At 39.1% G+C, this 71,884-nt stretch overlaps 5 protein-coding genes, 1 long non-coding RNA gene and 3 pseudogenes across 6 annotated transcripts in view; 1 reads left to right on the forward strand and 8 right to left on the reverse strand.

Annotated features, from left to right (window-relative positions):
* The window catches only part of LOC145493007 (uncharacterized), a 7,029-nt gene extending 4,737 nt beyond the window's left edge, over positions 1-2,292 (reverse strand). Inside the window, exon 1 of the mRNA XM_081472413.1 lies at positions 1,191-2,292. The gene's annotated coding sequence lies outside the window, so the exon portion shown is untranslated. The remainder of the gene's footprint in view (positions 1-1,190) is intronic.
* Positions 2,293-13,880: 11,588 nt separating this feature from the next.
* Positions 13,881-16,667, reverse strand: LOC145492931 (uncharacterized). Its single transcript, XM_081472306.1, has 2 exons — positions 16,362-16,667; positions 13,881-14,628 (listed from the first exon to the last, which is right to left on the reverse strand). The coding sequence occupies exons 1-2, from the start codon at positions 16,665-16,667 to the stop codon at positions 14,011-14,013; spliced, it is 924 nt and encodes a 307-aa protein (XP_081328432.1). The 3' UTR covers positions 13,881-14,010.
* A 12,124-nt stretch (positions 16,668-28,791) lies between these two features.
* Positions 28,792-29,925, reverse strand: LOC145493766 (uncharacterized; annotated as a pseudogene).
* Positions 29,926-35,241: 5,316 nt separating this feature from the next.
* On the reverse strand, positions 35,242-37,352 carry LOC145492739 (uncharacterized; annotated as a pseudogene).
* Positions 37,353-37,477: 125 nt separating this feature from the next.
* Positions 37,478-41,870, reverse strand: LOC145492579 (uncharacterized). Its single transcript, XM_081472012.1, has 2 exons — positions 39,853-41,870; positions 37,478-39,150 (listed from the first exon to the last, which is right to left on the reverse strand). The coding sequence occupies exons 1-2, from the start codon at positions 40,141-40,143 to the stop codon at positions 38,527-38,529; spliced, it is 915 nt and encodes a 304-aa protein (XP_081328138.1). The 5' UTR covers positions 40,144-41,870; the 3' UTR covers positions 37,478-38,526.
* Positions 41,871-47,277: 5,407 nt separating this feature from the next.
* Positions 47,278-50,367, reverse strand: LOC145492651 (uncharacterized). The gene is made up of 2 exons (XM_081472069.1): positions 49,270-50,367; positions 47,278-49,079 (listed from the first exon to the last, which is right to left on the reverse strand). Exons 1-2 carry the CDS (start codon positions 49,579-49,581, stop codon positions 48,447-48,449), a joined length of 945 nt encoding a protein of 314 aa, XP_081328195.1. The 5' UTR covers positions 49,582-50,367; the 3' UTR covers positions 47,278-48,446.
* A 4,434-nt stretch (positions 50,368-54,801) lies between these two features.
* Positions 54,802-56,439, reverse strand: LOC145492740 (uncharacterized; annotated as a pseudogene).
* A 1,826-nt stretch (positions 56,440-58,265) lies between these two features.
* LOC145491963 (uncharacterized) lies at positions 58,266-59,977 on the reverse strand. The gene is made up of 2 exons (XM_081471268.1): positions 59,591-59,977; positions 58,266-58,889 (listed from the first exon to the last, which is right to left on the reverse strand). Exons 1-2 carry the CDS (start codon positions 59,879-59,881, stop codon positions 58,266-58,268), a joined length of 915 nt encoding a protein of 304 aa, XP_081327394.1. The 5' UTR covers positions 59,882-59,977.
* A 5,021-nt stretch (positions 59,978-64,998) lies between these two features.
* Positions 64,999-70,478, forward strand: LOC145493025 (uncharacterized). Its single transcript, XR_014050081.1, has 2 exons — positions 64,999-65,645; positions 68,506-70,478. It is a non-coding gene; the product is annotated as an uncharacterized LOC145493025 (long non-coding RNA).
* The last annotated feature ends 1,406 nt before the right edge of the window (positions 70,479-71,884 follow it).

The following is a 71,884-nucleotide window of genomic DNA, read 5'->3' on the forward strand; positions in this document are numbered from 1 at the left end:
TTTCGGTTTGTAGACTGATGTGGATTTGACGAATTGCTCATCCGATATACGCCAAAGTTTGTGACTGCCCCTTTAATACAACTAATTGTCCTCTTACACTTTCCCACGTGACAAATATTCGATTTGCCAAGTTCAAAATATATATTTTTTAGCAACCGATATGAATATGGAAGAAACTTCACAAACTTAAGAGGCTGTCTTTGTAAAAACCGACCACTGATTTAATTTTGCTTCGAAAATTCGATTTTTCTCATGAGCTAGGATTTCGAAGCACTTACCTAGTCAATCACTAAAATGAGTTTTATTTGATTAAAAATTCTAATTGAATTTTTCTAGGATTGATTGAAGTTTGGTCCGCTCGACACAAGTTGCGTGCCTGCCGAAACTGGAAAAATAGCACATATTGCCGGTGCTCTAAAAATTTTAGTATTCGCTCAAAAGTCCCAATTCTTTTTTTCAATTTTCGAAGTAAAATCAGTGGTCGGTTTTTACAGAGAAAGCCTCTTTTAAGACGCTTTAAGACGCTTAAAAGTAGTCCGTCATCTACTAATTGGTGCAGTTTGTTTGCTCGTGCAGGTAATTCAATCTAGGAAACATTGTCGGTTTTGTGTTTGAAGGCTTGCCAGAAGTAACTGTTAAATCAACCTTTCAAATATATTTTTTTCTGAATTTATATTGCACATTTTATCTTATACGCACAGATGATTCTTGGAAGGTCTACAGTTACCTTAAGTGGCAGTCCCGCTAAAAGCGGTCCACTCGACTTCGGGACCAAAAATAATTATCCTTCATTTTTTGTCAGTGAAAAGGGTTTCACACATATATAAAAAGGCAATTTATTATTCTCCAATTCCTTATTTTTGCTTTGCTACGAGCCAAAATTGAATTTTGGCCGAGCTGAGGTTGCCGACCGTGATCAGAAAGGTAAAATTCACCGATTTTGTAAAGCGTGCTACGTCGCCTAAAATGCAGCTCACGGAATTTCGTTTTCATGCGAATTTTAAGGTACATTCATTACTTTGACTGACGAAGTATAGAAACTTTTCGAAAAATTCTAAGCTTACCAGCGAGGCTGCAAGACACCCTACTCCGAGGCCTTTGATCACCTACTAAAATTAAGCCAAATTTGACGGGGAAAATCTCAAAAGTTGGGTCTAAATGAAAAAAGCACATCACAGTAAATTTCATACCTTAATAAACCGTTCTATAAGTTCAAACCGGTGGGTATCTCCTTGGATTGCACGCGAGAACAGATTAAAATCTGCCACAGTCAGTGTGTTTACATGGCTATCGCTCGTGTCAAAGCTCATTTGCATAACTCTAGCATTCGGTGAAAATACATCTTCTTCCGTTCAGGTTCGTTTGTTGACCTTATGAGTAGTGGCAAATAGCTTCCTTTAATACTAGATCCAGTTTTGAGGTGAAGGTTGCGTTAAAGTTGATCAATTCTCAAGACTTGCGAGACTCCAAAAGTAAATAATGGCGCCGGTCTGCAGAAATCAACCGTAGCCGTCGTCCTGACCCTTCGATAAATTCTGCCACAGAGGTAGCACTAGGAGAAGAAGAAAATCGTAAGTTTTCATTTACCGTTTAATGGCAACTGAATCCTGTACTACTGCCAAGACTACTAGGAGCTTGAGGGCTATATGCCCGAATTTGAAAAACAACAACAACAACGAACACTTGCCGGTTGCATCGCTGGGAAATGAACCTGAATGAACACGACACGCTTGAATGGAACTACGTTTTGCGATGGATGATGTGCTTTACTTCTGTTTTATGCTTGATGCTTGTCTTTTAGTATCTTGCACAGGGCATAAAATAAACTTCGGGATCCGTTTATCGGGCCGTTTATACCAGCTTCGTCAAAATGTCACACAAGTTGTAACGTGACCAATTACCCGGGAGGGGGATAGTCCCTTATATGGGCTATATAGATATCTGTATGTGAGGCCCCAAAGGGTAGGGTTTTTTCAGCCGTTTGGGCCAGAAATAGGGTATCGATTTTGGCCATTTTGGTTATAAATTGGGTATGGTTTTAGCACTATAGTCTTGAATTGGGTATGTTTCTTAGCAGAAGCTACTTTTTCATCGCCAATAAGAACTTCAACAAAAGCCCTTCATAACGTATGTTTAGGGCAACTGTGTCCGCCGCAACGGTCATAAATAGGCTATCGAATTTTTGGTCAGGTCATAAATAGGGTAGCAAAAACGCAGATTTTGGACATAAAGAGGGTAAGGGTTTTGGGAAGTGGACCGCACACCCCCACTCAACTTTTCTGGAAGTACCCCCCCCCCCCCCGCGCCAATTACCAGGGGCCGAGGGCAAATCCCCTACCCCGCGCGCTGATCATTGGATTTGGCAAGATTTGCTCATTTCAATATTGATGATGAAAAAGCCAACCATTAAGTGGCAGTCTCTCTAAAAGCGGTCCACTGCATTTCTGGTCGGAAAAAAGTTCTCCCTCAAACTTTTCTCAGTGAACTATCTTGAGTCATAAGTAAATGCAAAGACTTTAGTTTTTGCAAATACGTCAAAATAATTTTTTTAGAGCTCAAAACAATCATAGCCGGAAAACGCCTAAATTTGAGCGTTCCAATGACGGAAAAATTCCTAAATTGACAAGCTCGCTGCTCAAAGACCACCAAACGTAACAAAAAATTGTTATTATCCCTACATTAAGTGATCCTTCAAGGGTAAGAAATGCACGTTACTTTTGATATATTTTGTTTTGGGGGATCCTGAAAATTTATCTTTTCCCACCCGTTATATCACTTTCTGAAAACCTGCGAAAGTAGCTTGTTTTCGCAGGCGTTTATTTCGCAAGTCCAGACCCGGCCGCTCAAAACTCCAACTGAATTCTGCTAAACAAGGGTTGGGAAGCATAGAAATGTAAAAATACCTTGCGCTTTTTATCTTTCTTTCCCACAGCGACTTCGAACTTTCTGTGCTTTGTGCGATTCTCACACTTCATTATGCAAATTGAGTTGTCACGCTAATTCAGATTGTTTTCAATCAAAACGCTCTCTATCATGCCACGTTTAAGATACAGGGATCCGACAAAAGGTAAAACTCAGAAACGGTTTAAATAGGTAGCATTGCTGAATTATTAGTAGTGATCTCCAGACGCTTTGTGGAAAAGTCAGGAAAACGTGGCCGGAATATTTGCATTACTTCTATTAGTCCTATTTATAGACCGGTCAGTTAGCAAAAACTTTTCTAGTGTTTTGATTCTTTCTTTCCATTTTCTGCTGATGTTTCTAAGGTGAACCGTACTATTTAGCCGATGTTAAAACTTGAAAATTGATATCAAATCTTGACAGAACGCTGTAACTGAAATCGACAACATCGTGACCTTCGTAATCTCAGCTGCCACAAAGATTTTACCTCCTTATCTGCTCCAGACACTGCAAAGTCAACCAATGTGTACAGGTTCGTACAGTGTGTATTCGCTTTAGCAATACTCATTATCTTACAATGAAACCTTGCTTGCTCTTTGGTTATAATGGAATTGCGATGCATTTGGAAAACACTTCAAAATGAGCATCGACTTGGTGGACAATTATTGTTCTCCTAACTGAGTAAGTACTTCTTTATTTAATAACGTTTTCGTAACCAAATCACTCAGATGACTCTCATATGTTTTACTATACTCCAGAGGAGCGAGAATCAGGATGATGAAAAAGTAAACACGAGGATGAGGACGGGTTGTGTTGTGGTGAGGGTGTCTTGACCTAACAGCTATGTGAACTCAGATTCCTCTCAGGGGCAGCTAATTTGACCTTTTCTCTATGGAGCAGTGCCCCTATTACCTCTGAAACTGCTTTCAATACATTACAGCCGGATAAAACAAAATGTTTTAACGCCTGTGTTATGTAACAAAAGGTGTGTAAGAAAGTTACAATTTGTTGTACGCACCTGAGCCGACTTGAACAAGAACACCATACATTTGATGACTTTAGCCATTTCAAGATTCACTGAATATCAATTCTTTGCCGCTTTCTGGTTCCTACCAGGACGCCCTTGATGTGCTGGATACTGATAGGCTGTTCTGGGTCGCCAGAACTTCCCATGCGTGTGCCTGTGCTTGGTGCATACGGACATTTTGCGCGACAATTAAGCGACTTGTCTAAATCAAAAAGGCCAGCCCTCGCCAAGATAAGCTGTCCCTCTGTTATGGTCTCTCGTGACAAATGGATGGAAGCAAGGTGACTTTCTATGAAGTCATTGCATTGAAGTAAGCTAATGATACCCGATGTTCCTATTGAATCCCACAACGGTCTGTACACGTGCGTGATAAAAAGCACGACATTTTGTTTTGGATAGGTACCGTTTAGTCTGATTTGTCAGACACGTTGATAAAATTTAATCATGTAAGCTAGCTTTAGCCAAAACACTACACAACTAGCACTGAAATTTCTTGCCAAAAATGCCCCTAAAATTAAATTACAAAATTGATACTAAACGAGGCCACCAAAAAATAGTTATAAAATTGCCTATTCCTGTTGTTGAGCGGTCGCTTCAACGGGTAATAAAAAAGCCAAAATTGATCTTTTGATATTAATTCTAGCCGCGCAAACTATTTCAAGTTACTAAATATTTAACTTCGCTCATAAATGATACGGATATACTAATCCACGAAAACCTACAAAGCTAAACCATGTCGCCTTTCAACTTTTAGTTGCCGAATAGAAGATAATAAACAGAATAGAAGCTAATTGAATTGAATGCATTGGTCACAAATTGTCGATTTCAGTATTCATTGTAAAAGCCTTTCACACGTAGTAAAAGTTGAATTTTACATGTTCAAGTATTAGAACCCTAAAGGCATGCAAATATTGAATTACACGTATTTCTTTTTTAAATCGTCAATAGAAGAAAAGCTAAATTCAAAAACATGAAAAAGTTTCCCGATTATATAGACCAAGTTTTACAGGCAACCAAATTTGCATAATACTTTAGAGCCACCACATCATTTCCCAGCGATTTCCTCACGGCACGGTACAAGGGAACAAATAAGTCACCACTTTCAGCTACTTTAGCCGTTAGTAATTTTTATTTTTGTGTAATCGTTTTTATTTTAGACTTAAGGTGAAATGTAAAAATGTTAAAGCGTTTTGAATGTGCACTTGCGTGACAACCTAATTTGCATAATGAACTGTGAGATTCACACAAAGCACAGAAAGTTCGAAGTCGCTGTGGGAAAGAAAGATAAAAAGCGCAAGGTATTTTTACATTTCTATGTTTCCTAACCCTTGTTTAGCAGAATTCAGTTGGAGTTTTGAGCGGCCGGGTCTGGACTTGCGAAATAAACGCCTGCGAAAACAAGCTACTTTCGCAGGTTTTCAGAAAGTGATATAACGGGTGGGAAAAGATAAATTTTCAGGATCCCCCAAAACAAAATATATCAAAAGTAACGTGCATTTCTTACCCTTGAAGGATCACTTAATGTAGGGATAATAACAATTTTTTGTTACGTTTGGTGGTCTTTGAGCAGCGAGCTTGTCAATTTAGGAATTTTTCCGTCATTGGAACGCTCAAATTTAGGCGTTTTCCGGCTATGATTGTTTTGAGCTCTAAAAAAATTATTTTGACGTATTTGCAAAAACTAAAGTCTTTGCATTTACTTATGACCCAAGATAGTTCACTGAGAAAAGTTTGAGGGAGAACTTTTTTACGACCAGAAATGCAGTGGACCGCTTTTAGAGAGACTGCCACTTAATTTTTTGGACTAGTGCAATGTTTTCAGTATGACCGAACGACGACAACCATTGCACCTTTTCAATTTTTATCTACCTTTCCTCGGAAAATATAAGGAGTTGCTAATAGATGAGGGCGGAAGAAGCAGACGTGGACCTAAAATTCACTTTTCCTTTCCCGTTATCAGCCGTTCGTTTTTCATAGAAAACACAATGGAAAAAAAATCAAAAGATGGGACCAAGAAACCTTCCAAAAAAACGTCCATATCGAAGCGCGTGCAGATGTTGAGAGGCCGATTTCTCACTTTGTGTTTATAGGACTACTACCCTTCCCATTTTTTCTGACGACACCAGAATTATTGGCCATAAATATAGTTTGTCTTTGATTTCTCCGCCTCGCGAAACGTATATTTAAGTAATGGGGCATGCACTCTTACTGGTATGGGGCTCAAGCGTTGGTGCCCGGGAAGTACTCCCTAATATGGGCTATGTGGGTATGGGCGGTCCCAAAGGGTCTGGTTTTTCAGCCGTTTTGGTCATAAATGGGGTATAATTATCAACCTCTTTCAACAGCAGCAGGGACGTCGGAGCCGGGGGAGCTGGAAGGGGGCTTTATCCAGCCCAATTTCAAGCAAAAAATACTTGAAATAATTTTACAAATATCTCCAGACCCCCTACAAGTACGCACCTATGGCGCTCGCTTGTAAGTCCCCCCTCCAATTCAAAATACGCTCCTCCATCCCTGAGCAGGGGCTCTTGATTTTAAACGATAAGCTCCGACCATGGGATTCAATATTACGATGCTCAAGGCCATGTGAGATCATTTTGAAATTCCCCTCAAAGCCAGAGAGAGGAAGTCCTCTTTAATGAACTTGTAAGCTAAAGGACATGGTGAAAGAATGTTATAAATAGATTCAGTAGCTCGTCAATCTCAGTGCAGCGTCGACAAGTCACAGTGTAACTGTCATCAAGTTTTTTCTGTTGTGTGTGCTCAACTACGAGCGAAAGGGTTCAATCAGGAGCCATAATCGGGGACGGAGACCGTAAGTCTCGGGATTCGCGCACACCTATGATATGGGACAATTTTTCTATTTTTAGAACAAATTGCGCCATCCTGACGTCATATATCCGCGCGGATTCACGCACATGTCAGGGACTCTCGCGTGAATGTTGTCACGTTGCGTGAACAAATGGTGAGAGTTGAGAGATTCTCTTGCGTATTTTACACAGCGATGGCAGGGAATAAGGCATGGAATACGAACCAGGGCGCTTATATGTAGTTTTATGATCTGAGCTAACGGAAAAGGTGGGTTTTTCAGGGTCGAAAACAAGACTTCAATCTCGCGCTGGGAATGAATAATAAGATCTGCTCACGCTAGTTGTAAGCTTACGCGCATGTTTTTGCGTTTGTTCTGACTTAAGAATGTAGCAAGAAAACTCTCTACTCTGGTATCGAGTTAATTTGTGAGTTTCTCAGACAATGGTTCATCATAACCAAAACCTGTTTTGACGGTTTCTTATTGTTTCTGCTTGTTTGGTGAGTTTGCAAAAGTTTTTGAAAGGAAAGTCTGACGCGTGCAGTTAGCTCATTTGCATAGTGCAGCTCGTGCACTTTCAAGTCCGAGTCGGTGTTTTCAATTGTCAACAAATCTTGACAAAGATTTCTTTCGTTATCTTTTGTGCTGAGATACTGTAACAAATTTCACGAACGCAAAAAAGGCTACTAACATCATGTGTGTTTCTTCAACATAAGCATAGTGAAGTTTTACACTACGAAAATGAAAATAGACAAGGAGTTTTGATAGCTCGATCAACAAACTCGAAATCGTTATTCCAAGTTGATTAAAGAAAGCGTCATCGTAACTTTGCTGATTATTTCTGCTTTATTCACATATTTTCAGCTTAGCTTTAATATGTTCTCAAACATTTATCAATCTTAAACATATTTAAAAACTATAGAGTTATTGTTTGAGTTCGATGTACGCTTTCACACGAAAGTGCCGCGGAAGTACAATTTGTCATGTTTACTGACTGTACTGAAAACACGCATCGGCGGGCGCTCTCATTCATTGACAACAGAGAATTTACTTGATTTTTACACGAATAAAACTGAGCAGTATCTACGGACGTAAAGTTATTGGGCCTTGATGAAACATCAAGCGTTGCTTAAAATTCAAGCGAAACTCAAACTAGCAATTATTTTGTTTTACTTTTCGGTCGCGATAGACTGACAAATTCTTCGCAAGCGTGTGGCAAGAGGAGCTAGGAAACTATGAAGCCCTGAAGCTCTGCTATATCTAAATATATCCAACTAGTTTTTTGCTGTGTAATGGAAAAGCTGTTAATCTTCAACATATGTGAAATTTAAAGTGAAGTAATGTACAGCTCATGTAAAAGAAGTATCCGTCGGAACACAACTTGATCAGTGATATATATAAGCTTACAGCGGAACATGCCTAAATTCGACACTGTCTTACTTCACTCAAACTGGAGCAGCTTACGACGAAAATACTTGAGCAAAATTCCAACAGACGTGAACGCGTTGAGTTGTGGGCCAAAACCATGAAAATTTTCGGGAATTTCGGACGCCATTTCCCCCGCGCGACATCTGCAAAAATCCTCGCAGCATGTACGCGCGTGTGCTGCAGGCGATGGCGCAATTTGTTCTAAAAATAGTATTATTGTCCCATATCATGGGCACAACCCCAATACTAGAAATGGCGCGCGCTTACGGTCTCCGTCCCCGATTATGGCTCCTGGTTCAATTGCATATTTTGTTTAATTGCTGCTAGGTCCTATTCAGTGATGGTTATGAATATAAGTCTGTATTAACCATACTTTTAATTCAGATATGTTAATGCTCGCAATACATGATATATGTAGAAATGACACCATGAGGATGTAACACTAATGTATGCCGGATATAACATCTTTAATAAAAAGCCTATCGCATTTTAGGACAATTACTTTCAAAGTCCACACCCTCACTTGAGTCCCATCAGTTAACCATATGTTTCGCGAGGCGGAGAAATCAAAGACAAACTATAGAAGAAACAAAACACAAACCGCGGTGATAAACATGGAACCAAAACGCATGTTAAACAAAGTTAATTTCCTTGACGTTTCGTATGTACAACATACATCTTCAGAAGTGACCGTTAACTAGATTACAATCGAAATTTAAACGCGAAGAAAAAGAAAAAGACTGGTATCTAATAATATGTAACAAGACTAATAGTTAATAACAAAGAGATGAGTCTGCGGGAGAGAGAGAGAAAAAAATTACCATAATAATAATAATAACAATACAAAATGTTAGTAAAGAAAAAGTTTTCCACCAACCAGTTTACAGTCAAGGACTCTTTTAGTTTTGCTGAATGGGCCAAGATGTACAACCACAACAACAAGTTTATGCGCTCTTTTGATGTTAGTTCATTGTTCACCAACGTTCCACTTGCAGAGACAATTGCCGGTTTTCACATGACGTCACTAAAATTCAAACTACAAAACTATTGATCCTCCTGATATTTTACTTTCATGAGGTATAAGAGAAGCTGAAAACTAGTATTCATGTAATGTTTTGTTCCGAATGGGTTCTTTGTTTTGTTATAGACTACGTCTGAATTTCTAAGCTTTTGCGTGACGCGGCATTTACATGACGGCCTAGAGAGCTGTCATGTTGGTTAAAAAAGTGACTTATTTCGGGGAATTTGGCTATCTGAACAGTTTTTGTATTAGAAAACATATTATTTTAATGTTTTTGAGTTCCTTGAGGGATAAATTCATGCTTTTGTAGCAAAACTCAGTGACAGATGTTTCTGTTGGTTTCCGGCCGCCATGTTGGTGCCCATCCGGATGGGCACCACCATGGCGTCTCCATACAAATCTCTATAAATTTGGTTAAACATTTCTCCGCATATCTTGCATAAGAAAAAATGCTGTGACCTGAATCTTGGCGAGAGTCTTTGCATATTTACCTTCTTTCTTTTCTCAGATTCTGGACTTTATCTATTGAACGGTTTTGATTTTAATTTTGATCTATTTTGAATGGTGTGACACTGAAAACCAGCAATACAAATCTGTCTCGACAAATTATATGCCTTATCTGATCCACCCAAGCTACCTCGCCCTGTTTTAAGGGATTTGCTTGTTTTTGCCACTAAGAAAAGCCATTTTGTGTTTGACGGCCAGTTTTTTGATCAAATTGATGGTGTTGCCATGGGCTCCCCTTTGGGTCCTGTCTTGGCCAATATTTTTATGTGTCATTGTGAGGAGAAGTGGGTGATGATAACAGTGCTAGTCCTACCATTTGGTTCAGATACGTTGACGACATCTTCACCTTCACCGGCGCCATTATTTACTTTTGGAGTCTCGCAAGTCTTGAGAATTGATCAACTTTAACGCAACCTTCACCTCAAAACTGGATCTAGTATTAAAGGAAGCTATTTGCCACTACTCATAAGGTCAACAAACGAACCTGAACGGAAGAAGATGTATTTTCACCGAATGCTAGAGTTATGCAAATGAGCTTTGACACGAGCGATAGCCATGTAAACACACTGACTGTGGCAGATTTTAATCTGTTCTCGCGTGCAATCCAAGGAGATACCCACCGGTTTGAACTTATAGAACAGTTTATTAAGGTATGAAATTTACTGTGATGTGCTTTTTAGGCTTCATTTAGACCCAACTTTTGAAATTTTCCCCGTCAAATTTGGCTTAATTTTAGTAGGTGATCAAAGGCCTCGGAGTAGGGTGTCTTGCAGCCTCGCTGGTAAGCTTAGAATTTTTCGAAAAGTTTCTATATTTCGTCAGTCAAAGTAATGAATGTACCTTAAAATTCGCATGAAAACGAAATTCCGTGAGCTGCATTTTAGGCGACGTAGCACGCTTTACAAAATCGGTGAATTTTACCTTTCTGATCACGGTCGGCAACCTCAGTTCGGCCAAATTCAATTTTGGCTCGTAGCAAAGCAAAAATAAGGAATTGGAAAATAATAAATTGCCTTTTTATATATATGTGTCAAACCCTGTTCACTAACAAAAAATGAAGGAAAATTATTTTTGGTCTCGAAGTCGAGTGGACCGCTTTCAGGGGGACTGCCACTTAAAACTCTACGCGTTACCGTAAGGAGATTTACAGAAGGGCCCTCATTGCATTAACCACAATAAAACCATTATGAAATACAGCGAAACTGAATAAATTTAAGAGAATCTAAATCCCTAGATGTGCATTGAAGGCCATAGAATTGACTCAGTGTTGGGAGAGTCAGCAACTGCCTTTTCCCCTTAGCTTGTATGGTACTGAGGGGATTGTAGGTTTGTCGATGTGTTTGTACGAAGTTTAGGCCTATCCACAGGAACCAAATTATCGCTGTTATTTCGATTTATGGTGATTTTTGGCAGGGAAATTGTGACAATTTTAGGCGATTTTAGAAGACTTAGACAACTAAAAATCATTACCTGCCTTATTGTGCCTAATGATGACCTGAACTAGCTTGAATTACTTTGAATTGTGATTGACAGCCCATTTACACCACGTAGCGAAACGAGCACAAACAGAAATTCAGCTAACCGTTGCGGGAACACTGGTGTACTTCACGTTTCAGTTTCTGCGGAGTGGAGAAAACGAACCCAAAGGTTTATTTTGTCGTCACGCTTCCGCAGCTTAAAATTCACCTCACTTGTTCAAAGGCCTTAACTTTCCGAGACTCACAGTCAGATCAGCTCAGGGTTTCACAATCTTAGACAGGGCGCATGTTTAGCATGGGTACGAGATTTTCATGTAATATGTCAAACAGGAGACAGTGTTTCATCGGGATATCTAAACACCGAAAAGAGAGTTGGAAATACTACGCGCAGCGGAGTATTTTTGACGAAACTCGAGGTGTTTGGATAACTGCATGATGAAACACTTAGTGTTTGATATATTTTCTTAATCCAAACAAAAACTAAGGAGTTATCGGGGAAGTAAAATATTCAAAATCTATATGCTAATTAAGACAGGGTATCCAAACGTCCTTCACGGTTGGGACTTTTTTTGTTTTGACCTGATGAATTATTAATGAGTTTGAAAAAGGCTTTGTGCATCAGTCACAAACATACAATTGCTTGGGTGCTAAAAACAAAAGCCGCCTTCCTTAAGTCCATAATGAGTCGGTTTACTCAGTGCGAGGTCACCATACCTCACTTCAGAAAGTTGTCTGTTTAGGGGAGTGTTCGTGAAGGTTAAAAATAACAGTTATCATATTGCATGTTATTGAAAACCCCAAAATGAAGTTGATAGTCTTATCTAGGATCGATGAGTACACACGGCTACTTGTAGGGAGAGGGGATGGGGGTAAGGAGAAAGGGAAGGGGCGCAGCGTGAATATCTGACTTGAAGAAACCCATCTCGGTCCATGACTTAACAAATATCGGCTAAAGGGCTCGAAAACACCTTGAACTGTATCTACAGGTTATGCTGCAGACCTGAGGAACGCTGTCTAAACTTTGTTTGAAAACATTACATAATCACTAGGGGCATGAAAAATATGATCATGTTCGGTTCAGTTGGTAATGCATGAGAACTTCTAATGCCTTTAACGGTAAAAGTGGCACAGCATAAATCAGTTAGATTGGTAGTGCCTCATCAACGATTACTCTCCAAACTACATCATTATGGAATACAAGGTAAGACACTCTCATGGATTAATTCCTGGCTTACAAATCGATCTCAGTGTGTTGTGGTGGATGGTAAAGCCTCAAGCTTTGTGAAAGTGACCTTAGGCGTGCCACAGGGCCCCTTCTTGGGACCACTCATGTTCCTGTTGTTTATAGGTGACATTTATGACAACGTAGATAACACTCTGTGATTATTTGCAGACGATGCCTTGCTATATCGAACAATTGATTCAACGAACGACTGTGCTATTTTACAAAATGCTATCGAGATGTTAACTTATTGAGCCGAGACATGGCAAATGCAGTTTAATGTGACCAAATGTCACAAATTAAGGTTATCACGGAAAAAGGAATCTGTATTGACAGATTACTTTATTGATGGTCATAAGATGTCCCCGGTGACGAGGCATCCCTAGCTGGGAATTATGTTAAGTAAGTAAGTAACTTTATTTAACCAGGGTAGCCCATTCAGCAACGAGGCTGGTATCCATAGTGGCCCTGGGGTTAACTAGTGATTTAAGATGGAACTCTCATGTTAGTAATATTGTAAATAACGCTAACAATTTTATTTTATTTCGCTTCGCTCAGCCGAATAGAAAACATTTCTATTATAAGTAGAGGAGACAAATAATTCAACAAATAGTGGAGAGAGCCGCCAGCAATAATCAAGTTTATTTACAAGAATCTGAGACACGCTAAATACAGGTACAAGCCAGAGAATATCAGGAAATGTCACACGCTATTTTAAACAACGATATTAACAATAAGGAAAAAACAGCCTCGAGTAAACTGGTCGGCGTCAAGTGGTGTGATATTCACAACGAGTGGTATATAAAGATCTGGTTATCCCAATGGGAACTAATACAAAGTAACTTAAATAAACACCTAAAAGAAATAAAAGTCAGTTGGCTTTGTTAAACGTAACCTATATCCTTGTTCTGAGAGTACAAAGTGTTCTGCATATGGTACCACCGTCAGACCGAATCTGGAGTACGCTACCGCTGTGTGGGATCCCTACCGGCAGGATCAGATTGATACAATTGAAGCCGTTTAGCGACGTGTAGCTAGATTCATCAAAAGAGACTACAGTAGAAACTCTGTTACAGAGATGTTAGAGTCATTAGATCTACAGATCCTTTAATCGTCAGACGGAGAAATCATAAATTGAATGTATTTCATTCAGCAGTTAACAACTTAATTGCACTGCCAATACCCGATGATTTTTGACCCAAACAACTTATTTCTAGACCATTTTCTAAATTGTCCTGTACACCAGCAAGTTGCAATCATGATTATCATTTTTATAGCTTCTTCCCACGCGCGATAAGAGACTGGAATTCTCAATATCATTGTGTCTCATTAATTAGAAATGATTAATTTGTATTTACAAATAATTTATTCATTTTCCATATTTATACTGTAATATGTAATTAGTTTTTATAGCGTTTTACAATTAATTTATTCTTTTTCAATATTTATTTATTTGTCATCATTTTTACTTTATATTGATTGTATTCGAAAGCGTTATCAATTATTACATGTAGATGTAGATGCAAATGTTGCAGACATCGTTTGAGAATTACTTTAAAAGGGTAGGGTAAAGGAAACTGACTAATTTCTAGAACATTCCTCATCGTAATTAGCTGATTAGTAGTCGCCAGTTTTTCTAATGGTGACCTCAATAGACTTGATGCCAACTCTTTCTCCGTAATTGCTTGTATAAACCTCCAGAGTGAGACCATGGCTAAGTATCACTTGTTTCGTGAACTCGGCTGTCTTCAGGAAGCCTCCGCCATGTGTAGTGAAACACGAGCCCCATGGCTTGTCTAGCTTGAGAGTGAAGTCAAACTGATCAGGGTAAAAGCTTGCTACTTGATCAGGAGTTTTCTTATTAAACGTTGTCCTGTTTGTCAGAGTTTCTCCAGCCGTGGCTTCAATTCCATAGCAGGGGTAGTTTTGGGCATAGTTTCCTCTGTCTGGTGCTTCAAATCCAATGAAATTGATTCCGTCCGACACACCATATCTGATATCGCTGTCAAGTGTTTGCCCAATACTGACGTCATTGGCTACTGTTATTTCAACGGTCAGCGGAGTTGCGTCTAGCAAGACACCAGCTTCCACTAAGGGAACTTTTAAAATAGCCGCGTCTTTTTTCAAGCCTGCAGTAAATGTTACCTGGTCAGCGGATGTGTTATGATTGGCATCGATGAAAGAGGCGTGTGTCTGGAGCCACAGAGGCGTCATGTAAAACTTTTTATATATCTCCTGTTTGTGTTAAATAAAGTGTTTCGTGTTATTTGTTTTGAATGTCCACGAAAGCAGTTACAGCGGGAACAAAGTACGTGAAGCGTACCCCTCAACCTTGCATTAATGAATTGATTCCTTCCACAGAACACCAACAGTCTAAATTATAACCCGGATAGAGGATCCGAATGAAAACGAGCTAAGGTTGATGTGGATTTCTCTCTAAATCAGTTTAATTTATTTATTTTATTAAATCCATTTTGAAATCACTGGTTATCCTTGCGATCTGATTGGCTCTCAGTGGTGCGATTTATTCACGAATCGCACTATTTTTTGCTCTAAATCGCATCTTTTTCTCAGCCAATGAGAATGGGACAGTAAAACAAAACAACCAATCAGATTTCAAGATAAGTTTAAAGTAATCAATAAAATTTCTGGAAAATGAAAGGCAAAAAGCCACTGTGTGGAGAATTTTGCAAATACTATTGCCAAAACTTTGTTGTTATTGTAGCTTTTTTTCCAAAAAATTGACAAATTTAATTAATTACAGTTTCTGAATGACGATTATGAGCTCCTTTAGGCTGAAGACCTACTTTAATGGAAGTTCCCAACTTTCAGTGTCCATTTTGACGAATATTTGGACGATTTTCCTTCAACATCTGCTCAAGATCCGTATGATACTGAGTCCACTAAAACATAAACAAGCGAAAACCACACAACAACAAATTCAGAGTCATCTCAAGAAGGTAGATGTTTCCAGGTTTCCGGTAGTTTCAAACGAAGCAACAAAACAGCTCAACTCTGTTGCTGTGAATAAACATAGGCAAAATACGCCACACTGCACAAAATAGTGCATGAACGAACGTCTTACGAAGCCGGTGCCAGTCCCGCCATCTTAGAAATATCTTAAAACAAATGGCGCTGCAAGAACTTGACAAGGTCCTGAGTATTGAGTCCTACTCCGAGGTTACAAAAAGAAACGGAGATGATAACGAGCTGGACCCCTTAAAATCATGCCACTGAACGGTATTTAAAAGAAAAAAAACGTACTATCCACTGGGCATCGTGCACTCGAGGGAGTTTCACAACTCAAAAGAAATCGATCGCAGAATTACACAGGATATGCACCTTCAAATTCCTTCTCCAAAGACAATGAAAAGTCTCAGCCTCAACCACAGATGAAAGGTAGGCCTTCCATAATTGATTCAGGCGACGAGAATTGCACTCTTATACCTGAAGTAGACTATTTTCGACATCAGATCAGAACTGCTTGTTTCTTTGTCATGCTCGAATGAGTTTTCGTCACATGACATCGTTTTGCATACTAAATTAGACGTAAAGGCGTTTCCGGTTCCGCTTTTTTTAACAAACCGGCTACTGGAACAATACACCAAAAATCTAAAATTTAAGGCGATAAAATTGTGCGATTTCAAAATGGTTCTAATAAAGTGGCAATTGAACTTCGTGTCGTGCAATTTTGGTCTGAAATCATACTTGTGATTTCAAATCGAACTCGCGCTGCGCGCTCGTTCGATTTTGAAATCACGCGTATGATTTCAGACCAAATTGCACTCCACTCAGTTCAATTACCATAATTTATTTATTTAACTAATATCACAGAGTCGGGTTTGAAGTGACATCAGTATCATGAACTCTCAATTTTATGTAGATTAATTGACACCTATCAGTCAAAAGACCTGCTGTACGATACGGTGTGCTGAGGACCTAGAGAACAAAAGGAAACGTTAATTTACCTTATAAGGATAATCACTGTATGCATGTCCTTCTTTAGACCCATAATCCCACGGGTGAGTGTATCTATCAGCCTCGTTCAGTTCACAGAGCAAGTCTTCAAACCGGAAATTGATGCTCTTACATCGTGGGTTAGCGGTACAGTCGAGCAAACAGTCTCCTAAACCATCTGTTTTTCCGTTTGATATCACGTGATTAGTCAGGTAACTTCCTTTTATGGAGCGCACAGGTTTGCTGCACTGTTGAGACGAACTTGTGATCAATATGACGAGCAAACATGTCAAACCCACCATCGCAGTTTGTCTCATACCTGAAAAAAAAGCAAAATGAATTCAATACCGAGAACGGTTATATAATTAATATATGGCTTAATTATATTGCTATGTTTCACGAGGACTGGGAACTACCGAATTTACGAATTTGATTGGCTGAAATCGGCATTGAAAGCGGTCTAGATTTTCCCATCTAGAGCGGCATCTAGACCGGTAATGTTTTGCAGTGAAAAAGTTGCCAAAATATTGACTATTTTCTTCCAACAATAATTATCTATCGAAGAACCAAAAAGCCTGATGAGCCAAAAAGAAAAGAGGACGAGCAAACTTTGGCAGAATTAAGTTCAGCTCATCGCCGTTCACAAGCACAATGTCAGTTAGTACAAACTAGTTACATTAAAAAAATTAAATTTTTCTTGTTTGCCAGATAATAAACATCTTATCAACCGAGCTTAGTCGGTCTGCATGGGAGATGGATTAGGGTTAGAGATCGGTCAAGATTCTTCCACATAGACCTCCTGCTCGGTTAATAAGTGCTAATTAATTAGAACGCTGTCTTTAGCAGTATCGTCATGTGATTTACAGAAGGGTTCATTAGCCATAATAAAATATCATGAAATAAGGCATCAAATTATTAAATTAAATTTAAAGAACATAATACCTCAATGTGTGGAAGGCCATAGGTTCAACTTCTGTTGGAAGAACTCTGAAGTATTTTCCAAGACTTGTGTTACTGAAGAATAGTATCTTACTCAATGTGTATCTACTAAGCTTAAAGTGCCATTAACCCCCAAACGTTTTCTTCGTCTAATAAAATCTACTAGTTTCCCTGATTACTTCAGCGAAAAAATTATCTCGATTGATAAAATCCCTGCGTTTCTACAGGCGTTTAAACATGTAATTTCTATGTTCACGACCGCGCAAAGTGGGATCTGAGTCGGGCTACCAGTGACGTCACTTCGGGAACCGGGCTAAAACACTCAAGAGACTTTTGACTGAGCTTCGAGGGCAGTCAAAACATTTTCGGGTTATTTGTGATTCATGTTATATCAAAACTGGACAAGAACTTTAAGTGAAAGAACTGTATCATCTAACATTACAATTCGGAGTCTAGCTCCGATTTGGACGGCTGCGAAGTACATATTTTTTCCATTTCGAAGTGCGAGTCGCCAGTCGAGATCGCCGCGTTGTACAATTATATTTAGGCCGGGATCGACAATTTGCCGGTCCATGTGGGTAATAAAGGTACAAACAATGGCCGAAGAGTTAGCTTACAGCTCTTAAAGAGTTACAAAGATGTCAATGAACACGAAGAGTTGGTAATTTGACTTTACGGAACGTGCAAATTTCGGAGTGTCAAAACACTTTTACATTCAAATATTAATTTCCCCCGAAATATAACTTAAAATGCGATGCAGTCGTCCTCCACTCCTGCCTACTTCTCCAGATCAATGATTGGAAATAGTTTTAACATAAGAGATAAGCAGAGATGTCGGCAAACAATATTCGAAGGTGAGGTAACTTTTCGCTTCGTTATTGTCGACCGATCGTAGTATTTTTTTTTTGTATTTAAGGCGGTACGATGGACGCAGTGCAATGTCCACCGACCATAGAGGCATAGATGAAAAAGTACCGCCAAGGAGGGGGAGCACCCTCATACGAGGCCGGCTCGCCAACTTCGCCGGGGAGTCGAACCCCGCTCCACCATAAAGAGACAAAAGACAGTAGACACGGTTTAAAACATTAGCCCATGCAATAAAAGCGAGAAAAAGAAAGACTGGTTAAAAATATACTAGCTCAGTACATCCAACAAAGGCGACCAGGACTAGTGAAAGAGACCAAAGACTTCGATAGATGTGATAAAAACGAAGAACCAAAAAGATCTAGATAAAACCAGGCACTTAAAAACTTAGTTTAAAGGAACCGTCAGAGACACGGCCAACGACACCATTAGCGCCCCATTGACGATGGAAGAGGCGACGACGCCGCTGGGAAAGGAAACGCTTGAAGTACAGAGGCAAATAGAAATGTGCCCTAGACTTGAGACAGGCCAGGAGCCTGAGAGCACTGGGTGGTACTGAGCGGAAGCGATAGTCGTTGCGCTGGCACCAGACTAAAAACTTACAAAGATTCAGTAAGTAGGAGAAGACCCGAGGAACACAAAGAAGCTCGTCGCTGCTAAAACCAAAGAGCATGTGCCGCACAGTTATGGAGGGAGCCAAGGGGGAGGCCCGAAAGAGCAGAGATTGAACAAAGCCAATGCCACTCTGGATGAGAGGACACGAAAAGAAGAGATGTTCAGAGGACTCCATGTGATAACCGCAAAAACAATTGGTGGGCAGGTTATAACCAAAGGAGGATAGCCGTTCAGCGGTGTACAAAAACCCATGAGCTACTTTCCAATTCAGATCAATGACTTGCCTGTCCAAGGGCAAGAAATACAGAGATTTCCAGGTAGAAGGCCAGTCGAGGTCACCAAAGGTAGGTCTGAATTTGGTAACACAATGAGGCCGACAAGGATGATTAAGGAGACACAACTGGTAGCACGATTTGCAAGAAAAGGAGGATGCCAGGAGGTCTACATTTTCGACCAAAGAGCGAACAACCAAGCCATTTGGAGAGGCTGAGCCATTCAGAGCCTTCCACGCATTCAGCATGGCAGCATAAAAGGGAGGAAGCCCGGCAGGAGAGAAAGCCGAAGGCGCCGAGAAGACACTCATGGGGTCTATACCAAAACGGTCAAAAAGCCAGAAGGTCATTAGAGAGACCCAGCCGTTCGGGGAGCACAGATAACGGCGGATCCATTGCACCAAGAGAGCATTAACTTTAAGAGCAATAGAGACCATGTTAAAGCCACCCTTGGAGCGGTCATGGATTACTACATTGCGAGCCATAAGGTCACATTTCCCACTCCAGAAGAATTTGAAGACAATGGAGTTGAGCTCTGCAAGGACCCAGGGCGGCATATGCACCAGTGAGGCGACATACCAGATCCTTGACAGAGCGAGAGCATTAATAACAAGGGCCTCGCCACTATATGACAGGGATCGAGAACGCCATGAGGAAAGGCAGTTCTCAACGGCCTCAATTCTAGGGTGCCAGTTAGCAGTATCAACGTTACCATTCCCAATGAAAACACCCAGGACTTTTAGCTTGGAGGAAGACCATTCGATTGGCACTGGTGCATCCACACGATCACGCCAAGCACCAAGCCAAAGGCCTTTGCACTTTTCCATATTAAATTTGGCTCCGGTGCCGGCCTCAAAGAGGGCATACGTGTCAAAAACAGCCACCGTAGCAGCATCAGATGATGAAATGACAGATGTGTCATCAGCATATAAAGATAAGACCGGCAAAGGCACAGAAGCACGAGGCAACACAAAGCCCTTGATGGCCGGGTGGGCCCGGATATTAACCGCGAGGACTTCCATTGTCAGAACATACAGGAGAGGAGACAGGGGGCAACCCTGTCTGACTCCCCGAGAAGGTTTAAAGTAACGAGAATTGTAGCCGTTGATGAGGATGGAGCTCCGAATATCAGAGTAAAGCAAAACCACCCACTTGATGAAAGATGGGCCAAAACCCATTCGAGAGAGGGTAGACTGGAGGAAGGGCCAATCGACGCGGCCGAAAGCCTTCTCTTGGTCCAAAGACAAGATGGCAAGCGGGAGATCCGCATCGTTGGCATAGTGAACCACATCCCGGAGGAGGGCCACGTTCTCACCAATGAAGCGATTGGGGACTCCGCAGGTTTGATCACGGGCCACGACATGATGAATAACTCTTAGAAGTCTTCCAGCGAGAGCTCTGGCACAGATTTTATAGTCCACATTTAAGAGGCTAATAGGGCGCCAATTCTTATGCAATAGTCGATCACTCTTCTTGAAAATGAGGGAGATAAGCGCGCCCCGTTGAGAAAAGGGAAGAAGACCAGAGTCAAAGGAGGCATTTAGAACCTCGACGAGGTCAGGACCCAAAATATCCCAGAAAGCCAGGTAAAATGCGGCCGGAAGACCATCCGAGCCTGGAGATTTTCCTCTAGCCATACCTAAGAGTGCCTTATGCGTCTCCTCCACAGTAAGATGGCCCTCACAAAGGGGGACCTGCGAAGGAGGGACGAAAGAAAACAGATTATCTAGGAGCTGATTCTGAACATCGGTGTTGCTAGGGCAGGCACAGAATAAATCAGAATAAAAAGAGACCCATGAATCGCAGATGCCAGGAACATCAGCCACGATAGAACCGTCAGGATTCTGCATGGCAGAAAACCATTCCTCAACGCCATTTCTCTTCTCTAACCGAAAAAAGTAGCTGGTGGAGGCTTCGCCCTCCTCGGCCCAACGGGTGCGAGATCTGATGCGGGCACCCTCAGCCACTGCATGGTCAAGAGACGCGATTGTTGACAGCGTGGATTCATAAACATTGACTCATAAACACACGCCCATTGTCAATTTGAGCTTTTAAATGTTGAGCCAGAGATTGCAATAAAATACGAATTGAGTTCCGCTCTTTCGATTTTGAGGCGCCAGCTTTGATAGCCAGGCTCTTGAGATGATTTTTACCCGTATCCCACCAAGATTGTAGAGAATCAAAGGAGTGTTTCATATTTTTCCACCCAGCCCAGAAATCCGAGACTGAAGATCTGAAACCAACATCCTTGAGGATTGAGGCGTTGAGCTTCCAGCGGCCAGGGCCGCGAGGAGTCGGTTCCGGAATAGGAACAGAGAGAAGAACAGCACAATGGTCGGAATAAGGGCAAGCCAGCATGTCACAAGACCGCACGAGATATATCCATGAATAGGGACACCCGACAAGGTCAATCCTGGATGACAGTGTGCTATCTGGCCTAAGCCAAGAGAAAGCAAACGTAGCAGGATGAAGAGATCTCCAAATGTCGACCACACCACAATCACGAAAAAGGGAAAGAAGGGAAGCACTGCTTTCCCTGGAATAATCCAAAACGTTGGAACCCCTCCTATCCATGGACCGGTCAAAAACAGCATTGAAATCCCCACAAACAAGGGTGGTAACCGACGGATCAACTTTGGAGGAGACAAAGCTGAAAAAGGTATCCCTATCCGGATTCCGGTTAGGGGCGTAAACACAGACAACACGAAAAATTACATCACGATCTTGGAATTCAGCCAAAACAAAACGACCATCCGAGTCAGTACAAGAATTAAGCAACGAATATCTAGGCCGGAAGAGAATAACAGAACCACGGGAGTGCGATGAGCCGGGGGAAACAACAGACAGGAAACCGTAAGAAGAAAACCAGGAATTGCTCTCGGCAATTGAAGTGACATGGGTTTCCTGCAGGCAAGCGAGGTCCAAAGACAAATGGCTAAGCCAATGAAGCAGAGCCATCCTCTTATTCGCGTCCCGCAACCCATTGGTATTAAGAGTTAAGAAAGACGCCATGACAAGTCAGTAAATGAAGAAAAAACATCAACTACGAACAACAAACAGAGTGTCAAGAAGGGAGATCAGCCCTAAGTGGGACGATCTCGCAAAACCATCGGCAGACCACGGTGCCGCCCACCACCATGGGGGGAGGCCGAAACAGTCCTTTACTTCTTTTTGGACGAGGGCTCTCTGGACCTGCTGCGTTTAAGCGATGCCAAAGATGGATCCATTGAGTCGACATCAGCTTTAGAACGCAAATCCGAAGATTCTAGGACTTCAACGACATCGGAGACTACGACGTCGCCAGTAACACTACCATTTTGTTTAACATTTTGGACACCGCTAAGAATACTTTGGCTCTGAGAGAACTCAGAGATAGCTTGAAAAACGTCCTCCGCATCAGTTTGTTGAGAGGGAGGAGAGGGGCCGGCTGATGAGAACCAACCAAAGAGTGAATAGACCCCTCGGAAGGGGCGACCCGAGGAGAAGCTAAACGACTGGAAGAGCCAGCAACTTCGCGAGAACCCGATTGGACCCCACCGTTGGCGGGAGCACCAGAAGAAATTTGGGCACCTGAAGAGCCCTCACCATTAGCAGGAGCACTAGGAGAATTTTGATCTCCCGAGGGACTCCCGTCATTAGCGGAAACACCAGAAGAATTTAGGTCACCCACAGGGGAGACCACCTGAGCCTCACCATTAGCAGTGGTACCAGAAGAATTTAGACCATCCACAGGGCGGGCCACCTGAGCTTCACCATTAGCGGGAGCGCCAGATTAATCACCCCCAGAAACGTCAGAAGCAACGTTGAGGCCCCAAGGATTAGGGCAATTTCTAGCGAAATGACCCTCCTGTTCGCAAAGGCGGCATTTATTCTTATATGGGCAGTTTAACGACTTATGCCCAATTGTTGCACAGATGTTACACATAATGGGTTGGCCACGGTACCAAACCCGACAAGTAGAGCCATTAATAACAGCCACTCTAGGAGGAGTTTGAGACAAAACAATGTCAATCAGCCTCGTGCCAGTGGCGATGTCACCATTTCGTAAATACTTTTGGTGACGAACACCCTTAACAACACCATAGTCAGTAAAGAAGGCGGAGATGTCCTCAGCAGGATCCTCATACGGGTAATCAAAGAGATAGACAATAGTGGTGGGAGGACCCCCGTCCATCCTACACCACAAGCCGAAAAGCCTGACACCCTTTTCATGCAGAGCAGCGAGGGCCTGCTCCTCCTCTTTGAAAGTGACACGGATGACGTCAAAGTTCTGTTGGACTGCCACAACATTTTGATATTTTTGAAGGATGGCAGTCAAGATTTCGTCCCGGGATTTGCCCGAGAGCTTTTTGCCGCAATGAATGTTGACGGTTTTGCGGTGTTTACGCATGATGGACCAACAACAGCAAATTTAACGAGAGGAAACGAATTTAGACAACAGGACTATTGCCTGGCTACAATAAAATTAGGTGCACACGGGAAAGAGGATAAATTGGAAAAACTACGGGAATTTACCCCGCTACAAAAGTATTTCTTAAGTAATAAAACTACAAAAAGTTAAGATATAAATTTGGACAACAGGACTTTAGCCTGGCTACAATAGAATTAAGCGCAGCGAATAGCAATAAATAAGGGAGAATTAATTAATATTTAGATACGTTAACGGGAATTTTACCCGACTACAATAAATACTATTAAAGAGAAAAAGAATTTAGACAACAGGACTATTGCCTGGCTATAATAAAATTACCTTGGGAATTTACCCGGCTACAAATATATAACTAGATAATTAGACTACAAAAAGTTAGGAAACAAATTTGGACAACAGGACTTTAGCCTGGCTACAATAGAATTAAGCGCAACGGATGGTAATAAATAAGGGAGAATTAATTATTATTTAAATACGCTAGCGGGATTTTACCCGACTACAATAAATACTATTAGAAGAAAAAAGAATTTGGACGACAGGACTATTGCCTGGCTACAATAAAATTACAGCAATAAATATGGGAGAATTTGGAAGAGCGAAAGCTTAAGAACAAGCAACGCTTAAGCAACATTGAAGCACACAATAAATATCAAGTTATAAGATAAATTTGGACAACAGGACAAGCCTGGCTACAATAAACTTAAAGCAAGAGACACAAGGCACAGAAAAGTGCGAAGTGCGCAAAAGTGAATTCAAAAGGGTCCACTCAAAAAAAGCCACACACAAAATTAGAAAAATGAGAAGTTAAGCTGGATGGGTGACCAAGCTTAACAAAGAAGGCCCGCCCAGCCGGATGGGTGACCGAGCTTAACAAAAGGCAAAAACACGCAACGGCCAGGAAACTGGCACAATTGAGTGCGAAAGAAAAAGCTCTCGGCCGAAAACGGAGTTGAGCAAAGAAGAAAAACGGAGGAAAGAAGCAAAGACGCCGCTTACCTTAGGTTAGGTCAGAAGAGTCCCAAGGAGGGTCACGGCAAAGATGCGAGAATTAAAACTTACCAATCCTCCTGTCTTTTAGGTCAATCAGTACTTGATTCTGCTTGTGATGGCAGCGGATCAAACAGCGAGTCCAACTAGACCTGCCTTCCTAAGCTCAAAAGCCCGATCGTAGTATATGCATATTCAATTACTGCGTACGAACACAAGCTACGCAAATTTGCATATTCCGTACTAGTGAAATCATGGAAAATCCTTTGACAAGATCTTGAAAAGAGGTTCAGCATACTTTCAGTCAGTTAAATATATACGTTTCTAATTCACTGTTATTTTGAATGAAATGTCCATTTTACGCACGCTAATAACCTGGGAGTCCTCGATTAGTTTGCATTTCGGTTGACCGACAAGCGCATTCTTCTTTCAGCTCAACAATCTCCGTCGGTAGCTATAGTGTCGAATCTTAATCGCTTGTTTCACTTTCCTCATATATTTATAAATGCTTGATCCATTCTAAGTTTGTAATTTAGATGTATTTCGTTCCTCAAAGACGAAGCACGAAGAGCAAAACAATTCTGTATTCGGAATAGCCATTGCGAATGACGGCCAGATTGCAGGCGACCTTCGGCGTGCGTGTGTTTTTGTTAAAATCCACAAATACATAGCTAGTTCACCAGTTCGAAGCCTCAACAATCTTCTTCGCGTCGTTGTAGAACGTAGGCTTAGTTTACTATTCATTTAGACAAGTCCCTATTTCAAAACGCGATGCGTTTAATTTACCTTGTAATTTCGTCGCCTATAGTTTCGTCTGGGACTCGGAGGATCGTTTGTGCTCGAAATAGTCAGATGGCTTCCAGCTTATCCCAAATTCGAGTCTTATGCAGTACCTTGAAAATTTCAATCTTTCCACTAGAGATAGAGAAGAATATACAGGCCATGAAAATCTCTTGGTTTTTACAATAGCGGCGAACCCGAGATCGAAGAAATCTTCAATGTCTCTCCGGCTTTAGCTTCGCACAGATTAGCCCACTTCTTTGGTCTTTTTCTCGTTTCTGGTAGAGCTTCATCGAGATAGAGGTATTGAATGAAGAGGAATACTTTATTCTACGCATCCTGTATTGCTGCAGCCTTCAACAACATATCTTCCTTGCATTCTGCAACGATTTTTGACATACACTATCGCATGTTCGTATACATTCTTCTCAGAAACAAAATATTGTTATTCCCGAAGTGACGTCAAAAGCCAACTCGTCCCATTCTCCGCTATTCCTCGGTCGTGAACATGGAAAAGGGTAAATTTACAAACTTTAATAGAAAATTAACGAAAATAGCTACAACGATAATTTTTTCGAAGTGGTGATCAGGAGAAAAAGGAAATTTATAGTAGCGAAAAAAAATTTGGGGGGTTAGTGGCACTTTAATATATGCCACAATTTCTTTCGACAGGCTTAATGTCCATCAGCTGGCCCATCTTGTTCATAGGAAAGATAAACTTCCATTCTTTATCGACACTTATCCATTGGTTAGAGATTTACCCAACGGACAAACAATTATTCAATCTTTGAACTGTCACGGGAGATTCGGCGATTCCTGCCTTCAAGAAAGGCTTCCGTTTTGGAAGGAACTGAGTTAAATACGCGTAATAACTTTCAGGAACTACGAAACTCTGTAATAGTTCAATTGTAACCAAAGCCACGCTTGCTGACATGAGCAAACCAATGATAGTGATGCTATTAGGGCATTTCTTTGATAATCCAACCGATTGCCAATGCTTGTGCCTCAACTTAACAGACTTTTTGTAAGGAAATTTGTTTTTTTTTCATTCAATGCGGTTATTGGCAGCTCCTCGTGGGTGTTAAGTTATTTACGAACCGTTCAATATTTCTATTAGATATTATTAAATGTTCCGTGTTGGGACTTTTCCTCTGGTGTAGACACGGAAAAGTTTAATTTCTCTTGAATAAATTTTCCACTTTTTTATGAAGGTTTTCAGTTTTCAAAGCTGTTCCCTTTATCATTTGAATGAGGGCAATTCCCATGGCAATTACTACAAGAGATAGATTAAACTAAAAATGCTTGATTTTTGCGAATTTCCGCACCTGCTGTCGAATATCTATCCGACAGATTTTCTTCTTGAGCACGTTTCAATGTTTTTTTTCTCTTTCGCATAAAACCGCCAAAATATTTTGATTCATTATCTTTATTTAGCTAGACCAGAAGAAAACTAGAACTAAGAAGCTAGGATGTTAGACAGTTGTGTGCGAACTAAGATATAACCAGGTGATAACGAGGTTATTACATTTACCGTAATTTATATCTGTTAATTGGCGATGACAGTTTTTTAATTATATATTTACGGTTAATGTTTACAGTCTGGCATTACACTCTTTTTTTTTTATAAGAATATATATTATAAGAATATCGAGGCTGAAGTTTGCAAAATTTTAAGAATATTTTAAGAATAAACCTGAGACTAAGATTTTGAAAAGAATATAATTTTGTGTGTTGAAAATTTGTAAATACAATACAGCACAATACAATGATATGTTTTTTAACTGAGCCGTATAAAAAATATTGCTTTCTTTAATCGACAAACTGCCAAAACGCAACAGAAATAGCAGTGGCTGCATGTTCGATGCTGATAAGATTTCTGCAAGAAGTTTTGTGTGTCATGTAAGGCGGCTTCATTGCCCGCAGTCTGGCTCAAAATTACTTCAACGCCATCAAAAACATGACAGGACAGATAATTTGACGTTGTGTCGGCAAAGTCCACTTTGTACTCCTTTAATCTAAGAATATTCATAAGATAATGTTCAGTCTAAAATCGGCAGAAAAATGAGAATATTGAGCCTTGGACGGAAACACAATATTCTTATATAAAAAAAGAGTGCATGTATAGTATGATTGAAATTTTACTTACTAGCTTTAAAATGTAACCTTGTAGCCGAGCCTGTGTTTCCTGGTGAACTAAGTTTTGATCTTAATTTTTGGAACTGTTAACCTTTTGTATTGCTAGCCCAACTGGATCAGTTGTGGCAATTTCGATCTATCTGCGTCCATATTTGGTGCCTTTTGGTAATCGCATTTCTTTTAAAAACGTTGATAATGAAAACTAATAGAAAGTGCATTTGTGAATTTCTTGAAGACTTTAACTTGTTTCTTTGATAACCGTGAAATGACACCATCATAATTATACTAGATTTAAGATAACCAGTGGAACTTCGGTTCCAAGAGCTTAGAGCAGGCCGTACTAATAGTTAAAATCACTTATGTTCCCCCACCCTTCCATAAATTGAAATCATTCTGTTTCGTCAACTTACCTTGCAAGGGGCCACGATCCTTCTTCATTAGCTTGCAAATAAAAACAAGCAGCTTTGCTTCCCTAATGTGGACGTACTTAAATGATAACAACGCACCAGGAAAAAGTGTAAAAGTCTGGGTCGGAAGTATTGACGCAAGCGATCATGCGATTATTTGGGGGAAACATACAAAGTATGGCTGAAAGCAAGGAACACTGCATGCGGTTAGCGATTTTAGTCAAAGCAGTTGTTCTTTCCGGCGCAATTGCAAAACTGAAGCAACATGTTCCAATATTGATTGACAGTTTGCTCGAACAATCTACATTCAATTCAAATTTACTCAGAAAGCTTTCAAGCCTCACTTACATTTTGACAAGTTCCAGTTTTTGTTCTTCCTGTGCGGCAGAAATAATACTTCCTCTAAGTCAAACAGGAAAAAAAATTAAATTTTTGCCGAAAAAAGGAAGTTTTGAACACGCGACATTTATATATTCTTGTTTATTTGCGTCCGCAAGCTGCTTTACTAAAGTTTAGTCTGAAATATTCTTAATCACCAGAAAAAAACAGTTTCCTCTTCTTCTACTTGTGATAAAGCCGGATTGCACACAAACATAGAAGGGCCAATCTTTTGAGCGAAATCCAGAAAACGAAATAAAGTTCTGTTGTATATTCATAAAAAGGCCAGACAAACACAGTGAAACCAAATCAAGATGGCGGTATAAACTATTTTAATTGCAAAAACAAGAACCTCGTGTACAAGGCCGAATGGGGAAAGCGGGTCACCTGGTAAACAATACTTGTAGTGTACAGGGAACCCAAATGTATGGAAAAATCTAACAAGTACCGTAATAAATAGCGTTTTTGGCATTTGTTATATCCTGTGTTATACTACATGACGTACGACTATGCTGTATCGCGTGTTGTATTACATGAAGTAGGATACTCAAAATAAATCATTCCATGTGTTCCGTTATTCGTGGTTCTTCTACTGTTACTCGGGGTCGATCTTAACAGCAGTGAACGAGTGAAAACTATACTTTTTCTTGGCCATCCGTTTTCATAACAGTGATCGTAATGTGTTTGATGCCAACACTCTCCCTTGCATGTTTTTTATAAACCTCCAGAGTAAGACCATGGCTTAACATCAATTGTTTCGTGTACTTGGCTGTCTTAATGAAGCCTCCGCCATGCGGAGTGAAACACGAGCCCCATGGCTGATCTAGCTTGAGAGTGAAGACAAACTGCGGAGGATAGAAACTTGCACCTGGAAGAGGAATTTTCTTATCAAAAGTATTTACGGCAGTCAGAACTTCCCCAGATTTTGCCTCCGCCCCACTACAAGGAGCCCATGATGGATAATTTGCTCTGTCAACTGCTTCAAACCCGATGAAGTTGTTTCCGTCCGACACGCCATATGCGATGTCACTATCACTGCCTGGTGTTTGTCCGATACTGACATCATTAGCCACTGTTATTTCAACAGTCAGCGGAGTTCCATCCCCCAAGACATCAGCTGCTAGTAAGGGAACTTTTAAAAGCGCTGCACCGAAGAGTGAGCCTCCGTTGAACGTTATCTGGTCAGCGGTTGTGTCTCGATTGCTACTGATGTAGGACGCGTGTGTCTCGAGTCACAATGGTGTCATGAAGTACTCTTTAAAAGCAGCCTGGGAATGAAAGAGTTGTTCTAACGGCTTATCCATAATCATGGGTCTTCAAGGTACTCTACGTTAAAAGCTGTTAAACTGAATCAAACCCTCCTCCCCCACCTTGTCCTTCCCCCAACTTGCCTTGGCTTAACGCAATGTTCAATTGTGATGACAAGATTGAAAATAGAAGCATAACGGAGACAAACCTTGACGGGGTAATCACTGTAGGCTTGGTCCTTTATCAGCACATAATCCCAGGGGTGTGTGTATCGATCTGCATCATTCAGCTCACAAATAAAGTCACCAAACTGGAAATTGATGCTCTTGCAGCGTTGATCCATTGAGCATCGGATGTAGCACACGCCAATATTTTCCACATTTTCTGACGAAATCACATGACCTTTGAGGTAACGCCCCCATACCGAGTATGTGGCTTTGCATTGTTTTGTTGAATGGACGACAGCCAGAAACGACATTGATAGCAGAAGCCAAAACATTTCTGTAAAAGTATAAAACATAATTTAGTGAGAAGTTTGAAGTTGGTCATTCCGTGTAACATTGTTGTTCTCTATGTTAAATGACTTGTGATCTTTCGACTAGCAAGATTATCGATAATGTGTATATATGTTTCAGGAGCGGATCCAGGATTTTGCTCAGGACGGGGTGCACCACTAAGGAATGGCGTAACTGACTGGTGAGGTAAACAAATATTAAAAGCGAATACGAAGGAGAAGGCTTCATCTCGGGGGTGGAGGATACACACCTCATGCACCCTCCCCCTAGATCCGCCCCTGTGATTCGTAAGTTCAATGCAGGGTTGTGCAGTCGTCAGTGAAACCGGTTTTACTTAAGACGTGCCTGGTTTTTGCTGGCATTATCTAGACTTCTAAAATTGCATCAAACGAGGCATGAAATACTATTCTCTATTTCTACGCCTACGTTTTCGGTCCGTGTGCAGAACCTGTTTTGTACAGATCCGCGCGGAGTTTGATAAACCAGCTGATGTTATGTCACTTGGTCGCGCGGTATATTACAAGTTCTGCTCTGCAGCACATTTCCCTTGGGGTCAACTAGTTCTTTCTCAGAAAGCTGTAAGGCTCAGTATTTATCATTTCTTCCCAAACATAATAAAATAACCTACCAGTCTGAAGTTTCGGCTTGCAAAATTGCATCGATCGACAAGAAGGCAAACAGATATTATCTGCAAAATGTAACGAACGTTAGCAGACAAAGTTGAGAAATATTGGAAGAGTTAATAAATATTTAACAGAAATTTAATACATCAGCTACTGATTAGTTTTTTTTATCACCCACTTATTATGCAATATTTTATTCATGATCTTTTTATTGGTTTCTTACAAAACATAGCATTACTTATTCAACTCCACTATTATACTGAAAGAGTTTTTAAATAAGGTAACTGACTTAATACAAGTTAGGTCAACTAATCAATCAAACTAAGCCATGTCAGGCTTTTGTTTCGAGTACAAGATAACAAAACAGAAAAGCAACCTGCGAATAACTGACTACAAATAATAGTCTGCTCATGCGTAGTACCGTCTAAATGTGTTTTGCTGCAAATGATATTCTGCTCATGCGCAACTGTAACCACGCTCTTGTGTGAAAAATGGCAGATCGCTTCTCGGAGCTGTAAGAGAGTGATTTAAATATGAAAACAAACTTGGTGATCGAATGATAAAACAATTATTGAACTCGGTTATAGCAAAATAACGTGATTTGTCAGTGTCTCACGGATCAATTATTTCAGTCCCTGCTCGCCACTGACACAATCACGATATTTTGCTCAATCTCGTCCAATAATTGTTAATTGGTTTACGTTCCAGCTGCTAAAAATATAGACTCGCTATTATTCACAGGTTTGTTAGTGATTAACTAACACATTAATGCAAAATTAGAGTGGTTTTCAATTGAGTGTCGTAAAACCCAAATCGAACCAATTACTTACCAGTTCGACTTTTTACGATAACTGCAGAAATTCTCGCGCGCTCCTTGGCTAATTTTCATTGTCAGTAGGCGGACATTTATTTATTTATTTTTTTGTTTAATTTTTTTTTACGGCATATGCTTTATTTCAAAATACAAGCATTATTTACAACATGGTGTGTCTGTCAAGTACACATACAAACTACTTACAAGACCAAAAAACATAACATTCCAATTCAGTTCTATTTAAATGTTCCAATATCATTATTTACACCATCTACGCAAGGGAAAAGAGATATCTACTCTTAAAACACTAAATAAATAAACCTAACCGATTAGACTAGAACGATGCTCTTGAAGGAGCATCTTCTTTATGATATTTAACTATTAGATGAATTTTAATCTATATTTTTAACGTTATATTTTGAGTTTAATTTATTGACAAAATCGGAGAGAGTAATTGACCTATTCTGGAGTTTGCTGGTGTATATGTAATAGCGCATATACAACATGGTATAATTGAGTTTTCTTAACAGAGTTTTGTTTTCAATTGAACAGGTGGGAAAAAGGCCAAATAAAGTTTCTCTTACAGACGGGTGTTGATTAGTATAATTAACGTTATTGAACCATTGAATAACTCTTCGCTGGAAAGCTTTTGAAAATTGGCAGTTAATAAAGGTAAGTTCGATGGAGTCTTCATTTCCACAATATAAACAAGTACTATCTTGTTTGATACCGAAGCGGCATAATTCTTTCTTGGGGACTATAATTTTATGTAGGAATTTGTAATGGAATTTCTTTTAATTTATTCTCTCTGCAAATATGTTTTGCCAAATTGAAGATATGTTGCCATTCGCTGGAATTTAAATTCATAGCATTACTCCATTTTTTCGGGCCGGTGGGAAATGAATAATATACCTTTTTATTTAGTAGCCAGGAGAAATCCTTTGCCTTTGTTTTCTGTAAATCGATGGCAATATTTTCGGCTAATTGAATCTTAGTATTATGATTTCCTAAATAATTTTCTATAAGAGGTTTGTCTTGACTACATGCCTTAGTTACTAATGCTTTCGGAATAGCATTAATTCATTGATAAAAATTTAGGAAATTGCTTCTAAAGTCATATTTGCTTTGAAACTCTTGACAGGAAAGAAGTTGTCCATTTTCATTAAGTAAGTCTTTAATACAAATAATTCCTTTGGAAAAACCATTCCCAAAAAAAGAAGGGTTTCCCTCCTATTAAAATAGCTTTATTGTTAAAAAGGATTGTTTCCTGCCCTTGTTCATACTTGTACTGACATTTAATTTAAGAAAAAAAGGATAGAATGTCCTTGTAGAAAGCTGGTAATTTAGGATCTAAATATTTTGTGTCATAGTTATATCTGAGCAGAAAATTTAATCCTCCAAGTTTTTTAAAAAATAGTCTGGTATTGTTTTCCAATTATGGCTGTCGGGATTTAAAAGTCTTGGGATCCAGGCAAGTCTTAATGCCTTTATCATTATATCGACATCAGTCATACGAATTCCGCCTTTATCATAATCTTGATAAATACTTTTCCCCTTAATTTTGTCTTTTTTGTTGTTCCAAAGGAAACCGAATAACTTATTTTTGATGGCATATCTGATTTCATTTGGGACATTGACATTAGACGCTGCATAGACTATTTGTGATAGCCCGAGCGATTTAATGATCAAAACTTTTTCAACCAGGGTCAAATTTCTTGCTTTCCATAAATCCAGTTTTGTCTGTAATTTCTGAATTTTTAAATCAAAATTAAAGTGCTCGTTCTTGTTTTCATCATAGGAGAGGTATAACCCTAAGATTTTAACAGGTTGGTTTACCCATTCTAATTGCAATGGCTTGGGTTTGTTCGATGACCGCTTTCCTAACCATATCGTCTTAGTTTTTTTCACGTTTAATTTTAAACCAGAGATGGCACCAAATCTACTGACCGTGTTAAGAGCGTGTTCTACAGAAGTAACGTCTGCACAGAATAGGTTAGTGCCATCTGCAAATTGACTTATTTCAACCTCGTTTCCAAATAATTTAATCCCTTTGATTTCGACTATCTGACGAAGTCTGTTCGACAATATTTCGGCCCCAAGTATGAAGAGATACGGGGAAAGCGGACAGCCTTGTCTGACCCCCCTTGTTGGTTTAAACCAGTTGGCGGCGAAACCATTATTCATTACTGCGCTTTCAATATTAGCATAAAAGATTCTAACCCACTTCTTGACATTCTCACCAAAATTGAAAAGCTCTAATATCTTCTTTACGAACTGCCATTCCAAAGTGTCAAAAGCTTTTTTTAAATCCAATGACACCAAAATTCCCCCCTTTTTTCTCCGCCATGGTGTACTCCATTACATCATTTATCAATCGTATGTTCTCTCCATTATAACGACCTTTCATAAATCCAGTTTGATCAGAGTGCAGTAATTGTGGAAGTACAGTCTCTATTCTTTTAGCCAAAGTTTTAGATGCGATCTTATAGTCTATGTTGAGTAAAGTTACAGGTCTCCAATTCTGTAGGTCTAATAAATCGGAATCTTCCTCGGCTATCAGAGTAATAACGCCCCTTCGCTGTGAAATGGAGAGTTCTCCAACTTCAAAGGCTTGGTTTAGACTGTTTATGAGATTAGTTCCTACTAGATCGAAGAAGTGTTTATAGAACTCAGCGGTAAATCCATCTTCGCCTGGAGATTTATTGTCTTCGAATGTTTCTAACACCTTCTTACATTCTTTCAAAGTGAAAAGCCCTTCCAGCTCGTTCTTTTCTTCGTTATCAAGCTTTGGAATTTCAATATCCCCAATAAATTCATCAAAATCCACTTGGGACCCCGTTGTTTTGGAGCTGTATAAATCTTCGTAAACATTCTCTATTGTTTCTAAAATTTTATCATTTTCCTTTATCAATTTCCTTATTATTTCGTTATCGTCTGTTTGGAGTTCGGTAATTGTTTTCCTGTTGCAGTTTCGTTTTTCTAAATTGAAGAAGTATTTGGTCGGTCGCTCTCCTTTCTCTACCCATCGCCATTTAGATCGAAAGATAGCCGCGCGTCCTTTTTCTTCATATATTGTTTGCATTTCTATTTTAAGGCTCTCGTATTCATTTAAAATATCATCTATGTTTGATAAATTATCACTGTTACATATTTTATGATCAAGTTCTTCTAATTGTTTAGAAATTTCAGATTCCCGCTTAAAAACATCTCTAGCTTTTCTTTTCGCGAAAGACACGGTGTGGTCGCGAATTTCCATTTTAATTAATTCCCATGCCAATCTTTTGTCCTTCAAAGACTCGTATTTCTCACGTATTCGAGGAATTAATTCACAGTTTTCACCTGTGTGATTTTCTTCCTTCGATAGGGTGTTATTGAACTTCCAAAATCCTGGTCCCCTTGGCGAGTTATTTGGCCAGGATAAACAAAGATTAACTGTTTTGTGATCCGGAGTTATTGAGGCCTTAATTCCGGTGCTTTTGACGTGTTTTGAAAGATTCTTTGCGGTTAAAATAAAATCCAATCTAGACTTAACATTTAAGGCTTTGGACACGTAGGAATAAGTGTTCAAATTTGGGTAGCGAGCTCTTTGTATATCTATTAAATCAAAAATTTCCATTGTCATCAAATAAATGCCTGAATTGTGTTGGTTTTCACGGTGTTCCACCTTTTTTATCTTTTTTTTTGTTAATGTGCAGTTCCAATCACCTCCAACGATGGTCAATTCAGATTTATCAATGATGCAATTATTCAGTTCTTGGATAAATTCTAATTTTTCCGACGGATTATTTGGTGCATAGAAATTGCAGAATGAAACTTTCTACCCATTTATATTGACTGTAATAAGAACAATTCTTCCTGACTTGTTACTAAAAGAGTATTGTACATTATAACTTATTGACGGGTCTATTAATATGCAAGTGCCTTTGCTGTGTCGAGACCCATGGGAGAAATACAGTTTGCCTTCTCATTCGTTTTGCCAGATTGTTTCGTCTTTTAGTTCAGAGTAAACTTCCTGAAGAAGGTAAATGCTTGCTTTTTGATCTTTTAAATATGAAAAGATGCTCCTTCTCTTCGCTTGATCGCGTATCCCCCTTACGTTGAGTGAGATGACTTTGCACATGAAGTTATTTTGCATTGGAATGTAATTGTGTAGTTTGGAAAAACAGACACACAAAAAAAATAAAAATGACAAAAAACGCTAGTTCCACTAAATAAACTAAAAAAAGAGAGAGATTAGGCTTCTCGCTACGCTTTCTTAGACCACCTTGAGACTTCCCTCATTTATTACATAGCTCCAGTACTGGTGGTAGCCTACCAGCAATCTATATTAAGCTAAAGATTATTTAAATCGTCCTCTGTATTTATTCGGATCGGCCTACCCTCAGGTGAAGTCTTGACAAAGATTTTTCCGTCTACAGTCCACACTCCTTTAAGTAATCCGTCTTCCTTCCTCCGTTGGCAATCCGCACCAGGTTTCGCCTGTGTGATGTCAAATTTTCGTTAATAGATATGCGGTTTGAAGAGGCCCTTGCTGCTGCAGATGCGCTCGGGAAGAGTTGCGAGAAACTGACATTCCTTAGTTGAACTCGTTGCTTGTAGAGTGCCCTCTTAACTTTGTGGCTAATAAATCTTGCTATGATAGGCTTCGTCTTTTTTCTTTTGATCCTATGACAGATGTCGATATCTTCTCGCTTAACGTTGACGTTCAGGGCTTCTGCGACTTTCAAAACTGCATCTTTGTCGTTGCAAACATTTTCAGGAATGCCCTCAATCTCGAGGGAATTTTTTCTTGTATACTGTTCGAGCGTGTCCATATTTTCGTAAAGCTCGTCGATTTCTTCTTCCTGCTCTTTCACCCGTTGTTTAGTCGTTTTCAATTCCAATTTGAGTTCGTCGTTGTACTTGAGCGCTGCGTTTAGTGATTCTTTGCAGTTCTAAGCTCAGATGCCTGTTGCTTGAACAAGGCTTTTAGCTCCGCAACTTCATTAGAAAGTTTGTCCATTGATTTTAGAAGATCTTTCAGTATTGCATGGATATCCGAGAGGTCGGGTTGGTCGTTTTCCCGCTCCACTGCATCTGCAGGCTGAAAGTCTGCGGACACCATGTTGACACGTTTAGGATATGCAATTTCGTCGTCGGTGGGCCCTCTTTCCCCTCACTTGTTTTTACCACCTGTCCTTTTAGGGGGCATATCTTTTACACTACTTCCATGCTGTTGCAGGGCTTTTTCCACTGATTCTGAAGAGTTTTGAGGGAAGACGCCTTCCTTCACAAGAAAACGTCGCCGTCGTCGTTCAGCCCGCGCATGCTCTCTCACACGGACATTTATGCGATACGTCAGCGAGCGAGAGCAGACAATTTGACAATTTGTAAAAGCCGAGTGGATCCGCAGACTACTTTGACAATGTTATGACGAAATTCATTGTCAATAACAAGACAAACGCATGAAAAAGTAACGTCAATTTGTTAAACTCAGCCTATCTCAAACCGTAGTTAAACCAAAACCAAAACCAAAACCAAAGTAATTGAGCCTGATTGCTTTCGACTCTCAATTGAAAACCGCCCCAACTTTTTCCCTTTTCGATTTTCAACTTCCATCCCCTGCGATGTGAAGATCGATTGTTCATTGATTTTTGTTGTTTTTTGTTCCCTTCGTTTCATTGAAAAATAACCAATCTTCCAGCTTTTTCCATAATTTTTCGCCTCAGACGGCCTATGCACAATGAAGCCGAGTCATATCCTGCAAAAGTACCTTATGAGTGAACACATAGCAGGCTTGTGTTACTTGTCTCATAAATTGATTAACATGAATACGATTCTTCACGGGCTGAATCAATACTCGAATTTCTTTATCACGGAGTTGCGTCATAGGCTTCAAGTCTCGCATAGGCCTTTCCACAAATATCGGAACATTTTTGGGGTTAGTTAGAAGTTTCAGAGATATTTACAAAATTTAGAGCTATTTAAAAATATTTATAGCTTTTTTTGGCTAAGCCCTGTGTATTCCTCGCTTTTTTATTTAAACAATACTCATTTCTAAGCCAGAAACAGCCCAGTTCAGTGGTTTCCCATGCGAAAAATGTATTCCATATCACTAACAGCGCTAAGGCAGCAATTTTCTAAAATGGCGGATGCTGGTAACACAGAAGCGGCTGAGTGATTTTGACCTAAGTCATTTTGGAATGAGTGATTTAAAATCGGTTTAGTTTTAAAACAAACAAAATTGAGAGATATTTAGAGGTCAAGCCAAGCCCACAGATCAGGATCTTGGTACCTATTAGGAGTTCTTTTCAAAATTTTCGACAAGAACTCCCGTCTTTATTATATGAGAGTCGCCCCACGAGAAGGTAAGCTGTTGCCCAAATGTAATTTTCAAAACAGATAAGGGGACAAACCCGCTTAGCAAAAACAAGGATTAAGGAGCTTTATTTTATATATATTATATTTTGCTTTAGAACTAAATTTAGAGGATGTAAGTAAAGACAACCTTATTAGCATGCCTTCCCAGACAATACGGTAAGTATCTGTGACAAGAATCTGACTAATGTAACTAAGCTGAATGCTAACAAAGGCTCTCTTCCAATTTGTATAAATAAATTGTGCTCAGTTTATGTTCCGTGGAACCAAATTTAACACAGAAACTTCCACCCAACAGAAAATACCAGTTTGAACTTACAAAGGGCTAAAGCTGTTGGCTGTCTTCATTTAAGAGAACTTTTCAAGTCATTTGAAAACCTCGGCAAGAGCTGATGATGTGTGGATAAAACAAGCTTAAACTCTGTACAGTTCATGTATTCTCAGCTTTGGCACTCTGGTGATAAAAACTTTTGCTGGTTAATAGCCAACTGGTCTGCCTCCTGCCAGTTGGGATTTTTAAGCCTACTAGTGTTTATTTAAAACATTTCTTTCTTTCAGTTTGAGTGGCACACCTGAGAACTAGCTAGTTGTGGCTAAGCGGATCGACCATTATAAACATTCAATATTTAACATTATTTTAACAAACTTTGGTGCTAGCGGATCGGAGTATATGATCACTGTACAAGAAATGGAGAGATTACAACAGCAGCCAGTTTACTGACAGTACTTCTCTAATGCTGTGAGTTACTAAATAGCTGCTGAATTCTTATTACGCTTAACAGTCACCATCATCAATCACGTCACAAATTTGTCTATCCATCAGTTTTCATAACGATAACTTTGATGAACTTTATTCCAACTCGCTCTTCTTTGTGACCTTTGTAAACCTCCAGGGCCAGACCATGGCTGGGCGCCAGTTGTCTTGTGTAATTTGCCGTCTTGGTGTAGTCACCGCCATGCGCAGTGAAACAGGAGCCCCATGGTTTATCCAGTTTCAGAGCTAGAGTGAAAACAAACTGATCAGGGAAACAACTGGCTGTTGGAACAAGGGGAGTCATCCATTCAAGATCCTCATTGGAAGTTTTCGTTTCCCCAGAGCTCGCCTGCGTCCCAAAACAAGGTGCAAAACGGAAATAATTCCCTTGGTCTACCGTTTCGAATCCGATGAAGTTTGTTCCGTCCGACAGTCCATAATTGGGATCGCTGTCAATGGTTTCTTCGATACTGACATCATTAGCTACTGTTATCTCAACGGTCAGCGGAGTTCCATCTACCAAGACACCAGGAGCCACCAAGGGAACTCTTAAAAGCAGCTCAAAGTCTTTTGAGCCTGCATTAAATGTTATTTGGTCAGCGGTTGTGGACCGATATCCACTAATGTTGGCTGCATTCGCTTCTAGCCACAACGGTGTCATCATGATGCCTTTAAATGGCACCTGTCAATCAAAAATAAAGAGGATACATTACTAGAATCGCTCTTTATCTGGATAAAATGTTAGTCCTTCGAAGACAGCTGTCTAGTTCATGGAGGTACCGTGAAATAAAACTGCAATCAATGCAGTAGATACAAACTACCGAGACACGAAGCCGGGTTTTTGATCCCCACCCAGTGTTTTGTACCCAGTGTTGTAGTCTTCTCCATGTCATAAGTTTTCTCCATGTCATTGCAATTAGTCAATGTAAAACTGATATAACAAACTACCGTACCCAAGTCTTCGCGATTAGCTTATCACAAGCGTTGTCCTGTCCTGCAAAATCAATTCATTGACCTGATATTGCTAGGATATCATGGCCACTTAGCCTCTTTTGAGTATGATAAATACCTAGCCATACCCTATTTTGGTACACTTCGGTGGCATATCAGGCTTATTTGTTCTCGCCATGGGAATTCAGGTCCGACTACATCTCGCCAAAATAAAAACCACTGCTTGACCAAACTCGCTTGATATAATAATACTTTAATACTTTATTTATATAGCGCTATTTCTATCACTATCCAATAGCGCTTTACAATGAGTTTAAAAATATCTTACTGATAAAAATTATTAAAAAAACGTAGAAATATACAAAACATGAGTAGAATAAACTAACTACTAAAACAACTTTGCTGCTGAAGTGTACAAAAAAGGCAAACAAACCTTGACAGGGTAATCACTGTAGGCGTGGTCATTTATCAGCACATAATCCCATGGGTGCGTGTACCGATCAGCATCGTTCAGCTCACAAAGCAGGTTACCAAAGTGGAAATTGATGCTCCTGCAGCGGTGATTCATTGAGCACTGGATGTAGCACATGCCAATATTTTTCACATTTTCTGAGGACATCACATGATCTTTGAGATAACGCCCCCATACCGAGTATGTGGATCTGCATTGCTGGGTTGATTGGACGACGACGAATGTCGAAGTAAACAGTGACAGCCAAAGCATTTCTGGAATAAGTGAAAGAAAGTTAATAATGTGAACTGAGGCCTAGTGTTACAAGTCCTACTGAAAAGTACTGAGGCTGGTGTACGTGTGAGCTACTTAATGAAGTCTAATATAACTGAAGAAAATAAAATATTCCATGATTGGCTTCTCTCAAGAAAGACAAGAAACTGAAATTCACTGACCATAATAAAGTACGGAACACCAAAATGGTAGCTTTAAATCATTTACAGTAGAACCCCGGTAACTCGAACTGGGATAACTCGAACTCCCCCGCTAACTCGAACCAAGTCCCATTTCCCCGGATTTGACCCCACTTTTCAGTCATTTTAACTCGCTTAACTCGAGCTTGGATAACTCGATTGAATTCCCCGCTAACTCGAACAAAATTTCGTTTCCCTTGATAAACATTTACCCCGATAACTCGAATTCTGGTTCATGTAACTCACCAGGGATGTCATCCCATTAGCTTTTCTCGTCGTGTAATCGGTAAAAACACTCAAAACTAACACTACAGCAAGTGCAACCGACCGTTCACATATTTGACCGGCAGTCATTTCCCGATGTTATGAGTCAATCTATACTGAAGTGCTGAAAAATCAGTAAACTATCAATTATTAACATCTCAAGCTGGATATTCAATCGACCCCGATAACTCGAACCCCGCTAACTCGAACTGTTTTTGGTTTCCCTTCAGAGTTCGAGTTAACGGGGTTCTACTGTATTTGTTTTACCTTTTGAATTGTTGTTATAAAACTTAATTTTTATCAACTGGCCCAGGTCGCACTAGAGCCAATTTTGTCTGTTTCAAATATTCCAATTGTTGGCGAGGAAAAAAAATGGCAAAAATTTCGCAAGTTCCAGATTTTGGCAGTGGTCGGATTAGGCCAACATGCTGGAACCAAAACGTTATTGACTGAAATATACGTAACAAGTAATCACGCGAGAGTTTAACTCTTCGCAGATTTTTATCCACGCTATATGTTGTTGCCTCTTCGCTATACCGCAACTCGGGAATTCCGGCCCATAATTGGACGAGTAGTTTTGCTCGGCTTGCGTTTGTGTTGTTGCTTGCGCCACTTGCAGATTGTCTCGCTGAAGCTATCTCTTCAAATTGCTGCCAGTTACCAGCACCAGAGTACGAATCATAAGAATTTGAATAAAAACGCCGCTCATATTCCTCGTTTGCCTTTGAAATAAGTGAAAAAATCGTCAGATGGACCGGGTAAAAAATGATTTTGTCCCGCCATCGCACGCGCTTAACTGGACTAGCAGTCAAAGTTATTTTCTCGCCGTAATTTTATCCAGGCATATTTTAAAACATATGACAGTTAAATGGTTAAAATAACAAAATTGTTTGCTTTGCCAAAATTTGGAAGCCTCCGAGGCAGCACTTCGGCTTCTTTGAAGATTGGGGAAATTTTGGCAATCCGCAAAAATTTGGTATGCAGCGAGGGAAAATTCTCAGTGAAGTTGACCTTCATGAAGACTCAAGCAGGTCCGGAGTGAGTGCAATTGGACGGGAGCCCACGAAAGAGCACGATACACCCGGCGCCCTGGCTCAAACGAGCTCGCGGCGAGACTTAATCTGTGGTGGACAATTGCCATTGCAATCGTTTGACGACAAGCAATTGTAGGGTTTACTGGTTTGAAACCGGTTTGTTAAACATCCTCATGCAAGTTTTGTGAGGGAAGAATTCATTTTAAATTATCTCAGAGGTAGCACAGGCGATGAAATTTAACTTTCTAATTTTAAATATAAAGTTAAAATTTCAACAAATCTATATCGTTTGCATCTGATTTCACTGTTGCCTTCTTAAAAGTTCACTCCTAGGCCAACCTCTAATTTATTCCTAATTGCTACATTTTCCAATTACTTTCCAAGTCGATAAGTCAAAATAATTTCATTTTACATGTGAGGAATAATACACTTTAGTGCTACATTTGCGCAACTAAGGAAATAAGACATAAGAACTAATCTTCGTTCAAAGTACAACCTTTTGATCCCTATAATTAATTTCTACATTGATAAATTTAAATTCAAAGCCAAGCTACTGGCAGTGAACCTAAGTAAAACTCTAGTGTCCCTACCTGATTAAAACTTTAACTGATAAAAATCAATCCAGTGATATCAGTGTACCTCTATAAAATATTAAGTTGAACCGAAAGGAGAAAAAAATACTGAGAAGGTCGATTAAATATTAAAACCGCCTATTGACAGAGACTACTTCATAATTATATACTTTCCAGTACAGATGGATTATCCCAATATTTTCCTAGAAGCATGGGTCATCTTTAGTTAACTTCAAATTATCAAAAGAAAACAGAGTAGGCCTGTTAGTTAATTGGCTCTGAAGCTCCCAAATTTATGAAAGCGATTCTTAAAATAAGCGTTTTTCGAGCAATCCATCATGCCCTGAAGCCCATGAGTTAGTTAGCTTCTCCAACTTTATGAAAGCATATTAATAATGTTCGAAGCAATCTATTACTCCCGGGGTCGACGAAACTCTGCCGGGTAATTTGTTATCTGACGGTATTGTTAGCACACAATGTCAAGCTGAGATTTTAATTTGTGTTGTTGTTTTTGCTTTTCCTCACACTACCATAACAAAGCTTAACACCCATGCGTGTAGTAAAAGCGTATTCTCTTAGAACCGATATTTATGGATTTGGTAGTTTCACAAGATTGAAACAGCTGTAGGGCATGCTGTTTTATTTTGACAAGTCCTGGGATCTTCACATCGAGCTTCGCTTGCAGAAATCCCATTGAATGACAAGCACTTTGTTGAAGTTAAAATTCCAGTTTAAACCACTCTTGCGGTAACTTTCATATTTTCAGTCGTTTAACTTCCTTTTATTGTTTCATGCTTTTATTTCACTCCAGCATTTCCCACTGGAAACGAGAGGGAAACTGAGGCGATTCGAATCCCACTGTCTCTTGCATTGCATGCGGGGACAAAAAAAAAGGTCCACAGTGACGGTTTCATCCGCGGGGGGGCAGGGGGAATGGTGCTCAGCAAAGTTTTGTGCGGGGAGGCTCCACCCCGAGGTCCAACCCCTTACGCTTTTGTATACCACTTTGACAGGAGGTACCCCTTTTATATACCTTTTATAGAAAAAAAGGAACCCCTTTCACATACCTACATAAGGTCAAGTAAAAGAAAAATGTTTCTTGTCCGGAATTCTATAAAAAAGAGACCAGGCGGGTGCTTTTTTAATTTTTTTATTTCCCACTTTTGTATTATTTCAAGTTGAATGCTTTCTTTACACATTATTACCCAGGGACAAGTTGGAGTTCTTAGGTCAAATATTAATAAAATAAAACGTCAGATATTGATAAAACACAAGTTTGTTTTATTTTGATACATGTTTTAAACAACGTGATGCATCATTCGATATGAGGAAAACTATTGAACATTTTAACAGTCGAACTTGCACGTGGTTTGTAAGCTGCTCTTTGAACTCGCAACTATTGTGTATGTAAAGTTTAAATCGAGATGCAAACCTAGTGCAAGAGTTGGAGGTCGAATCGAACTGCTACTATAAATCTGGAGCATGATATATAGTTCAAGTGGATCTTATAAATATTTCATGGCACAGAATATTTTTATAACTGAAGCTGGTTGCAAAATAAATCCTGCAAGGTAATCGACCTATCCACTACGAACCTAGCATACAATAAAATTAAAGCAAGAGACACAAGGCACAGAAAAGTGCGAAGTGCGCAAAAGTGAATTCAAAAGAGTCCACTCAAAAAAAGCCACACACAAAATTAGAAAAATGAGAAGTTAAGCTGGATGGGTGACCAAGCTTAACAAAGAAGGCCCGCCCAGCCGGATGGGTGACCGAGCTTAACAAAAGGCAAAAACGCGCAACGGCCAGGAAACTGGCACAATTGAGTACGAAAGAAAAAGCTCTCGGCCGAAAACGGAGTTGAGCAAAGAAGAAAAACGGAGGAAAGAAGCAAAGACGCCGCTTACCTTAGGTTAGGTCAGAAGAGTCCCTAGGAGGGTCACGGCAAAGATGCGAGAATTAAAACTTACCAATCCTCCTGTCTTTTAGGTCAATCAGTACTTGATTCTGCTTGTGATGGCAGCGGATCAAACAGCGAGTCCAACTAGACTTGCCTTGCTAAGCTCAAAAGCCCGATCGTAGTATATGCATATTCAATTACTGCGTACGAACACAAGCTACGCAAATTTGCATATTCCTTACTAGTGAAATCATGGAAAATCCTTTGACAAGATCTTGAAAAGAGGTTCAGTATACTTTCAGTCAGTTAAATATATACGTTTCTAATTCACTGTTATTTTGAATGAAATGTCCATTTTACGCACGCTAACAACCTGGGAGTCCTCGATTAGTTTGCATTTCGGTTGACCGACGAGCGCATTCTTCTTTCAGCTCAACAATCTCCGTCGGTAGCTATAGTGTCGAATCTTAATCGTTTGTTTCACTTTCCTCATATATTTATAAATGCTTGATCCATTCTAAGTTTGTAATTTAGATGTATTTCGTTCCTCAAAGACGAAGCACAAAGAGCAAAACAATTGTGTATTCGGAATAGCCATTGCGAATGACGGCCAGATTGCAGGCGACCTTCGGCGTGCGTGTGTTTTTGTTAAAATCCACAAATACATAGCTAGTTCACCAGTTCGAAGCCTCAACAATCTTCTTCGCGTCGTTGTAGAACGTAGGCTTAGTTTACTATTCATTTAGACAAGTCCCTATTTCAAAACGCGATGCGTTTAATTTACCTTGTAATTTCGTCGCCTATAGTTTCGTCTGGGACTCGGAGGATCGTTTGTGCTCGAAATAGTCAGATGGCTTCCAGCTTATCCCAAATTCGAGTCTTATGCAGTACCTTGAAAATTTCAATCTTTCCACTAGAGATAGAGAAGAATATACAGGCCATGAAAATCTCTTGGTTTTTACAATAGCGGCGAACCCGAGATCGAAGAAATCTTCAATGGCTCTCCGGCTTTAGCTTCGCACAGATTAGCCCACTTCCTTTGTCTTTTTCTCGTTTCTGGTAGAGTTTCATCGAGATAGAGGTATTGAATGAAGAGGAATACTTTATTCTACGCATCCTGTATTGCTGCAGCCTTCAACAACATATCTTCCTTGCATTCTGCAACGATTTTTGACATACACTATCGCATGTTCGTATACATTCTTCTCAGAAACAAAATATTGTTATTCCCGAAGTGATGTCAAAAGCCAACTCGTCCCATTCTCCGCTATTCCTCGGTCGTGAACATGGAAAAGGGTAAATTTACAAACTTTAATAGAAAATTAACGAAAATAGCTACAACGATAATTTTTTCGAAGTGGTGATCAGGAGAAAAAGGAAATTTATAGTAGCGAAAAAAAATTTGGGGGGTTAGTGGCACTTTAATATATGCCACAATTTCTTTCGACAGGCTTAATGTCCATCAGCTGGCCCATCTTGTTCATAGGAAAGATAAACTTCCATTCTTTATCGACACTTATCCATTGGTTAGAGATTTACCCAACGGACAAACAATTATTCAATCTTTGAACTGTCACGGGAGATTCGGCGATTCCTGCCTTCAAGAAAGGCTTCCGTTTTGGAAGGAACTGAGTTAAATACGCGTAATAACTTTCAGGAACTACGAAACTCTGTAATAGTTCAATTGTAACCAAAGCCACGCTTGCTGACATGAGCAAACCAGTGATAGTGATGCTATTAGGGCATTTCTTTGATAATCCAACCGATTGCCAATGCTTGTGCCTCAACTTAACAGACTTTTTGTAAGGAAATTTGTTTTTTTTTCATTCAATGCGGTTATTGGCAGCTCCTCGTGGGTGTTAAGTTATTTACGAACCGTTCAATATTTCTATTAGATATTATTAAATGTTCCGTGTTGGGACTTTTCCTCTGGTGTAGACACGGAAAAGTTTAATTTCTCTTGAATAAATTTTCCACTTTTTTATGAAGGTTTTCAGTTTTCAAAGCTGTTCCCTTTATCATTTGAATGAGGGCAATTCCCATGGCAATTACTACAAGAGATAGATTAAACTAAAAATGCTTGATTTTTGCGAATTTCCGCACCTGCTGTCGAATATCTATCCGACAGATTTTCTTCTTGAGCACGTTTCAATGTTTTTTTTCTCTTTCGCATAAAACCGCCAAAATATTTTGATTCATTATCTTTATTTAGCTAGACCAGAAGAAAACTAGAACTAAGAAGCTAGGATGTTAGACAGTTGTGTGCGAACTAAGATATAACCAGGTGATAACGAGGTTATTACATTTACCGTAATTTATATCTGTTAATTGGCGATGACAGTTTTTTAATTATATATTTACGGTTAATGTTTACAGTCTGGCATTACACTCTTTTTTTTTATAAGAATATATATTATAAGAATATCGAGGCTGAAGTTTGCAAAATTTTAAGAATATTTTAAGAATAAACCTGAGACTAAGATTTTGAAAAGAATATAATTTTGTGTGTTGAAAATTTGTAAATACAATACAGCACAATACAATGATATGTTTTTTAACTGAGCCGTATAAAAAATATTGCTTTCTTTAATCGACAAACTGCCAAAACGCAACAGAAATAGCAGTGGCTGCATGTTCGAAGCTGATAAGATTTCTGCAAGAAGTTTTGTGTGTCATGTAAGGCGGCTTCATTGCCCGCAGTCTGGCTCAAAATTACTTCAACGCCATCAAAAACATGACAGGACAGATAATTTGACGTTGTGTCGGCAAAGTCCACTTTGTACTCCTTTAATCTAAGAATATTCATAAGATAATGTTCAGTCTAAAATCGGCAGAAAAATGAGAATATTGAGCCTTGGACGGAAACACAATATTCTTATATAAAAAAAGAGTGCATGTATAGTATGATTGAAATTTTACTTACTAGCTTTAAAATGTAACCTTGTAGCCGAGCCTGTGTTTCCTGGTGAACTAAGTTCTGATCTTAATTTTTGGAACTGTTAACCTTTTGTATTGCTAGCCCAACTGGATCAGTTGTGGCAATTTCGATCTATCTGCGTCCATATTTGGTGCCTTTTGGTAATCGCATTTCTTTTAAAAACGTTGATAATGAAAACTAATAGAAAGTGCATTTGTGAATTTCTTGCAGACTTTAACTTGTTTCTTTGATAACCGTGAAATGACACCATCATAATTATACTAGATTTAAGATAACCACTGGAACTTCGGTTCCAAGAGCTTAGAGCAGGCCATAGTAATAGTTAAAATCACTTATGTTCCCCCACCCTTGCATAAATTGAAATCATTCTGTTTCGTCAACTTACCTTGCAAGGGGCCACGATCCTTCTTCATTAGCTTGCAAATAAAAACAAGCAGCTTTGCTTCCCTAATGTGGACGTACTTAAATGATAACAACGCACCAGGAAAAAGTGTAAAAGTCTGGGTCGGAAGTATTGGCGCAAGCGATCATGCGATTATTTGGGGGAAACATACAAAGTATGGCTGAAAGCAAGGAACACTGCATGCGGTTAGCGATTTTAGTCAAAGCAGTTGTTCTTTCCGGCGCAATTGCAAAACTGAAGCAAAATATTCCAATATTGATTGACAGTTTGCTCGAACAATCTACATTCAATTCAAATTTACTCAGAAAGCTTTCAAGCCTCACTTACATTTTGACAAGTTCCAGTTTTTGTTCTTCCTGTGCGGCAGAAATAATACTTCCTCTAAGTCAAACAGGAAAAAAAATTAAATTTTTGCCGAAAAAAGGAAGTTTTGAACACGCGACATTTATATATTCTTGTTTATTTGCGTCCGCAAGCTGCTTTACTAAAGTTTAGTCTGAAATATTCTTAATCACCAGAAAAAAACAGTTTCCTCTTCTTCTACTTGTGATAAAGCCGGATTGCACACAAACATAGAAGGGCCAATCTTTTGAGCGAAATCCAGAAAACGAAATAAAGTTCTGTTGTATATTCATAAAAAGGCCAGACAAACACAGTGAAACCAAATCAAGATGGCGGTATAAACTATTTTAATTGCAAAAACAAGAACCTCGTGTACAAGACCGAATGGGGAAAGCGGGTCACCTGGTAAACAATACTTGTAGTGTACAGGAAACCCAAATGTATGGAAAAATCTAACAAGTACCGTAATAAATAGCGTTTTTGGCATTTGTTATATCCTGTGTTATACTACATGACGTACGACTATGCTGTATCGCGTGTTGTATTACATGAAGTAGGATACTCAAAATAAATCATTCCATGTGTTCCGTTATTCGTGGTTCTTCTACTGTTACTCGGGGTCGATCTTAACAGCAGTGAACGAGTGAAAACTATACTTTTTCTTGGCCATCCGTTTTCATAACGGTGATCGTAATGTGTTTGATGCCAACACTCTCCCTTGCATGTTTTTTATAAACCTCCAGAGTAAGACCATGGCTTAACATCAATTGTTTCGTGTACTTGGCTGTCTTAATGAAGCCTCCGCCATGCGGAGTGAAACACGAGCCCCATGGCTGATCTAGCTTGAGAGTGAAGACAAACTGCGGAGGATAGAAACTTGCACCTGGAAGAGGAATTTTCTTATCAAACGTATTTACGGCAGTCAGAACTTCCCCAGATTTTGCCTCTGCCCCACTACAAGGAGCCCATGATGGATAATTTGCTCTGTCAACTGCTTCAAACCCGATGAAGCTGTTTCCGTCCGACACGCCATATGTGATGTCACTATCACTGCCTGGTGTTTGTCCGATACTGACATCATTAGCCACTGTTATTTCAACAGTCAGCGGAGTTCCATCCCCCAAGACATCAGCTGCTAGTAAGGGAACTTTTAAAAGCGCTGCACCGAAGAGTGAACCTCCGTTGAACGTTATCTGGTCAGCGGTTGTGTCTCGATTGCTACTGATGTAGGACGCGTGTGTCTCGAGCCACAATGGTGTCATGAAGTACTCTTTAAAAGCAGCCTGGGAATAAAAGAGTTGTTCTAACGACTTATCCATAATCATGGGTCTTCAAGGTACTCTACGTTAAAAGCTGTTAAACTGAATCAACCCCCCCCCTCCCCCGCCTTGTCCTCCCCCCAACTTGCCTTGGCTTAACGCAATGTTCAATTGTGATGACAAGATTGAAAATAGAAGCATAACGGAGACAAACCTTGACGGGGTAATCACTGTAGGCTTGGTCCTTTATCAGCACATAATCCCAGGGGTGTGTGTATCGATCTGCATCATTCAGCTCACAAATAAAGTCACCAAAGTGGAAATTGATGCTCATGCAGCGTTGATCCATCGAGCATCGGATGTAGCACACGCCAATATTTTCCACATTTTCTGACGAAATCACATGACCTTTGAGGTAACGCCCCCATACCGAGTATGTGGCTTTGCATTGTTTTGTTGAATGGACGACAGCCAGAAACGACATTGATAGCAGAAGCCAAAACATTTCTGTAAAAGTGTAAAACATGATTTAGTGAGAAGTTTGAAGTTGGTCATTCCGTGTACCATCGTTGTTCTCTATGGTAAATGACTTGTGATCTTTCGACTAGCAAGATTATCGATAATGTGTATATATGTTTCAGGAGCGGATCCAGGATTTTGCTCAGGACGGGGTGCACCACTAAGGAATGGCGTAACTGACTGGTGAGGTAAACAAATATTAAAAGCGAATACGAAGGAGAAGGCTTCATCTCGGGGGTGGAGGATACACACCTCATGCACCCTCCCCCTAGATCCGCCCCTGTGATTCGTAAGTTCAATGCAGGGTTATGCAGTAGTCAGTCAAACCGGTTTTACTTAAAACGTACCTGGTTTTTGCTGGCATTATCTAGACTTCTAAAATTGCATCAAACGAGGCATGAAATACTATTCTTTATTTCTACGCCTACGTTTTCGGTCCGTACGCAGAACCTGTTTTGTACAGATCCGCGCGGAGTTTGATAAACTAGCTTATGTCACTTGGTCGCGCGGTATATTACAAGTTCTGCTCTGCAGCACATTTCCCTTGGGGTCAACTAGTTCTTTTTCAGAAAGCTGTAAGACTCAGTATTTATCATTTCTTCCTAAACATAATAAAATAACCTACCAGTCTGAAGTTTCGGCTTGCAAAATTGCATCCCACGAAATAAGAAGTAGTTAACGATCGACAAGAAGGCAAACAGATATTATCTGCAAAATGTAACGAACGTTAGCTGACAAAGGTGAGAAATATTGGAAGAGTTAATAAATATTTGAAGCAGAAACTTTGTTTACTTTAACAGAAATTTAATACATCAGCTACTGATTAGTTTTTTTTTATCACCCACTCATTATGCAATATTTTATTCATGATCTTTTTATTGGTTTCTTACAAAACATAGCATTACTTATTCAACTCCACTATTATACTGAAAGAGTTTTTAAATAAGGTAACTGACTTAATACAAGTTAGGTCAACTAATCAATCAAACTAAGCCATGTCAGGCTTTTGTTTCGAGTACAAGATAACAAAACAGAAAAGCAACCTGCAAATAACTGACTACAAATAATGGTCTGCTCATGCGTAGTACCGTCTAAATGTGTTTTGCTGCAAATGATATTCTGCTCGTGCGCAACTGTAACCACGCTCTTGTGGGAAAAATGGCAGATCGCTTCTCGGAGCCGTAAGAGAGTGATTTAAATATGAAAACAAACTTGGTGATCGAATGATAAAACAATTATTGAACTCGGTTATAGCAAAATATCGTGATTTGTCAGTGTCTCACAGATCAATTATTTCAGTCCCTCAGCCTTCGGCGTCGGCAATTGATCTGCTCGCCACTGACAAATCACGATATTTTGCTCAATCTCGTCCAATAATTGTTAATCGGTTTACGTTCAGGCTGCTAAAAATATAGACTCGCTATTATTCACAGGTTTGTTAGTGATTAACTAACACATTAATGCAAAATTAGAGTGGTTTTCAATTGAGTGTCGTAAAACCCAAATCGAACCAATTACTTACCAGTTCGACTTTTTACGATAACTGCAGAAATTCTCGCGCGCTCATTGGCTAATTTTCATTGTCAGTACGCGGACATTTATTTATTTAATTTTTTGTTAATTTTTTTTTTACGGCATATGCTTTATTTCAAAATACAAGCATTATTTACAACATGGTGTGTCTGTCAAGTACACATACAAACCACTTGCAAGACCAAAAAACATAACATTCCAATTCAGTTCTATTTAAATGTTCTAATATCATTATTTACACCATCTACGCAAGGGAAAAGAGATATCTACCCTTAAAACACTAAATAAATAAACTTAACCGATTAGACTAGAACGATGCCCTTGAAGGAGCATCTTCTTTATGATATTTAACTATTAGATGAATTTTAATCTATATTTTCAACGTTATATTTTGAGTTTAATTTATTGACAAAATCGGAGAGAGTAATTGACCTATTGTGGAGTTTGCTGGTGTATATGTAATAGCGCATATACAACAAGGTATAACTAAGTTTTCTTAACAGAGTTTTGTTTTCAATTGAATAGGTGGGAAAAAGACCAAATAAAGTTTCTCTAACAGACGGGTGTTGATTAGTATAATTAACGTTATTGAACCATTGAATAACTCTTCGCTGGAAAGCTTTTGAAAATTGGCAGTTAATAAAGGTAAGTTCGATGGAGTCTTCATTTCCACAATATAAACAAGCACTATCTTGTTTGATACCGAAGCGGCATAATTCTTTCTTGGTGACTATAATTCCATGTAGGAATTTGTAATGGAATTCTTTTAATTTATTTTCTCTGCAAATATGTTTTGCCAAATTGAAGATATGTTGCCATTCGCTGGAATTTAAATTCATAGTATTACTCCATTTTTTCGGGCTGGTGGGAAATGAATAATTTACCTTTTTATTTAGTAGCCAGGAGAAATCCTTTGCATTTGTTTTCTGTAAATCGATGGCAATATTTTCGGCTAATTGAATCTTAGTATTATGATTTCCTAAACAATTTTCTTTAAGAGGTTTGTCTTGACTACATGCCTTAGTTACTAATGCTTTCGGAATAGTATTAATTCATTGATAAAAATTTAGGAAATTGCTTCTAAAGTCATATTTGCTTTGAAACTCTTGAAAGGAAAGAAGTTGTCCATTTTCATTAAGTAAGTCTTTAATACAAATAATTCCTTTGGAAAACCATTTCCCCCCCCCCCCCCCCCCAAAAAAAAAGGGTTTCCCTCCTATTAAAATAGCTTTATTGTTAAAAGGGATTGTTTCCTGCCCCTGTTCATACTTGTACTGAGATTTAATTTCAGAAAAAAAGGGTAAAATGTCCTTGTAGAAAGCTGGCAATTTAGGATCTAAATATTTTGTGTCATTGTTACATCTGAGCAGAAAATTTAATCCTCCAAGTTTTTTAAAAAATAGTCTGGTATTGTTTTCCAATTGTGGCTGTCGGGATTTATAAGTCTTGGGATCCAGGCAAGTCCTAATGCCTTTATCATTATATCGACATCAGTCATACGAATTCCGCCTTTATCATAGTCTTGATAAATACTTTTTCTCTTAATTTTGTCTTTTTTGTTGTTCCAAAGGAAACCGAATAACTTAGTTTTGATGGCATATCTGATTTCATTTGGGACATTGACATTAGACGTTGCATAGACTATTTGTGATAGCCCGAGCGATTTAATGATCAAAACTTTTTCAACCAGGGTCAAATTTCTTGCTTTCCATAAATCCAGTTTTGTCTGTAATTTCTGAATTTTTAAATCAAAATTAAAGTGCTTGTTCTTGTTTTCATCATAGGAGAGGTATAACCCTAAGATTTTAACAGGTTGGTTTACCCATTCTAATTGTAATGGCTTGGTTTCGTTCGTTGACCGCTTTCCTAACCATATCGCCTTAGTCTTTTTCACGTTTAATTTTAAACCAGAGATGGCACTAAATCTACTGACCGTGTTAAGAGCGTGTTCTACAGAAGTAACATATGCGCAGAATAGGTTAGTGTCATCTGCAAATTGACTTATTTCAACCTCGTTTCCAAATGAATTAATCCCTTTGATTTCGACCGTCTGACTAAGTCTGTTCGACAATATTTCGGCCCCAAGTATGAAGAGATACGGGGAAAGCGGACAGCCTTGTCTGACCCCCCTTGTTGGTTTAAACCAGTTGGCGGCGAAACCATTATTCATTACTGCGCTTTCAATATTAGCATAAAAGATTCTAACCCACTTCTTGACATTCTCACCAAAATTGAAAAGCCCTAATATCTTCTTTACGAACTGCCATTCCAAAGTGTGAAAAGCTTTTTTAAAATCCAATGACAACAAAATTCCCCTTTTTTTCTCCGCCATGCTGTACTCCATTACATCGTTTATCAATCGTATGTTCTCTCCATTATAACGACCTTTCATAAATCCAGTTTGATCAGAGTGCACTAATTTTGGAAGTACAGTCTCTATTCTTTTAGCCAAAGTTTAGATGCGATCTTATAGTCTATGTTGAGTAAAGTTACAGGTCTCCAATTCTGTAGGTCTAATAAATCGGAATCTTCCTTGGGTATCAGAGTAATAACGCCCCTTCGCTGTGAAATGGAGAGTTCTCCAACTTCAAAGGCTTGGTTTAGACTGTTTATGAGATTAGTTCCTACTAGATCGAAGAAGTGTTTATAGAACTCAGCGGTAAATCCATCTTCGCCTGGAGATTTATTGTCTTCGAATGTTTCTAACACCTTCTTACATTCTTTCAAAGTGAAAAGCCCTTCCAGCTCGTTCTTTTCTTCGTTATCAAGCTTTGGAATTTCAATATCCCCAATAAATTCATCAAAATCCACTTGGGACCCCGTTGTTTTGGAGCTGTATAAATCTTCGTAAACATTCTCTATTGTTTCTAAAATTTTATCATTTTCCTTTATCAATTTCCTTATTATTTCGTTATCGTCTGTTTGGAGTTCGGTAATTGTTTTCCTGTTGTAGTTTCGTTTTTCTAAATTGAAGAAGTATTTGGTCGGTCGCTCTCCTTTCTCTACCCATCGCCATTTAAATCGAAAGATAGCCGCGCGTCCTTTTTCTTCATATATTGTTTGCATTTCTATTTTAAGGCTCTCGTATTCATTTAAAATATCATCTATGTTTGATAAATTATCACTGTTACATATTTTATGTTCAAGCTCTTCTAATTGTTTAGAAATTTCAGATTCCCGCTTAAAAACATCTCTAGCTTTTCTTTTCGCGAAAGACACGGTGTGGTCGCGAATTTCCATTTTAATTAATTCCCATGCCAATCTTTTGTCCTTCAAAGACTCGTATTTCTCACGTATTCGAGGAATTAATTCACAGTTTTCACCTGTGTGATTTTCTTCCTTCGATAGGGTGTTATTGAACTTCCAAAATCCTGGTCCCCTTGGCGAGTTATTTGGCCAGGATAAACAAAGATTAACTGTTTTGTGATCCGGAGTTATTGAGGTCTTAATTCCGGTGCTTTTGACGTGTTTTGAAAGATTCTTTGCGATTAAAATAAAATCCAATCTAGACTTAACATTTAAGGTTTTGGACACGTAGGAATAAGTGTTCAAATTTGGGTAGCGAGCTCTTTGTATATCTATTAAATCAAAAATTTCCATTGTCATCAAATAAATGCCTGAATTGTGTTGGTTTTCACGGTGTTCCACCTTTTTTATCTTTTTTTTTTTGTTAATGTGCAGTTCCAATCACCTCCGACGATGAGGTTGGTCAATTCAGATTTATCAATGATGCAATTATTCAGTTCTTGGATAAATTCTAATTTTTCCGACGGATTATTTGGTGCATAGATATTGCAGAATGAAACTTTCTACCCATTTATATTGACTGTAATAAGAACAATTCTTCCTGACTTGTTACTAAAAGAGTATTGTACATTATAACTTATTGACGGGTCTATTAATATGCAAGTGCCTTTGCTGTGTCGAGACCCATGGGAGAAATACAGTTTGCCTTCTCATTCGTTTTGCCAGATCGTTTCGTCTTTTAGTTCAGAGTAAACTTCCTGAAGAAGGTAAATGCTTGCTTTTTGATCTTTTAAATATGAAAAGATGTTCCTTCTCTTCGCTTGATCGCGTATCTCCCTTACGTTGAGTGAGATGACTTTGCACATGAAGTTATTTTGCACTGGAATGTAATTGTGTAGGTTGGAAAAACAGACACACACACGAAAAATAAAAATGACAAAAAACGCTAGTTCCACTAAATAAACTAAAAAAATTAGAGATTAGGCTTCTCGCTACGCTTTCTTAGACCACCTTGAGACTTCCCTCATTTATTACATAGCTCCAGTACTGGTGGTAGCCTACCAGCAATCTATATTAAGCTAAAGATTATTTAAATCGTCCTCTGTATTTATTCGGATCGGCCTACCCTCAGGTGAAGTCTTGACAAAGATTTTTCCGTCTACAGTCCACACTAAGTAATCCGTCTTCCTTCCTCCGTTGGCAATCCGCACCAGGTTTCGCCTGTGTGATGTCAAATTTTCGTTAATAGATATGCGGTTTGAAGAGGCCCTTGCTGCTGCAGATGCGCTCGGGAAGAGTTGCGAGAAACTGACATTCCTTAGTTGAACTCGTTGCTTGTAGAGTGCCCTCTTAACTTTGTGACTAATAAATCTTGCTATGATAGGCTTCGTCTTTTTTCTTTTGATCCTATGACAGATGTCGATATCTTCTCGCTTAACATTGACGTTCAGGGCTTCTGCGACTTTCAAAACTGCATCTTTGTCGTTGCAAACATTTTCAGGAATGCCCTCAATCTCGAGGGAATTTTTTCTTGTATACTGTTCGAGCGTGTCCATATTTTCGTAAAGCTCGTCGATTTCTTCTTCCTGCTCTTTCACCCGTTGTTTAGTCGTTTTCGATTCCAATTTGAGTCCGTCGTTGTACTTGAGCGCTGCGTTTAGTGATTCTTTGCAGTTCTTAGCTCAGATTGCTGTTGCTTGAACAAGGCTTTTAGCTCCGCAACTTCATTAGAAAGTTTGTCCATTGATTTTAGAAGATCTTTTAGTATTGCATGGATATCCGAGAGGTCGGGTTGGTCGTTTTCCCGCTCCACTGCATCTGCAGGCTGAAAGTCTGCAGACGCCATGTTGACACGTTTAGGATATGCAATTTCGTCGTCGGTGGACCCTCTTTCCCCTCACTTGTTTTTACCACCTGTCCTTTTAGGGGGCATATCTTTTACACTACTTCCATGCTGTTGCAGGGCTTTTTCCACTGATTCTGAAGAGTTTTGAGGGAAGACGCCTTCCTTCACAAGAAAACGTGGCCGTCGTCGGTCAGCCCGCGCATGTTCTCTCACCCGGACATTTATGCGATACGTCAGCGAGCGAGAGCAGACAATTTGACAATTTGTAAAAGCCGAGTGGATCCGCAGACTACTTTGACAATGTTATGACGAAATTCATTGTCAATAACAAGACAAACGCATGAAAAAGTAACGTCAATTTGTTAAACTCAGCCTATCTCAAACCGCAGTTAAACCAAAACCAAAACCAAAACCAAAGTAATTGAGCCTGATTGCTTTCGACTCTCAATTGAAAACCGCCCCAACTTTTTCCCTTTTCGATTTTCAACTTCCATCCCCTGCGATGTGAAGATCGATTGTTCATTGATTTTTGTTGTTTTTTGTTCCCTTCGTTTCATTGAAAAATAACCATTCTTCCAGCTTTTTCCATAATTTTTCGCCTCAGACGGCCTATGCACAATGAAGCCGAGTCATATCCTGCAAAAGTACCTTATGAGTGAACACATAGCAGGCTTGTGTTACTTGTCTCATAAATTGATTAACATGAATACGATTCTTCACGGGCTGAATCAATACTCGAATTTCTTTATCACGGAGTTGCGTCATAGGCTTCAAGTCTCGCATAGGCCTTTCCACAAATATCGGAACATTTTTGGGGTTATTTAGAAGTTTCAGAGATATTTACAAAATTTAGAGCTATTGAAAAATATTTATAGCTTTTTTTTGGCTAAGCCCTATGTATTCCTCGCTTTTTTATTCAAACAATACTCATTTCCAAGCCAGAAACAGCCCAGTTCAGCGGTTTCCCATGCGAAAAATGTATTCCATATCACTAACAGCGCTAAGGCAGCAATTTTCTAAAATGGCGGATGCTGGTAACACAGAAGCGGCTGTGATTTTGACCTAAGTCATTTTGGAATGAGTGATTTAAAATCGGTTTAGTTTTAAAACAAACAAAATTGAGAGATATTTAGAGGTCAAGCCAAGCCCACAGATCAGGATCTTGGTACCTATTAGGAGTTCTTTTCAAAATTTTCGACAAGAACCCCCGTCTTTATTATATGAGAGCCGCCCCACGGGAAGGTAAGCTGTTGCCCAAATGTCATTTTCAAAACAGATAAGGGGACAAACCCGCTTAGCAAAAACAAGGATTAAGGAGCTTTATTTTATATATATTATATTTTGCTTTAGAACTAAATTTAGAGGATGTAAGTAAAGACAACCTTATTAGCATGCCTTCCCAGACAATACGGTAAGTATCTGTGATAAGAATCTGACTAATGTAACTAAGCTGAATGCTAACAAAGGCTCTCTTCCAATTTGTATAAATAAATTTTCTGCTCAGTTTATGTTCCGTCGAACCAAATTTAACACAGAAACTTCCACTCAACAGAAAATACCAGTTTGAACTTACAAAGGGCTAAAGCTGTTGGCTATCTTCATTTAAGAGAACTTTTCAAGTCATTTGAAAACTTCGGCAAGAGCTGATGATGTGAGGATAAAACAAGCTTAAACTCTATACAGTTTATGTATTCTCAGCTTTGGCACTCTGGTGATAAAAACTTTTGCTGGTTAATAGCCAACTGGTCTGCCTCCTGCCAGTTGGGATTTTAAAGCCTACTAGTGTTTATTTAAAACATTTCTTTCTTTCAGTTTGGGTGGCACACCTGAGAACTAGCTAGTTGTGGCTAAGTGCATCGACCATTATAAACATTCAATATTTAGCATTATTTTAACAAACTTTGGTGCTAGCGGATCGGAGTATATGATCACTGTACAAGAAATGGAGAGATTACAACAGCAGCCAATTTACTGACAGTACTTCTCCAATGCTGTGAGTTACTAAATAGCTGCTGAATTCGTATTACGCTTAACAGTCACCATCATCAATCACGTCACAAATTTGTCTATCCATCAGTTTTCATAACGATAACTTTGATGAACTTTATTCCAACTCGCTCTTCTTTGTGACCTTTGTAAACCTCCAGGACCAGACCATGGCTGGGCGCCAGTTGTCTTGTGTAATTTGCCGTCTTAGTGTAGTCACCGCCATGCGCAGTGAAACAGGAGCCCCATGGTTTATCCAGTTTCAGTGCTAGAGTGAAAACAAACTGATCAGGGAAACAACTGGCTGTTGGAACAAGGGGAGTCATCCATTCAAGATCCTCATTGGAAGTTTTCGTTTCCCCAGAGCTCGCCTGCGTCCCAAAACAAGGTGCAAAACGGAAATAATTCCCTTGGTCTACCGTTTCGAATCCGATGAAGTTTGTCCCGTCCGACAGTCCATAACTGGGATCGCCGTCAATGGTTTCTCCGATACTGACATCATTAGCTACTGTTATCTCAACGGTCAGCGGAGTTCCATCTACCAAGACACCAGGAGCCACCAAGGGAACTCTTAAAAGCAGCTCAAAGTCTTTTGAGCCTGCATTAAATGTCATTTGGTCAGCGGTTGTGGACCGATATCCACTAATGTTGGCTGCATTCGCTTCTAGCCACAACGGTGTCATCATGATGTCTTTAAATGGCACCTGTCAATCAAAAATAAAGAGGATACATTAGTAGAATCGCTCTTTATCTGGATAAAATGTTAGTCATTCGAAGACTGCTGTCTAGTTCATGGAGGTACCGTGAAATAAAACTGCAATCAATGCAGTAGATACAAACTACCGAGACACGAAGCCGGGTTTTTGATCCCCACCCAGTGTTTTGTACCCAGTGTTGTAGTTTTCTCCATGTCATAAGTTTTCTCCATGTCATTGTAATTAGTCAATGTAAAACTGATATAACAAACTACCGTACCCAAGTCTTCGCGATTAGCTTATCACAAGCGTTGTCCTGTCCTGCAAAATCAATTCATTGACCTGATATTGCTAGGATATCATGGCCACTTAGCCTCTTTTGAGTATGATAACTACCTAGCCATACCCTATTTTGGTACACTTGGGTGGCATCTCAGGCTTATTTGTTCTCGCCATGGGAATTCAGGTCCGACTACATCTCGCCAAAATAAAAACCACTGCTTGACCAAACTCGCTTGATATAATAATACTTTAATACTTTATTTATATAGCGCTATTTCTATCACTATCCAATAGCGCTTTACAATGAGTTTAAAAATATCTTACTGATAAAAATTAATAAAAAACGTAGAAATATACAAAACATGAGTAGAATAAACTAACTACTAAAATAACTTTGCTGCTGAAGTGTACAAAAAAGGCAAACAAACCTTGACAGGGTAATCACTGTAAGCGTGGTCATTTATCAGCACATAATCCCATGGGTGCGTGTACCGATCAGCATCGTTCAGCTCACAAAGTAGGTTACCAAAGTGGAAATTGATGCTCCTGCAGCGGTGATTCATTGAGCACTGGATGTAGCACATGCCAATATTTTTCACATTTTCTGAGGACATCACATGATCTTTGAGATAACGCCCCCATACCGAGTATGTGGATCTGCATTGCTGGGTTGATTGGACGACGACGAATGTCGAAGTAAACAGTGACAGCCAAAGCATTTCTGGAATAAGTGAAAGAAAGTTAATAATGTGAACTGAGGCCTAGTGTTACAAGTCCTACTGAAAAGTACTGAGGCTGGTGTACGTGTGAGCTACTTAATGAAGTCTAATATAACTGAAGAAAATAAAATATTCCATGGTTGGCTTCTCTCAAGAAAGTTTGTCCATTGATTTTAGAAGATCTTTTAGTATTGCATGGATATCCGAGAGGTCGGGTTGGTCGTTTTCCCGCTCCACTGCATCTGCAGGCTGAAAGTCTGCGGACGCCATGTTGACACGTTTAGGATATGCAATTTCGTCGTCGGTGGACCCTCTTTCCCCTCACTTGTTTTTACCACCTGTCCTTTTAGGGGGCATATCTTTTACACTACTTCCATGCTGTTGCAGGGCTTTTTCCACTGATTCTGAAGAGTTTTGAGGGAAGACGCCTTCCTTCACAAGAAAACGTGGCCGTCGTCGGTCAGCCCGCGCATGCTCTCTCACACGGACATTTATGCGATACGTCAGCGAGCGAGAGCAGACAATTTGACAATTTGTAAAAGCCGAGTGGATCCGCAGACTACTTTGACAATGTTATGACAAACGCATGAAAAAGTAACGTAAATTTGTTAAACTCAGCCTATCTCAAACCGTGTGAGCTACTTAATGAAGTCTAATATAACTGAAGAAAATAAAATATTCCATGGTTGGCTTCTCTCAAGAAAGACAAGAAACTGAAATTCACTGACCATAATAAAGTACGGAACACCAAAATGGTAGCTTTAAATCATTTACAGTACAACCCCGGTAACTCGAACTCGGATAACTCGAACTCCCCCGCTTACTCGAACCAAGTTCCATTTCCCTCGGATTTGACCTCACTTTTCAGTCATTCTAACTCGGTTAACTCCAGCTTGGATAACTCGACTGAATTCCCCGCTTACTCGAACTAAATTTCGTTTCCCTTGATAAACATTTACCCCAATAACTCGAACTCTGATTCATGTAACTAACCAGGGATGTCATCCCATTAGCTTTTCTTGTCGTGTAATCGGTAAAAACACTCAAAACTAACACTACAGCAACTGCAACCGACCGTTCACATATTTGACCGGCAGTCATTTCCCGATGTTATGAGACATACCCTATACGATGCCTTTAACTGTCAATGTACACTGAAGTGCTGAAAAATCAGTAAACTATCAATTATTAACATGGCAAGTTGGATATTCAATCGACCCTGATAACTCGAACCCCGCTAACTCGAACTGTTTTTGGTTTCCCTTCAGAGTTCGAGTTAACGGGATTCTACTGTATTTGTTTTACCTTTTGAATTGTTGTTATAAAACTTAATTTTTTTCAACTGGCCCGGGTCGCACTAGAGCCAATTTTGTTTGTTTAAAATATTTCCAATTTTCGGCGAGGAAAAAAAATGACAAAAATTTCGCAAGTTCCAAATTTTGGCAGTGGTCGCATTAGGCCAACATGCTGGAACCAAAACGTTACTGATTGAAATATACTTAACAAGTAATCACGCGAGAGTTTAACTCTTCGTAGATTTTTATCCACGCTGTATGTTCTTGACTCTCGGCTATACCGCAACTCGTGAATTCCGGCCCTTAATTGGACGAGCAGTTTTGCTCGGTTTGCATTTGTGTTGTTGCTTGCGCCACTTGCAGATTGTCTCGCTGAAGCCATCTCTTCAAATTGCTGCCAGTAACCAGAACCAGGATACGAGTCATAAGAATTTGAATAAAAACGCCGCTCATATTCCTCGTTTACCGTTGAAATAACTGAAAAAAGCCTCAGATGGACCGGGTAAAAAGTGATCTTGTCCCGCCATCGCACGCGCCTAACTGGACTAGCCGTCAAAGTTATTTTCTCGCCGTAATTTTATCCAGGCATGTTTTAAAAAATATGACAGTTAAATGGTTAAAATAACAAAATTGTTTGCTTTGCCAAAATTTGGAAGCCCCTGAGGCAGCACTTCGCCTTCTTTGAAGATTGGCGAAATTTTGGCAATCCGCAAAAATTTTGCAAGTTTTTGAAACTGGGGGTCGCACTTATTTTACGCTACTTGTTGACAGATTTATTACTTATACAAACAAAATAATATTGGCTCTAGTGCGACCCGGGCCAGTGGCTTCGTAATTTCGACAACATTCGTCGATAGCAGCCTTACAATGAGCTTCCTTCCTCTGACAACTGAGTCATTTAGAAACGTCCTGTTTTGACGCTGAATTCCCTGTTTGTTTCCTGACCTCGAAAGTGTTTTTGTGACCGCCTATGATTTTCTTACCTATACAAGTTGCCATGGGTACCGATAGCATTGGCAGTGTAAAGGGTGGATGCCTGAACGAAGAACGAAAGTCGACGAGATTTTGGCGATAATAGGCAGACGAGAGTCATTTTCTTTCTCTGACGCAAATTGCTGATCATCAACTCTGTCAGATGTGTCGAGTGCATAAAGCTTGAAAACATTAATCACCAGTGAAAGCATGCAGCGAGGGAAAATTCTCAGTGAAGTTGACCTTCATGAAGACTCAAGCAGGTCCCGAGTGAGTGCAATTGCACGGGAGCCCATGAAAGAGCACGATGCACCTGGCGCGCTGGCTCAAACGAGCGCGCGGCGAGACTTAATCTGTGGTGGACAACTGTTATCGCAATTGTTTGACGACAAGCAATTGTAGGGTTTACTGGTTTGAAACCGGGATGTTAAACATCCTCATGCAAGTTTTGTGATGGAAGAATTCATTTTGAATTATCTCAGAGGTAGCACAGGCGATGAAATTTAACTTTCTAATTTTAAATATAAAGTTAAAATTTCAACAAATCTATATCGTTCGCATCTGATTTCACTGTTGCCTTCTCAAAAGTTCACTCATAGGCCAACCTCTAATTTATTCCTAATTGCTACATTTTCCAATTACTTTCCAAGTCGATAAGGCAAAATAATTTCATTTCACATGTGAGAAATAATACTCTTTAGTGCTACATTTGCGCAACTAAGGAAATAAGACATAAGAACTAATCTTCGTTCAAAGTACAACCTTTTAATCCCTATAATTAATTTCTACACTGATAAATCTAAATTCAAAGCCAAGCTACTCGCAGTGAACCTAAGTAAAAATCAAGTGTCCCTACCTGATTAAAAGTTTGACTGATAAAACTCAATCCAGTGATATCAGGCTTCTTATAAAGCGTTTATGCGCTGCTATAAAATATTAAGTTGAACCGAAAGGAGAAAAAAAATACTGAGAAGGTCGATTAAATATTAAAACCGGCTATTGACAGAGACTACTTCATAATTATATTGTGTTTAGGTATAACATTGTTTTTCCTGTCGTAAACGAAACTTTCCAGTACAGATGGATTATCCCAATATTTTCCCAGAAGCATGGGCACTGGAAAAGTCGAAAATTTACATGGACATGTCAATTTTAATTTACAGCATGTAAATATTGATTTACATTCTTTGTAAATTACAATTTACATGTTAGGGTTTTGTAAAATAAATTTACAGGAAATTTACAGCTTTTAGTACAGCATGTAAATGTTCTGTAAATAGTGATTTACATTGTCTTTGTCGACAATGATCATTTGAAGAACATGTAAAAACCTGTAAAATATTTTACGCACTTTTACAGTATCTGCCTTTGTAAAAAACATGTAAATTGCTTTGCTAAACCATGTAAGAAACGTGTAAATAATTCAAGCGAATGCTGTAAAAAGTCTGGAAATGTTATGTTTGTAACCCTGTAAAAACCATGTAAATGAAAAAAGGGGGCCTGTAAGAAACATGTAAAAACCGTGTCAATGAAAAAAGGGGGCCTGTAAGAAACATTTAAAAACCATGTAAATGAAAAAAGGGGGCCTGTAAGAAACATGTAAAAACCATGTCAATGGAAAAAGGGGACCTGTAAGAAACATATAAAAAACATGGAAATGAAAAAAAGGGGGCCTGTAAGAAACATGTAAAAACAATGTAAATGAAAGAAAGGGAGCCTGTAAGAAACATGTAAAAACCATGTAAATGGAAAACCTAGAAGTTGCACGGGTGCAGTGGGGGGCTGTAAATAGCCTGTTACAAACATGTAAATTAAAAAGGGGGACCTTGCAAAGGCTGTGAAAACAATTTAAATGAGATAATGGGGGCTTTTCGAAAAACTGTTAAGACCGCGTTAATGTAAAATGGAGACTCTTAGAAAAAAAGATCTAAATTTAAGAGAAGGCCTGCCTAAACCCTGCAAAAACCATGTAACGGAAAAGTGGGCTTATTTAATATAACTCTGGTGTAACGGTTCAACCAACGAAGACTGTTGAAATGATGTAAATTCCAAGTTACCGACAGGTTCGCTATCCTATTGTAAACGGTTGGTTGGATTTTGCAAGGAAATAAATGAAAAGTTACCCCGGCCAGGTTAAACTTGGGAGGACGGGGGGGGGGGGGGGGGAGAGAGAGGAAGGGTTGTCTCGGGTAACCGAGAACATATAAATGGGACCTTTTAAAGGCCTGTAAAGTTAAAATGTAACACCGCCCTAAAGCTCCGTAAACCTTCGTGAAGCCTCCATTAAGGTGCCTTTTACGTTGAAGCATTTGAACTTCTCTAAAATCCAAGTGTGTGCTATAGTGTGCTTTAAATTGAATTTGGGTTAGAAGGTATGCACCAAACTAAATCACTGCATTGATCGACACCGCACTAAGCTGTCTTCTTGTGAACTTTCTGCGCATCCACAACGACAAAATAAAACTAGAATTGTTACTGCACATGCAGGCGTCCCAAGCTTGCGTCTCTAGAAAAGAGAAAAATTAATTCTCGGACACGTACGTATTTATTCATGAAGGACCATGAAAGCGTCACGTGTTGTATGAGTTCAAGACGGAAAGAGCCCCGGTGACCGAGTTTGAACTGACGCGAGTTAGGTTAGGCAGGGAACCATAAGGGACACGGCCGGCCCAACGACCGTTTTCTCTCGAATGCTTTGAAACGCTGTTTTAGGCTATCTGGCGTACTTTCAAAGCTCTGTAGGTTAATTTTAGGTTGCGCAAAAAAAAAATTATCTGTTCGGTTATTCTAGAGGAGCTTGTGTATCTTGTACTTATTAGGGCTTTTTTGAAAGTGAAGAATGATCAATTAATTGACCTCGCTCCCGATGTGTGGCCTCATAGCTCAGTTGGTAGAGCATCGCACCGGTATCGCGGAGGTCACGGGTTCGAATCCCGTTGAAGCCCTGATTTTTTTCAGGCTTCTTCTTTCCAGTTGCTTAAATTGGAAAATTAACTGCGATGATCATTCTTCACTTTCATCTATAACCGCAGTTCATATATGAAATATTTCATATAAACTTTACATTATTAGGGCTTTTTTGTCCATTTCCCGAAAACGTTAGGACTTATCGCCTTTCCGAAAATGATAGCTGACTTTTTTTCGGTACCCAGAATGACATTTTGTTTTTTTGTTTGTTTGTTTGTTTTTTGGTGATTTCTACCGTTTTGTGCTTTCATTGCCATCACTGTTATCCCAGTCCCTTTATAAGAGCATACCAGCCTTGTGAGTACCCGATCACCAACAAACAGGAATCAGCGGTCTTCATGTTAGGTACCAGGTCCTCTCGGTTCTCCCGCCATGTTTGGCAGTTCGTTGGAACTTGCATCGAACTCGAGCTCTGTTTTAGCGGGCCAAAATCCACCCTACCTTCGCTTCGTCATCGTGCACGGTTTCAAGGCAAAATTTTCCGTTATCCAGAAGCTGAAGATAGCGATTACAGGCAACAACAACAACAGGTAAGCAAGTTTTGCATAAATTGAACGAGTAGAGTAAAGTAACGTCAAGATACGTATACAATTCGTTTTGCCTTTGGTTGTGAATGTGTCATTATCAAGGAGAAGTTACTTTGCTTGTGGAATCGACTTTGTTGAGGTTTACCTGCTGTGCATAAAGGGCTTTATTATCTGTTATTATCTGTTCTCGATAACCGAGTAAGAGCATGCGACATTTGTTATTGGCTTATATGCACCTTATGATTCCTTCTGATGCATGCTCTTGTAAGGTTATGTTGCCCTCTGATGTGAATGCTAGTAAGCTAAAATGTAATGTGCCATCTTCAGCAGAGAAATTTCTCTTATGCTATTGTAAGTATTCTGAAGTTACTCAAGTGTCTACAGTTGTACCTACATGCAAGTTACAATATGCTACACAACTGTACATGGACATTGCACCCACTGGTGCTGATAGTAAGTTAAATGTTGTGAAATTTTCTTTCACCAAAAAAAACACTGCGATACTTTATAAAGAGGTATACATGTACCTCAAACTGTCATGAAAACTACACAGGACTTGAAAAAAAAAGGAAGAGTAACTTGCCCAGGCAGGAAAATCTACTTGTCTTGGACGACACAGTATAGTCAATCGATTATTTCATAACAATCAATAGGAATTAGTCGATGATATCAGAAATCAATAAAAGGATTCGTCATGAGTAATCAATTGTGATCAAATTTTCAATAAACATTATCGATTTTGCTGATACTAACGTATCTTCTAAGCAACATTTAATAAGAAAGAAATGAACAAAAGATATAAAGTGAAATATGAAATCATGAATACAATTGCATAAAAACATAACATTGTATCTTGTAAACAGAATATTTTGCTGGCATACATGTATCAGGGACTATGTTTTGGGGATCTTTGGTAGTGCCTTTGAAATCTACATAAAAAAGTTACAATCAAACATTGTGTTGAGGGACACAATTTTTCTACAGTTTATGTGAACTAACAAAGAGAGGCCAACTTTCAATTGATTCTCTAATGACTGATAAATTTGGTAAAATCAAATTGATAACTTGAAACTTCTCTAGCATGTGAGTATGAATTTCTTTCAATTGATTGATAGCACTGATAACACTTACATTAATTTCAATTTATTGATTTATATCAATTTATGGATCAATTTCAATCGATTGCCTTACCCTGGGATGACCAGACAGCATTTTAGAGACCTGTTACAGCTGTACATTTTACTTGTACGAAATTGGGCTCTTGCCAAATACATGCAGGTTTCATGTGTCATGCATCTGTTCATTCATCTGTACCAGGGCAGGAAAAAAAATTGTAAGTCACTTGCCCAGTGGGCCAGTCAATTTCAGTTTTCACTTGCCCCCATTTAAATATTAGTTGCCAGTGTGGTGGCCAGTAAGGAAATCAGAGGACAAATGCAAATGAGGTACACTCAGATTCCTAACTAATTCTTGCTTTCAACCTAATAATTAACGAATCTTTAGGTCTTAAGTTTTGAAATGGAATGACTGGAAATTATCGTTTATCAAGCTGGCATTTTTAGTCAGACTCACAAGACTACTGAGGCTACATTGTAATTTCACTTGCCCACCGGGCCACTGAACTTCTATTTTCGTTTGCCCAAGACCAAAATTTACTTGGCTGAGGAAATCAGACCTGGTTTTTTCCTGCCCTGAGTAGATCACAGATAACACCAAAATGTGGTAAAAACAAAAAATATTCACATAAGGCATTACCAGAGTGTGTCACAGAATCTGTGAATTTTTCAGGCGTGTGTCACTGATGTTCTTACCACATTTTGATGTCTTCTGTGATCTATTACTGAAGAGATGCATGACAACGTAGAATCTATCTGCTTTGTAATGCATAACAAAGAAACAAAAACAAACATTTATGACATCAGCTGTACCTTTGCCCACCAATAGAGCATAAGTGCATGTAAGAAACAATCAAATTGTGCCTGCAAATAACTTGACTTATTATTTAAACATTGTTTGATAGGAGTTTGATTTATTGTGCATGAATATTACAATGTAGAAGATAGTGAACATTGAATATTTACTGCCACACATTTTGAGTTTAGTTCTTCTACATCCTCTGATATTCAGTGCCTTCCAATCAGAGATGCAAAGTTTTTGTCACACAGTAGCTACAGATGTAGATGTAAGATCTGTTTGATTGATGAATATTCAGGGCTCAAAATATTGGCCGGTCAACGGGCAATGTCTGGCCAGAATGGTGACTTGACTGGCCAAAAACTTCACTCGCTGGTCATGTTGACCAGTCATGTCATGTTGAGACGGTCACGTTCATTCTTGAATAAACAATCAAATCTCGAACTGTAAATCTGAGAGTTTTTAATCTTTTTTTTATTATGACCTCTAATGAAAACATACACCAATGCATACATGTATCTGTTCGAACGGCTAAAGACCATTCGCTTGCTGTTTGTCATGCGTTCAAGATCGATAGGAATGCCATTCAAGTGACTGGGGTTAAATCCCGTTCGGAAAAATATTAAGCCAATTTTTAAACGGTCTAGCAGTGACTGGAACAAACAAACTATATTTGTGGGTTTAATTTGGCTCACATTACATGTACTTGATTTTTGCATAAATATCCTGACTGGTCAGAAACGAGACGTGGCCGAGCTAAAATTACTTTGGCCAGTCAACATGACTGGCTACAGTCTGATTTCAAAGGTCACAGTATAAATTGGAATGATAAGAAACAAAATAATAACTCCAATGTAAAATTCACTGATTGATATCATACACAGAATTTGCTGATTCATACTCAGACATAACTTACCTTATTTAACGAAATGTTTTATGTTACTTGTAGGATGAAGTAAAATTGAGAGCGGTCAATACATGCATACTCCTTGGCATTGATGCTTGATCAGGAAAAAATCAGCCACTGAGAAGTCTACAGTACTTATGACTCTATAAGGGGTCCAAGGCCCCTTTCTTGAAGGCCCTGGAAACTTTTCGGGCCCAGAAAGCCATCTTTAATTGAGCTGTGTCTAAAAACTAAGAGTTGTATATGCCTGAAACTTCTTGTGTGAAGGAAACCTCTGTTCATATTGAGAATAAGCGATTAAAACAGCTCTGTAAGCATAAGATTTCAGATTTTGGTAAGGCTTTCTGGGTGCGAAAACTTTTTGGGACCTTCGAGAAATGGGCGCCTGGTGCATTACAGTCTAACATGGTGACCTTCAACACTTTGATATGCTCTGGCAGCTTTCTGGCATAAATTCAACCACTTTAAACATTATTTTTTAATGCTTTGAAGTATCACTTACACTGTACCTGTGCTAGTGAATTAGCATCAAATTTAAATATCTTAGATTGCTAGGTTGATACTTATTGTTCAATACAGCAGCTATAAGATTTCATCATAAAAAGCAAAGGCTATGTTTACAAACATGTAGTACCAGAACAATAATTTATTAACTTATGATGTGTTATGGGAACTATGGTGCTAGATACGCCTTTCAATTTCAACAGGCCCCTATCAATTTTTTTTACAGTACAGTTTTTTTATCACAAAAAGAAAAAGCAAAATTTTGAATATTGTTTACAGTGAATGTTTTGTCAGGGGTCCAAAATGTTTGTACTGTTTGGATTCCGTACAGTTTTGGAAAAAGAAGGAAACTGTGACTTTGTAAACATAGCCTAAAAGATGTCAGAAGCCTTGTTTTATGTTATGCAATGTAGTATTCCTTTGGCATGAATGTTTTTATGATGAATTTAAAATGTCAATCTCTATCTTTTTGTAAAGGTTTTTTCTCCCTAGTTTCTGTTATTTCAAAAGAACAATTCACTCTATGAAAAAAGTTGATCAATACTTCACACTTATGTTGCAGTAATTTTCATAATAAGGTAAAGGTAAAGTCTGCATACGAGCCACATGGCCCAACAGGCTGGAGCTTATCCCGCTACCTGTAGCAGGAAGTGACTAGGACTATTTCTACTCCCCCTTGATGAGATGCCAGCCATTGCAGGGTTACCCCACCATTAAATTCACTGCTACCCACTTATACACCTGGGTGGAGAGGCACTGAGAGTAAAGTGTGTTGCCCAACAACACAACAGAATGTACCCGCCTAGAGCTTGAACCCGGATCGCTCGATTAGGAGTTGAGCGCACTACATGTAACTACAAGGCCATCGTGCCTCCCCCATTTTTCATTATTAAGGCTAATTTAATTCTACATTAATTACTTAGTAAGAAAAAACAGTTTATTCATTCATTTTATGACAAAGGTATTATCATTATGTTACATTTGACTTTGTGGATTTAGTATATATTTAAGACAGGTATCCATTCGCAAACAATTTTAATTTAGTAATACACCTAAATTGCAAAATTTTTACTGGTTGTAGCTGACAACAGTATACATGTAGTTCCTAATCATTTTATTATTTAGGAATTAAATAGAGCTGAATATGACATGGTTTCGCACAATCTTGAAAAGGTCTTGAATTTTAGTAGTCTTCTTGAAAAGTGCTTGAATTTGGTTAAAGGAGCTCAGTCATGGTATTTTAAAATATTTTGGCCCTGCACAAAATTACATTTAAGTCGTCTTGTTATGGATAGATAGAAAAGAAAACATGTTTTATTTGTTGCAATGTATACATTGTACACCTTATTCATGGCATATAAAAACTATTTGAATTTTACTGAGTTTGTTCTGATTGCAATAAATTTCTGATTCTGTATAAATTTGCATATTTTCTACTATTATAATTAAGGTCAACAGATTTGATTACAATAAAACAGTACATTCCATGCATTTTTCTTCAAGTTATTATTTACAAGTCATCGTACAGGGTTTCTGCCTCCTTTTTCGATTTCCATGTTATTTACAGGCTCCCTTTTTCCATTTCCAGGTTATTTACAGGCTCCCTTTTTCAATTTACAGGTTATTTGCAGGTTCCCTTTTTCAATTTACAGGTTATTTACAGGCTGCCTTTTTCAATTTCCATGTTATTTACAGGCTCCCTTTTTCCATTTACATGCTATTTACAGGCTCCCTTTTTCCATTTACATGTTATTTACAGGCTCCCCATTTCCATTTACATGTTATTTACAGGCTCCCTTTTTCGATTTACATGTTATTTACAGGCTCCCTTCTTCGATTTACATGTTATTTACAGGCTCCCTTTTTCGATTTCCATGTTATTTACAGGCTCCCTTTTGATTTACATGTTATTTACAGGCTCCCTTTTACGATTTACATGTTATTTACAGGCTCCCTTCTTCGATTTACATGTTATTTACAGGCTCCCTTTTTCGATTTACATGTTATTTACAGGCTCCCTTTTTTGATTTACGTGTTATTTACAGGATCCCTTTTTCGATTTACATGTTCTTTATGGGCTCCTTTTTTGATTTCCATGTTATTTACAGACTCCCTTTTTCGATTTACACGTTATTTACAGGCTCCCTTTTTCGAATTACATGTTATTTACAGGCTCCCTTCTTCGATTTACATGTTATTTACAGGCTCCTGTTTTCATTTTCCATGTTATTTACAGCCTCCCTTTTTTTATTTACATGTTGTTTACAGCCTCCCCTTTTTTATTTACATGTTATTTACAGTATTATGGCGCCCTCCCTGTATTAAATTTACATGTTATTTACGGGTTTCCAGGTTGAATCACAAGAAATTTACAGGCTATTTACAGAATTTGCAGGAACAGTTTACATGTTATTTACATGATCTTAGCCCTTTGCTTTGAAACATTTACAGTGTTTTCTTCATCATTTACATGTTTCACTTAAAATATTTACATGTTATTTACATGAAACCTCCAAAACATGTAAAAGGGGAAAAATCATGTAAATTATTCTTTACAGTCTTTTTTTGATTATTTACATGTTAATTACATGTTATTTACATACTCTGTAAATTTTCAACTTTTCCAGTGGGGCCATCTTAAGTTAACTTTAAATTATCAAAAGAAAACAGAGTAGGCCAGTTAGTTAATTAGCTCTTCCAAATTTATGAAAGCGATTCTGTAGGTAAAAAGTTGTCCAAGCAATCCATCATGCCCTGGGGCCCATGAGTTAGTTAGCTCCTCCAACTTTATGAAAGCATATTAATAATGTTCGAAGCAATCTATTTCTTCAGGGGTTGACGAAACTCTGCCTGATAATTTGTTACACGATATTTTTAGCACACTATGTCAAGCTGAGATTTTAATTTGTGTTCTTGT

This window comes from Orbicella franksi, chromosome 7 (genome assembly GCF_964199315.1).
Source record: "Orbicella franksi chromosome 7, jaOrbFran1.1, whole genome shotgun sequence".
NCBI classification, from domain to species: Eukaryota; Metazoa; Cnidaria; class Anthozoa; order Scleractinia; family Merulinidae; genus Orbicella; species Orbicella franksi.

Bases quoted from the DNA above. Each gene is read 5' to 3' on its own strand.
- LOC145492931 (XM_081472306.1), bottom strand. From the start codon at position 16,667: ATGAGACAAACTGCGATGGTGGGTTTGACATGTTTGCTCGTCATATTG. The intron at 14,629-16,361 runs GTAAATTAACGT...TAACACAAACAG, and splicing joins ACAGTGATTATCCTTATAAG to GAGATATATAAAAAGTTTTA.
- LOC145492579 (XM_081472012.1), bottom strand. From the start codon at position 40,143: ATGCTTTGGCTGTCACTGTTTACTTCGACATTCGTCGTCGTCCAATCA. The intron at 39,151-39,852 runs GTTTGTTTGCCT...TTTGATTGACAG, and splicing joins ACAGTGATTACCCTGTCAAG to GTGCCATTTAAAGGCATCAT.
- LOC145492651 (XM_081472069.1), bottom strand. From the start codon at position 49,581: ATGTTTTACACTTTTACAGAAATGTTTTGGCTTCTGCTATCAATGTCG. The intron at 49,080-49,269 runs GTTTGTCTCCGT...TTTTATTCCCAG, and splicing joins ACAGTGATTACCCCGTCAAG to GCTGCTTTTAAAGAGTACTT.
- LOC145491963 (XM_081471268.1), bottom strand. From the start codon at position 59,881: ATGCTTTGGCTGTCACTGTTTACTTCGACATTCGTCGTCGTCCAATCA. The intron at 58,890-59,590 runs GTTTGTTTGCCT...TTTGATTGACAG, and splicing joins ACAGTGATTACCCTGTCAAG to GTGCCATTTAAAGACATCAT.